General features: G+C 42.7%; 2 protein-coding genes and 1 pseudogene across 3 annotated transcripts; 1 reads left to right on the forward strand and 2 right to left on the reverse strand.

Annotated features, from left to right (window-relative positions):
* Positions 1 to 23,216: 23,216 nt before the first annotated feature.
* Positions 23,217 to 36,547, reverse strand: LOC123409477 (annotated as a pseudogene).
* Positions 36,548 to 38,482: 1,935 nt separating this feature from the next.
* On the reverse strand, positions 38,483 to 46,188 carry LOC123412287 (disease resistance protein RGA5-like). Of its 2 annotated transcripts, XM_045105239.1 has the most exons (4): positions 45,693 to 46,188; positions 45,202 to 45,600; positions 38,911 to 40,868; positions 38,483 to 38,819 (listed from the first exon to the last, which is right to left on the reverse strand). In XM_045105239.1, the coding sequence occupies exons 1-4, from the start codon at positions 46,115 to 46,117 to the stop codon at positions 38,794 to 38,796; spliced, it is 2,808 nt and encodes a 935-aa protein (XP_044961174.1). In that variant the 5' UTR covers positions 46,118 to 46,188; the 3' UTR covers positions 38,483 to 38,793. The 2 variants fall into 2 exon arrangements, with proteins under 2 accessions (XP_044961174.1, XP_044961173.1); XM_045105238.1 differs by having other exon boundaries at positions 38,609 to 40,868.
* Positions 46,189 to 55,612: 9,424 nt separating this feature from the next.
* Positions 55,613 to 57,919, forward strand: LOC123408834 (pentatricopeptide repeat-containing protein At4g33990). The gene has a single exon (XM_045101876.1). It carries the CDS (start codon positions 55,653 to 55,655, stop codon positions 57,891 to 57,893), a length of 2,241 nt encoding a protein of 746 aa, XP_044957811.1. The 5' UTR covers positions 55,613 to 55,652; the 3' UTR covers positions 57,894 to 57,919.
* Positions 57,920 to 72,089: the final 14,170 nt, after the last annotated feature.

Genomic DNA, 72,089 nt, shown 5'->3' on the forward strand with positions numbered 1-72,089 from the left:
TGAAATTTTGTGATGTGCCTTTGAATGGTGCATTTTGAACACACAAAAAGTATGGAGTTCAAATAAGTTCAAAAAAATGAAATCCCTTTGTAAGAGATGAGTTCTCGTTCGAAACCCTCCTACTTCGAGAGAGATTGTCCGATTTATACACGAAGTGCATCCAGTTTTTGTCGTAGCCCTCTCAACTTTTTAACACATGCTATGTGGATGAAATGATGATAGAATGCCAACTTTCAACATTTTCAGAGTTCATTTGTAGTGCTTTTCAATTTCACGGTTAACTAGCTCAAAAAAAATAAGTAAATGCACGAAATATACCAAATGAAGTCAGAAATTGTTGAAATTTTGTGATGTGACTTTGAATGGTGCATTTTGAACACACAAAAAGTATGGAGTTCAAATAAGTTCAAAAAATGAAATCCCTTTGTAGGAGATGAGTTCTCGTTCGAAACCCTGCTACTTCGAGAGAGATTGTCCGTTTGTACACGAACTGCATTCAGTTTTTGTCGTAGCCCTCTCAACTTTTTAACACATGCTATGTGGGTGAAATGATGATAGCATGCCAACTTTCAACATTTTCAGAGTTCATTTGTAGTGCTTTTCAATTTAAGGGTCAACTTGCTCAAAAAAAATAAGTAAATGCACGAAATATACCAAATGAAGTCAGAAATTGTTGAAATTTTGTGATGTGCCTTTGAATGGTGCATTTTGAACACATAAAAAGTATGGAGTTAAAATAAATTCAAAAAAATGAAATCCCTTTGTAAGAGATGAGTTCTCGTTCGAAACCCTGCTACTTCGAGAGAGATTGTCCGTTTTGTACACGAACTGCATCCAGTTTTTGTCGTAGCCCTCTCAACTTTTTAACACATGCTATGTGTGTGAAATGATGATAGCATGCCAACTTTCAACATTTTCAGAGTTCATTTGTAGTGCTTTTCAATTTCAGGATCAACTAGCTCAAAAAAATAAGTAAATGCACGAAATATACCAAATGTAGTCAGATATTGTTGAAATTTTGTGATGTGCCTTTGAATGGTGCATTTTGAACACACAAAAAGTATGGAGTTCAAATAAGTTCAAAAAAATGAAATCCCTTTGTAAGAGATGAGTTCTCGTTCGAAACGCTGCTACTTCGAGAGATAATAGTTTGGATAGTCAAAATTATTAATTATGAAAATAAAAAATAGGTTTGCATTATTTATTCAATTTGAAACACTTTTCATTATCATAGTTTTGTCAAATTCTCAAATATTAAAAAATAATTTTTAATAAACAAAGTTTTTAATTGAAAATAACAAAATAGATAATAGTTTGGATAGTCAAAATTATTAATTATGAAAATAAAAAATAGTTTTGCATTATTTATTCAATTTGAAACACTTTTCATTATCATAGTTTTGTCAAATTCTCAAATATTAAAAAAGAATTTTTAATAAACAAAGTTTTTAATTGAAAATAACAAAATAGATAATAGTTTGGATAGTCAAAATTATTAATTATGAAAATAAAAAATAGTTTTGCATTATTTATTCAATTTGAAACACTTTTCATTATCATAGTTTTGTCAAATTCTCAAATATGCAAAAAGAATTTTTAATAAACATAGTTTTTAATTGAAAATAACAAAATAGATAATAGTTTGGATAGTCAAAATTATTAATTATGAAAATAAAAAATAGTTTTGCATTATTTATTCAATTTGAAACACTTTTCATTATCATAGTTTTGTCAAATTCTCAAATATGCAAAAAGAATTTTTAATAAACATAGTTTTTAATTGAAAATAACAAAATAGATAATAGTTTGGATAATCAAAATTATTAATTATGAAAATAAAAAATTGTTTTGCATTATTTATTCAATTTGAAACACTTTTCATTATCATAGTTTTGTCAAATTCTCAAATATGCAAAAAGAATTTTTAATAAATATAGTTTTTAATTGAAAATCACAAAATAGATAATAGTTTGGATAGTCAAAATGATTAATTTTGAAAATACAAAAAAAATGAAACTATATTCGAAATCATAGAGAAAATTCAATCTAAATTCTCATTTGAATTTAGATTGAATTTGTCCTATAATTTCTAATATAGTTACAATTTTCAGTAAGTTTAGGCCCGAGCCTGCTTTAGAGAGGAGCTCGATGGAGAAGCTGCAACGGGGCTTATAAACAAGTGTTAGTCCCCCTCGCTGGGCGAGGTGGGACTAAACTTATCGTACAGCCGAGGACGAGCTTTAGTCCCGGTTGGAGCCACGCCCCGGGACTACACACCATCTTTAGTCCCGGTTGGAGCCACGCCCCGGGACTAAAGACCCCTTTTCGGCAGGCGAGGAGGCGGGAAACGAGGGGCTTTAGTCCCGGGTCGTGGCTCCTCCCAGGACTAAAGGGGGTCTTTAGTCCCGGTTCGAGCCACGCACCGGGACTAAAGACCCACCTATATAAGCGGGACTTCGAAAAATTCCAACCCAAATCGTCCATTTCTCTTCTTCTTCCTCTCGTTCTCCTGCGCGGCGCGGCACAGCGACGAGCTCGACAACGCCGTGAGGCTGTGCGACGTCCTGCTCGCCGCCGCCTACGTCCTCCTCGCCGTCGCCGTCGTCCTCCTCGCCGCGCACCGCCCTCCTCGCCGCGCGCCGCCCTCCTCCTCGCCGCACGCCGTCGACACCTCCGGCCAGTAAGCCCCCCGCCCCCTCCTCCCCAACACTCCGGCCAGTAGAAGAAAAGAAGAAAAGGAGAAGAGAAGAAGAAAAAGGAAAAGAAAGGAAGAAAAAGGAGAAGAAAAGAAGAAAAGGAGAAGAAAACAAGAAAAAGAAAAAGATTTTTTTGTCATTTAATTTCTATTGTTATTAGGTTTGTGCTAGATTATTAGGGTTAGTAATATTTAAAATTAGGTTAGGGTTACAAGAAGAAGAAATATAAACAAAAATAAGAAAATAAGATTAGGAAAAATGAAAATAAGAAGAGGAGGAGAAGAAAAGAAGAAAAAGGAGAATAAGAAGAGAAGAAGAAATATATTTTTTTATCATTTAATTTTGCTATTGTATAGTGTATATGCTTAAGTGTTAATAGTGTTTCTTAGATTATTGCTTAATTTTGCTATTGTATATGCATAAGTGTTAATAGTTTAATTTTGCTATTGTATATGCTTAAGTGTTAATAGTTTATTTTTAGCAAGAAAATTAATAGAACTAGTTTATTTTTTTAGTTCATTTTACGATGCCTATCCCGCATCCTCGTCGTCGACTCGGCGGAGGACACCTGCTTAATCAGAGGGGCCCTGTCCGGGACTCGGCTCCGCCCGGCTGGTATTGGGAGGTGCTACCTTCTGGGGGGCGTAGGTTGGTGAGGAGCCAGCCCGTCGTTGACCCGATCCTTGTTTGGTGGCGGCCGCGTGGGCCAGTGAGGGTGCCGAGGCTTCCGGACACCGCGGAGGTGGTATGTCACCGTGTCAGCGAGGAGGATGAGCACGTCCGTCGCTACATGGTTGCGTTGGAGGGCAGGTTCGAGCATACCTGGCAGGTTCTTCGGGGATCTCACTGGAGCTATGATCCTGTGATGGTTCCTTCTCTTTGGGTGTCCACCGCCCGCGCCGATACCCGTCGGGCGCTACGGTTCTAGATGTATTAGTGATGCTATATGTATGATAGTATTCGAGGAGTATTAGTGATAATATTCGACGATGTACGGACAAAAGTGATGATGTATTAGCTTATAATTGAATGCATGCTAATTTGAATACTACTTTATTTTATGATTTGGTTTTTCTTATTGAATGCTCAACTTGGAAAAGTACTCCTACTTTGAATACTATGCAGAAATCTAGGAGTCCCGGGTGGATCCACGACCCGGGACTTAAGTTGTTTTGGAACGGAGTTCCTGATAGAATAATTCTTTTTTGGTACAAAGGTTAAGAGAATCCTTTTTTGCAGAACTATGGATCCACATATCAGGAACCTCGAAGAGGAAGAACTTCTCGAAGATATAATCAAAGACGGCCCCGACGTTGAACCAGCTGAATCTCCATCGTCATATCTAAACCAGGACGTTGGAATAGAGGTCGAGCGACACGAACATGAAGCCGATGGGGCAGGAGATAGGTCCAATGACGGAGAAGGTGATAGCTCCACTGATGGAGAAGCCGGTGGAGGAATAATAAAGTCCGACGAGGTATACATATGAAGTTCGACAATCACTTGTAATATATGTGAAAAATATTGGAGATAGCTCTATATTGTATACATATACATTCATTTGACGAATGTTTCTCCCTCTTAGGCCTCCACATCGAGCAAAGCTACGAAACGAGGCCCGACTAGAAAGTTGGATGCACGAACGCATTACACATTTGAGGTGATATTGCCTACGGGCGAACCCAAGCTTCCTAAGAATGCTGCTGACACATTCAATAAAGCAATGCGGAGTTCTCATTAGGGAACACGTCCCGATCAGCGTTCGGGAGTGGAACAAGCGCAAAGGGGCAGCCGATAGTGACTATGTCGCCGAAAGGTACAAAGATAATCTTTGGAATGATCTCATGTCACATTTCAACCTGCGAGAATGTGAGAATGAAGACGCCGCAGACAAACTGAGGGCCAAAGTCAAGCAGTGGACTCTGAAGAAGATGGTCGAAATGTTCCGTAGCTGGAAGAAGAAGCTATGGAAAAACTATCTGAAGACACAGAAAGTGCCAGTATTCGAGGGGTATCTAGCCAAGCAGGCGAATCACTGGAAGGCATTTCAAGAGTACAAGGAGTCAGAAGATGCCCAGGCATTATCAGAAAAGAACAAGATAAATGCCGACAAGAAGAAATATCACCACAAGCTGGGGCCAGGGGGCTATGAGACTGCCATCCCAAAGTGGGATAAGAAAGAGCAAGATCTGATAGATAAAGGCATCGTACCTGAACCACTCCGTGATGAGTGGGAATTGAGAGCAAGAAATTGGTTCCTTGCGCATGGTGGGTCGTACGACGAAACAACAGGGAACCTCATCTGCAATGCCGATCTTAGGATACCCATGGAGAATTGGAAAAGGATAGTGAAAGAAATTAAGGAGGGACAAAGAAAGTTCACTGCAGATAGAGATAAAGATTTGCTCACACTGGTCCTCGGCAATGACGAACATGGAGGACGAACGCGAGGCTTCGGTCCTTCTTACCCGTGGTGGCTTGGGTTTGCCAGAGACCAAGACACCTACAGAAGCTGAGAGAGAGCAAAGAAGCGGTAGCAGGATGAGGAGAATGACAAGTTCAACCAGTTGCTTGCCAGGATTAACGAGCAACAGAAGCAGATTGATGAGCTTAGAGGAGTACCGCGCGAGGAAGATCCTGCACTTCATATTACCGGCGCCCCATCTAAGCGGAAAAGCAGTGTGGCTGAATCTGAGGCCCTGCCCGACGATGAACGAAGAATGATAGAGGGCGGTCCCGGCTACCCCGTGGATGGAATCAAGGAATCAACATCATGTGAACTCCATCAGAAATTCAAGAACATATCCATGAAGGTGGCCGTCGGACAAGCTTTACCTTCTGGCCCTGATGCACGCTGGCATGGCCGTGAGATTCCAGCTGGCTTTGCTAAAGTAGGGGTGGATGAAATCATGACGGGGTTTAATGATATGGAGCTCGACATAGCTGGACCCGAATATGAGAGGACACTCGAAGAAGTACTGGGTGGAGTCATCCTATGGGACAAGAACTACATGAAGCTTCGAGGCTCGGCCCCAAGGACAACACCGCCTCCGAGTCGACGGAGGTCACCTACACCTCCATTACCTCCAAGCCCTCCACATGACGTCGGCCAGAACAACACGAGTCCATCTCGATCACCGCCGCCGGACTTGGGTCGTCCGTCTCCGCCGCCGCCCGCACATGATACTAAGCGGAAGCGTGCCAGCAAGAACGCTCCATCGATGATTTCTAAGTGACGGAGCTCCCCAAAGCGCAAACTGTCGCCCCTCCCAAAGGTACCTCATGCTAATCTTCCTATCAGACCTTATGATCGTACCCCTGAGGAAAACGCCAAGATAGCAAAGGAACATCATGAGGCGCAGATGAAAAAGAAGGAACCCGAGCCCCGCCCGGAATACACCGAGAAGCAAATAGCATGGGCAAAATACTTCATAACCCTTCCATCACAGTATGACTTACACTATAAGCCTGATGACTATACACGCACATTGCAGAAGGAAGTGAAAAAGAGCAGCTCACGTGCAAGTGCAAGTGTGAGCAAATCAAGTTCAACTACAAGCAAGAAAAAATCAGACGTTCCTCAGCTTGGAGAACAGGCCAAACAGTCGATCCCACCCCTCAAGGTGTTAACCGAGAATGTTCCCCCTCCGATGCAGGGGCAAGCTTTTGAAAGAGCAAAGAAGTTGGCGGATGAATGTGTTATCTCGATTGAAGATTTGCTGGCTTCCCAAGATGACAGGATACCCAAGGCTGTGGTAGCCCCTAAGCCATAGTTTGTCATGGGAGAGCCTTTGGTCAGCAAAGATGATCTCCCAAAAAATATGCGTTACTTCCATAAATGGTACTTAAGTGAATCAAAGAATGGGAGAACGATGATCGTGCTGAGTGTCCCACGGGAGTACTATGGCCGCTCTGAAGAAATCCATATCGACTTTGATGAACTCTTCCAGATGTACAATGGCGACGCCCTCGACAAATCGCTTATGAGTTGCTATTGTCTGTAAGTTTTTCAATTCGTTGTCTACATATAACTTGTTTAGTTATTTCAATTCATTGTCTATATATAACTTGTACTCTATTATGCGGAATGAAGATTCTGGATTGTCAAAGTAAGAGCATCCTAAATATTGGGTTTATTGACCCAGATAAAATACATATAGCGACGCTAACTAACAAACCCAAGGAGACGGAGGAAAACCTTCTAAGGTTTCTAATAGATCAAAAATTCGGTGACCACATACTATTTCCATACAACTTCAGGTGAGGGTATTTACTCTGTTGTCTCCATTCACTTATAAGTGTAATTGATAAGTTACTGACACACACACACACACACACACACACACACACACACACACACACACACATATATATATATATATATATATATATATACATGTGCAGCTTCCATTGGATTCTGTTGGACATTCAAATTGATAAGGGAAGAGTTGATGCCTTCGACCCATTATCGAGACCCTTGGAACAGTTCCAAAGCCTGCAGGACATGCTCCAAGGGTAATTTTAATCATTCTTGCGCTCTATCGGTCTCTTTCGATGATTTTCTGATATATCAATTAATGAAAAACTTAGCAAATCATTATCCTTGTCGGGCAGGGTTTGGAAGCGGTTCTAGTGCGTGACTCCCGGTAACTTTCCTGAGAAGTTGACCTTTAGAGCGGCTCAGGTAAGTAGTAGTATGATATACTTCTATTAATTTTCAATACATTTATGATGCTAGATTATTATTTTGATTATATATATTCTATTCTCGTAAATTGCGACCAGCAGCCACGGGGAACGCATCTATGCGGATACTATGTTTGCGAGACCATTCGCACGTTTACCTCTGAGTTCAAGGATCACAGATTCGACGTAAGCAATGAACATTCACACCTCTATTTTTACCCGTCATTCTTTGTTATCATGAATGATATTCATATTCATCTCCTCTTCTTATATAGCACACGGCCATGAGGATGAAGGTCCTACCAGAGCAACGCGTGATTGCTCTTTGCAGAGGAGCTTGCGGGATTTCTGAGGACGGAAGCTATAGAAGACAAAGGACGATTTAGTGTAGCTAAGGGCCATTACTGATGTTCGTCCATGTAATCGAATAGACGGGCTCTAGTCCCGATAATTCAGATCTCCATATAATTGTATATATATGATCGCTTGTAAGATAAGTTAATCTTATATATATATGCATAATTATTTCTATTTAAATTATATGAAAACTAATTCACGAACACCAAACGAGGCATCACGTTAATCTCCCAAACACCTAAATCCTAAAACCCAAAAATAATTTCATCCAAAAAAAAACCCAAAAACCAGCAAAATCTGAAAATCTTTAGTCCCGGTCGGTGTAACGAACCGGGACTAAAGGGCCTGCCCCTGGGGCGCTACGAGGCGCCCACGTGGAGCACCTTTAGTCCCGGCTTGTAAGAGGGCCGGGACGAAAGGTTAGGACTTTAGTCCCGCCCTTTAGTCCCGGTTGGTGAACCGGGACTAAAGCCCCTTACGGGCCGGGGCTAAAGGCCCCGTCCCCACTAGTGTGCTATGCATGCACGTAGCTAGCCTGCCTTCATCGGTCGCTGCTGGGCCCTGCAGAAAAAAAATGATTATATCTTATAGTATAGTTTAAAAAGGAGTTTCATACTATTCATAAGTCGTGACACAACCGAACCCTCACTAGTGGAAAACGGGCCTTTGGCCTGGACCCTTTAGTCCCGGCCTCCCTCTGGGCCGGGACTAAAGGCCCGGCCACGTCGCCCCAAATCGCAATGCCGCCCACGAGGCTTTGGTCCCGTCCCGTAAGGACCCTTTAGTCCCGGTTTGTGTCTCAAACCGGGACTAAAGGGCTACGCGGTGTGCAGCCCGCATGTGCGCCACCTTTAGTCCCGGTTTGTGTCTCAAGCCGGGACTAAAGTCCTCTGCCTATATATAGCACAGCCCCCCTCTCCCCTCTTACTTGCATTTTTCTTGGATGGAAGAGTGTGGGTGTGTGCTAGCTCTCCATTTTTTTGATGCACTAGAGGTGTTTGTTGAAATGTGTGTTAGAGCGATGCCGCTTCAGTTCACCGAACACAACTACGATATGAGATGCCCGAGCCACGCTTAAACCTCTTCTTCTTTATTTCTACTTATTCTAAAAGGTTAGCAACTATATTTCCTCGTTTAGACCGTGCGGTACTAATTTTTAGGATTGTGATTGTATTTGATATACTGTCATATAACGCAGATGAGCCATCCATGGATGTACGGTGATCGACGCACATCCGCTTACAGAGAAGGCGTGCATTCTTTTCGAGATGCAGCCGATGCGAACAAGCATGGTTGTGGCTATATGTTTTGTCCATGTGTTGAATGTTGGAATGAGAAGGATTACACTTCCTCAAGAGTCATTCAGAGCCACCTGCTTCGGTCCGGTTTTATGTCGGGCTATAATGTTTGGACCAAGCACGGAGAAAGAGGGGTTATGATGGAAGACGACGATGAAGAAGAAGAGAACGATGATGACAACTACCGATCTATGTTCCCTGAGTATGCTGATACCGCAATGGAAGACAATGAAGAAGAAGATCAGGATGAAGAACGGGAACCAGATGAGCCCGCTGATGATCTTGGTCGGGTCATTTCTGATGCACGGCGAGGTTGCGATACAGAAAAGGAGAGGTTGCAGTTCGAGCAGATGTTACAGGACCACAACAAATTGTTGTACCCAACTTGTGAAGATGGCTAGAAGAAGCTGGGTAGCACACTGGAATTGCTGAAGTGGAAGGCAGAGACCGGTGTGACTGACTCGTCATTCGAAAAGTTGCTGGTACTGATGAAGAAGATGCTTCCAAGAAAGAACGAATTGCCCGCCAGCACGTACGAAGCAAAGAAGCTTGTCTGCCCTCTAGGATTAGACGTGCAGAAGATACATGCATGCCCTAATGACTGCATCCTCTACCGCGGTGTGAAGTACGAGAATATGGATAAATGTCTGGTATGCACTGCATTGCGGTATAAGATCAGAAAAGATGACCCTGGTGATATTGAGGGCGAGCCACCCAGGAAGAGGGTTCCTGCCAAGGTGATGTGGTATGCTCCTATAATACCACGGTTGAAACGTCTGTTCAGAAATAAAGATCATGTGAAGTTGTTGCGATGGCACATGGAAGATCGTATGAAAGACGATAAGTTGAGGCACGCCGTTGATGGTCCGCAGTGGAGAAAAATCGAGAGAGAGTTCCCGAGATTTGTAGCTGACGCAAGGAACTTATGGTTAGGTCTGAGTACAGATGGCATGAATCCTTTTGGGGAGCAGAGTTGCAGTCACAGCACCTGGCCCGTTACTCTATGTATCTACAACCTTCCTCCTTGGTTGTGCATGAAGCGGAAGTTCATTATGATGCCAGTGCTTATCCAAGGTCCAAAGCAACCCGGCAACGATATTGATGTGTACCTAAGGCCATTAGTTGATGAACTTTTACAGCTGTGGGCCGAACCAGGTGTACGTATGTGTGACGAGCACAAACAAGAGGAATTTGACCTTCGAGCGTTGCTTTTCGTAACCATCAATGATTGTCCTGCTCTTAGTAACATTTCAGGACAGTCAAACAAGGGATACAATGCATGCACGCACTGTTTGGATCAGACATAATGTATATATCTGGACAAATGTAGGAAGAATGTGTACCCGTACAATCGTCGTTTTCTTCCGCCCAAGCATCCCTTAAAGAAAAAAGGCAAGCATTTCAATGGCAAGGCAGAACCCTGGGGGAAGCCTGTCATCCGTACTGGTGCTGAAGTATTTGATATGGTCAAAGATTTAAAAGTAATCTTTGGAAAGGGTCCTGGCAGCCAACCTGTTCCTAACGGCCGTGATAAGCGCGTACCCATGTGGAAGAAGAAATCTATATTTTGGGAGCTACCCTACTAGGAAGTCCATGAGGTCCGCTCGGCAATCGACGTGATGCACCTGACGAAGAATCTATGCGTGAATATTCTAGGCTTCCTGGGCTTGTATGGGAAGTCAAAAGATACACCGAAAGCACGGGAGGACCAGGAACGTCATAAAGGAAGAGATGGCATGCATCCAGGGCAGTTTCAAGGGCATGCCAGCTACGCTCTTACTAAGGAAGAGAAGGAAATCTTCTTTGAAGTCCTTTTCAGTATCAAGGTCCCGACTGACTTCTCGTCGAATATAAAGGGAATCGTAAATATGAAAGACAAAAAATTCCAAAACCTAAGTCTCATGACTGCCACGTGCTTATGACGCAATTGCTTCCGGTTGCATTGAGGGGAATTCTACCGGAAAATGTTCGCCTGGCAATTGTGAAGGTATGTGCATTCCTCAATGCAATTTCTCAGAAGGTAATCGATCGAGAAAGTCTATCAGGGTTACAGATTGATGTGGTCCAATGTCTGGTCAGCTTTGAGTTGTTGTTCCCGCCATCCTTCTTCAATATAATGACACACCTCCTAGTTCACCTAGTCGAAGAGATTAGAATTCTCGGTCCTGTGTTTCTACACAATATGTTTCCCTTCGAGAGGTTCATGGGAGTCTTAAAGAAATATGTTCGTAACCGTGCTAGGCCAGAAGGAAGCATCTCCAAGGGCTATGGAACAGAGGAGGTCATTGAGTTTTGTGTGGACTTTCTTCCTGACCTTAAGCCGATTGGTGTTCCTGAATCTCGGTATGAGGGTAGGCTGACAGGAAAAGGCACACTAGGAAGGAAAGCAAAAGTATGTATGGACGGGCATTCTTTCTCTCAAGCACACTACACAGTTCTACACAATTCCACCATGGTGACTCCGTATATCGTGAGACACAATAATATTCTACGCTCCGAAAACCCGGGGAAGGCTGACTCTTGGATTAAAGGGGAACACGAGAAGACTTTCGGCAGTTGGTTGCAGACACATCTCATGAATGACGACACCATTGGAGATCAGCTGTACTGTTTGGCGAGGCCACCATCTTCGACTATATGTACTTTCCAAGGGTATGAGATAAATGGGAATACATTTTACACGGTTGCCCAAGATAAAAAGAGCACCTACCAAAATAGTGGTGTCCGCTTTGATGCAACAGACGAGAATGGGCATTGTTTGGAAACATATTACGGGTACATAGAGGAGATATGGGAATTTGACTATGGACCTACTTTTAAGATCCCTTTGTTTCGGTGCAAATGGGTGAAGCTGACAGGAGGCGGAGTAGTTGTAGACCAAAAGTACGGCATGACAACAGTGGATCTCAACAATCTTGCGTACATGGACGAACCATTTGTCCTAGCCAATGATGTCGCTCAGGTTTTCTATGTGAAGGACATGTCTACAAAAACGAGAAAAAGAAATCAGCAAAAGAAGATATCGTCCGATGAGCCAAAACGCCACATAGTTCTTTCACGGAAAAGAAACATCGTGAGAGTAGATGACAAGAAAGACATGTCAGTAGATTATAATAAGTTTCATGAAATTCCGCCCTTCAAAGTGAAAACGGACTCAAGCATCCTACTGAATGATGAAGATTCTCCATGGCTACGACCCAGAAGAAAACAGAAATAATAGATAGGAATATTGGTGCAATAATGTAATAATGTATTAAACCTTTTATGTAATGCATGTATGAAATGTACTAAACCTTTTAGTTTTGAATTATTAATTCAATTTCAAACACGAAGTGCATCCAGTTTTTGTCGTAGCCCTCTCAACTTTTTAACACATGCTATGTGGGTGAAATGATGATAGCATGCCAACTTTCAACATTTTCAGAGTTCATTTGTAGTGCTTTTCAATTTCAGGGTCAACTAGCTCAAAAAAATAAGTAAATACACGAAGAATACCAAATGAAGTCAGAAATTGTTGAAATTTTGTGATGTGCCTTTGAATGGTGCATTTTGAACACACAAAAAGTATGGAGTTCAAATAAGTTCAAAAAAATGAAATCCCTTTGTAAGAGATGAGTTCTCGTTCGAAACCCTCATACTTCGAGAGAGATTGTCCATTTTGTACACGAAGTGCATCCAGTTTTTGTCGTAGCCCTCTCAACTTTTTAACACATGCTATGTGGGTGAAATGATGATAGCATGCCAACTTTCAACATTTTCAGAGTTCATTTGTACTGCTTTTCAATTTCAGGGTCAACTAGCTCAAAAAAAATAAGTAAATGCACGAAGAATAGCAAATGAAGTCAGAAATTGTTGAAATTTTGTGATGTGCCTTTGAATGATACATTTTGAACACACAAAAAGTATGGAGTTCATTATCATAGTTTTGTCAAATTCTCAAATATGCAAAAAGAATTTTAATAAACATAGTTTTTAATTGAAAATAACAAAATATTTAATAGTTTGGATAGTCAAAATAATTAGTTTTGAAAATAGAAAATAGTTTTGAATTATTTATTCAATTTCAAACACTTTTCATTATCATAGTTTTGTCAAATTCTCAAATATGCAAAAAGAATTTTAATAAACATAGTTTTTAATTGAAAATAACAAAATAGTTAATATTTTGCATAGTCAAAATAATTAATTTTGAAAATAGAAAATAGTTTTGAATTATTTATTCAATTTCAAACACTTTTCATTATCATAGTTTTGTCAAATTTTCAAATATGCAAAAAGAATTTTAATAAACATAGTTTTTAATTGAAAATAACAAAATAGTTAATAGTTTGGATAGTCAAAATAATTAATTTTGAAAATAGAAAATAGTTTTGAATTATTTATTCAATTTCAAACACTTTTCATTATCATAGTTTTGTCAAATTCTCAAATATGCAAAAAGAATTTTAATAAACATAGTTTTTAATTGAAAATAACAAAATAGTTAATAGTTTGGATAATCAAAATAACTAATTTTGAAAAATAGAAAATAGTTTTCAATTATTTATTCAATTTCAAACACTTTTCATTATCATAGTTTTGTCAAATTCTCAAATATGCAAAAAGAATTTTAATAAACATAGTTTTTAATTGAAAATAAAAAAAATAGTTAATAGTTTGGATAGTCAAAATAATTAATTTTGAAAATAGAAAATAGTTTTGAATTATTTATTCAATTTCAAACACTTTTCATTATCATAGTTTTGTCAAATTCTCAAATATGCAAAAAGAATTTTAATAAACGTAGTTTTTAATTGAAAATAACAAAATAGTTAATTTTGAAAATAGAAAAAAATTTAAACTATTTGAGAATTTATAGAGAAAATTAAACCTAAATTCAAAGTGACCTCACTTTGAATTCAGGTTTAATTTTCTCCATAATTTCAAATATAGTTTCAATTTTTAAATTTACAGTCGGTTTAGGCCCATAAGCCTGCTTTAGAGAGGAGCTCGACGGTGATGCTGCTACGGGGCTTATAAACTAGTGTTAGTCCCCCTCGCTGGGCGAGGTGGGACTAAACTTATCGTGCAGCCAGCGGAGGGCTTTAGTCCCGGGTGGAGCCACGACCCGGGACTAAAGCCCCTCGCCTGCCGCATGCCGAGCACGGGCCTTTAGTCCCGGGTCGTGACTCCACCCGGAACTAAAGGGTGTCTTTAGTCCCGGCTCGAGCCCCGACCCGGGACTAAAGGCCCCTGCTTCCCGCCTTTTGGTCTGCCAAGAAAGGGCCTTTAGTTCCGGGTCGTGGCTCCACCCGGGACTAAAGGGTGTCTTTAGTCCCGGTTCGAGCCCCGAACCGGGACTAAAGATCCACCTATATAAGCGGGAGTTAGAAAATTTCCAACCCAAATCGCATTTCGTTCTCTCTTCTTCCTCGTTCTCCTGCCCGGCGAGGCACCGACGAACTCGACGACGCCGTCAGGCTGCCCGCCGTCCTCCTCGCCGCCGCCTGCCGTCCTCCTCGCCGTCGCCGTCGTCCTCCTCGCCGTCGCCGTCCTCCTCGCGGTCGCCGTCCTCCTCGCTGCCGCCTGCCGTCCTCCTCGCCGTCGTCGACGCCTTCGGCCGGTAAGCCCGCCGCCCCCTCCTCCCCAACACTCCGGCCGGTAGAAGAAAAGAAGAAAAAGGAGAATAAAAGAAGAAAAAGGGAAGAAAAGAAGAAAAAGGAGAAGAAAAGAAGAAAAAGGAGAAGAAAAGAAGAAAAAGGAGAAGAAAAGAAGAAAAAGGAAGAAAAGAAGAAAAAGGAGAAGAAAAGAAGAAAAAGGAGAAGAAAAGAAGAAAAAAGGAGAAGAAAAGAAGAACAAGGAGAAGAAAAGAAGAAAAAGGGAAGAAAAGAAGAAAAAGGAGAAGAAAAGAAGAAAAAGGAGAAGAAAAGAAGAAAAAGGACAAGAAAAGATTTTTTTTTGTCATTTAATTTCTATTGTTATTAGGTTTGTGCTAGATTATTAGGGTTAGTAATATTTAGAATTAGATTAGGGTTACAAGAAGAACAAAGATGAACAAAAATAAGAAAATAAGATTAGAAAAAAGGAAAATAAGAAGAGGAGGAGAAGAAAAGAAGAAAAAGGAGAATAAGAAGAGGAGGAGAGGAGAAGAAGAGGAAAAATAGAAGAAGAGGAGAAGTAGAAGAAGAGAAGTTGAAGAAGAAGCGGAGAAGAAAATAAGAAAGAAGAAGAAGAAGAAGACATTTCTACGTATATAGATGCTTAATTAGTGTTTCTTAGATTATTACTTAATTTTGCTATTGTATATGCTTAAGTGTTAATAGTTTATTTTACTATGTATACAATTAGTTTATTTTTAGCAAGAAAATTAATAGAACTAGTTTAACTTTTTAGTTCATTTTACGATGCCTATCCCGCATCCTCGTCGTCGACTCGACGGAGGACACCTGCTTGATCAGAGGGGCCATGTCCGGGACTCGGCTCCGCCCGGCTGGTATTGGGAGGTGCTACCTTCCGGGGGGCGTAGGTTGGTGAGGAACCAGCCCGTTGTTGACCCGATCCTTGTTTGGTGGCGGTCGCGTGGGGCAGTGACGGTGCCGAGGCTTCCGGACACCGCGGAGGTGGTACGTCACCGTGTCAGCGAGGAGGATGAGCACGTCCGTCGCTACATGGTTGCGTTGGAGGGCAGGTTCGAGCATACGTGGCAGGTTCTTCAGGGATCTCACTGGAGCTATGATCCTGTGATGGATCCTTCTCTTTGGGTGTCCACCGCCCGCGACGATACCCGTCGGGCGCTACGGTTCTAGCTATATCAGTGATGCTATATGTATGATAGTATTCGAGGAGTATTAGTGATAATATTCGACGATGTACGGACAAAAGAGATGATGTAGTTTTGCTTATAATTGAATGCATGCTAATTTGAATACTACTTTATTTTACGATTTGGTTTTGCTTATTGAATGCTCAAATTGGAAAAGTACTCCTACTTTGAATACTATGCAGAAATCTAGGAGTCCCGGGTGGAGCCACGACCCGGGACTAAAGTTGTTTTGGAACGGAGTTCGTGCTAGAATAATTCTTTTTTGGTACAAAGTTCAAAAAAGTCCTTTGACACTAGACAATGTGACATATAGAAGGGTAGATGAGATCAGAAAAAATAGGATCATTTTCTACACATCTAGAATGTCGCCATTTTGTTAAATCCTTAAAGGTTAAGAGAATCCGTTAGACATATTTTAGAGTTTAGGTTCTAGCCAAGACCCGAGACTAAAGGTCCTCCTATATAAAAGGACACTTCGAAGTTTCCAACCCCTCTTATATAGTTTGTTAGTTTATTAGTTAATCAAATATCCGTTTTTTGCAGAACTATGGATCCACATATCAGGAACCTCGAAGAGGAAGAACTTCTCGAAGATATAATCAAAGACGGCCCCCATGTTGAACTAGCTGAATCTCCGTCGTCATATCGAAACCCCTCCGGATATGGAATGGAGGTCGACCGACACGAAGATGAAGCCGATGGGGCAGGAGATAGGTCCAATGACGGAGAAGGTGATAGCTCCACTGATGGAGAAGCCGGTGGAGAAATAATAAAGTCCGGCGAGGTATACATATGAAGTTCGACAATCACTTGTAATATGTGAAAAATATTGGAGATAGCTCTATATTGTATACATATACATTCATTTGATGAATGTTTCTCCCTCTTAGGCCTCCACATCGAGCAAAGCTACGAAACGAGGCCCGACTAGAAAGTTGGATGCACGGACGCATTACACCTTTGAGGTGATATTGCCTACGGGCGAACCCAAGCTTCCTAAGAATGCTGCTGACACATTCAATAAAGCAATGCGGAGTTCTCGTTAGGGATCACGTCCCGATCAGTGTTCGGGAGTGGAACAAGCGCAAAGGGGCAGCCGATAGTGACTATGTCGCCGAAAGGTACAAAGATAATCTTTGGAATGATCTCATGTCACATTTCAACCTGCCAGAATGTGAGAATGAAGGCGCCGCAAAAAAACTGAGGGCCAAAGTCAAGCAGTGGACTCTAAAGAAGATGGTCGAACTGATCCGTAGCTGGAAGAAGAAGCTATGGAAAAACTATCTGAAGACAAAGAAAGTGCCAGTATTCGAGGGGTATCTAGCCAAGCAGGCGAATCACTGGAAGGCATTTCAAGAGTACAAGGAGTCAGAAGATGCCCAGACATTATCAGAAAAGAACAAGAAAAATGCCGACAAGAAGAAATATCACCACAAGCTGGGGCCAGGGGCCTATGAGACTGCCATCCCAAAGTGGGATAAGAAAGAGCAAGATCTGCTAGCTAAAGGCATCATACCTGAACCACTTCGTGATGAGTGGGAATTGAGAGCAAGAAATTGGTTCCTTGCGCATGGTGGTTCCTACGACGAAGAAACAGGGGACCTCATCTGCAGTGACGGTCTTAGGATACCCAGGGAGAATTGGAAAAAGATAGTGAAAGAAATTAAGGAGGGAAAAAGACAGTTCACTGCAGATAGAGAGAAAGATTTGCTCACACTGGTCCTCGGCAATGACGAACATGGAGGACGAACGCGAGGCTTCGGTCCTTCTTACCCGTGGTGGTTTGGGTTTGCCAGAGACCAAGACACTTACAAGAGCCGAGCGAGAGCAAAGAAGCGGCAGCAGGATGAGGAGAATGACAAGTTCAACCAGTTGCTTGCCGGGATTAATGAGCAACAGAAGCAGATTGATGAGCTTAGAGGAGTAGCGCGCCAGGAAGATCCTGCACTCGATATTACCGGCGCCCCATCTAAGTGGAAAAGCAGCGTGGCTGAATCTGAGGCCCCGCCCGACAATGCACGAAGAATGATAGAGGGCGGTCCCGGCTACCCCGTGGATGGAATCAAGGAGTCAACATCATGTGAACTCCATCAGAAATTCAAGAACATATCCATGAAGGTGGCCGTCGGGCAAGCTTTACCTTCTGGCCCTGATGCACGCTAGCATGGCCGTGAGATTCCAGCTGGCTTTGCTAAAGTCGGGGTGGATGAAATCATGGCGAGGTTTCATGATATGGAGCTCGACATAGCTGGACCCGAAGATGAGAGGACACTCGGAGAAGTACTGGGTGGAGTCATCCTATGGGACAAGAACTACATCAAGCTTCCAGGATCGGCCCCAAGGACAACACCGCCTCCGAGTCATCGCAGGTCACCTACACCTCCATCACCTCCAAGCCCTCCACATGACGTCGGCCAGCACAACACGAGTCCATCTCGATCACCACCTCCGGACTTGGGTCGTCCGTATCCGCCGCCGCCCGCTCCGGATACTAAGCGAAGCGTGCCAGCAAGAACGCTCCGCCGATGATTTCTAAGCGACGGAGCCCCCCAAAGCGCAAACTGTCGCCCCTCCCAAAGGTACCTCATGCTAATCTTCCTATCAGACCTTATGATCGTACCGCCGAGGAAAACACCAGGATAGCAAAGGAACATCATGATGCGCAGATGAAAAAGAAGGAACCCGAGCCCCGCCCGGAATACACCGAGAAGCAAATAGCATTTGCAAAATACTTCACGAACCTTCCATCACAGTATGACTTACACCATAAGCCTGATGACTATACACGCACATTGCAGAAGGAAGTGAAAAAGAGCAGATCACGTGCAAGTGCAAGTGGGAGAAAATCAAGTTCAACTACAAGCAAAAAAAGATCAGACGTTCCTCAGCTTGGACAACAGGCCAAACAGTCGATCCCACCCCTCAGGGTGTTACCCGAGAATGTCCCCCCTCGCTGCAGGGGCAAGATTTGGAATTAGCAAAGAAGTGGGCGGATGAATGGGGTATCCCGGTTAAAGACATTTTGGCTTCCCAAGACGACAGGTTACCCAAGGCTGTTGTAGCCCCTAAGCCACAGTTTGTCATGGGAGCGCCTTTGGTCAGCAAAGATGATCTCCCAACAAATATACGTTACTTGCATACATGGTACTTAAGTGAATCAAAGAATGGGAGAACGATGATCGTGGTAAGTGTCCCACGGGAGTATTACGGCCGCCCCGAAGAAATCCATATCGACTTTGATGAACTCTTCCAGATGTACAATGCCGACGCCCTCGACAAACCGCTTATGAATTGCTATTGTCTGTAAGTTTTTCAATTCGTTGTCTACATATAACTTGTTTAGTTATTTCAATTCATTGTCTACATATAACTTGTACTCTATTATGCAGAATGAAGATTCTGGATTGTAAAAATAGGAACATCCTAAATATTGGGTTTATTGACCCAGATAAAATACATATAGCGACGCTAACTGATAATCCAAGGAGACGGAGGAAAACCTTCTAAGGTTTCTAACAGATCAAAATTTCTGTGACCACATACTGTTTCCATACAACTTCACGTGAGGGTCTTTACTCTGTTGTGTCCATTCACTTATAAATGTAATTGATAAGTTACTGACACACACACACACACATATATATATACATGTGCAGCTTCATTGAATTCTGTTAGACATTCAAATTAATAAGGGAAGAGTTGATGCCTTCGACCCATTATCGAGTCCCTTGGAACAGTTCCAAAGCCTGCAGGACATGCTCCAAGGGTAATTTTAATCATTCTTGCGCTCTATCAGTCTCTTTCGATGATTTTCTGATATATCAATTAATGAAAAACTTAGCAAATCATTTTCCTTGTCGGGCAGGGTTTGGAAGCGGTTCAAGTGCGTGACTCCCGGTATCGAGCCTGAGAAGCTGACCTTTAGAGCGGCTCATGTAAGTAGTAGTATGATATACTTCTGTTTTCAATACATTTATGATGCTAGATTATTATTTTGATTATATATATTCTATTCTCATAAAGTGCGACCAGCAGCCATGGGGGACGCATCTATGCGGATACTATGTTTGCGAGACCATTCGCACGTTTACCTCTAAGCACAAGGATCACAGATACGACGTAAGCAATGAACATTCACACCTCTATTTTTACCCGTCATTCTTTGTTATCATGATTGATATTCATATTCATCTCCTCTTCTTATATAGTACACGGTCATGAGGGAGAAGTCCCTACCAGAGCAACGCGCGATTGCTGTTGCAGAGGAGCTTGCGACCTTTCTAAGGACGGTAGCTATGGATGACAAAGAACGATTTAGTGTAGCTAGGGGCATTACTGATGTTGGTCCATGTAATCGAATAGACGGGCTCTAGTCCCGATAATTCAGATCTCCATATAATTGTATATATATGCTCGCTTGTAAGATAAGTTAATCTTATATATATATATATGCATAATTATTTTTATTTAGAATTATATCAAAACTAATTCCCGAACACCAAACGAGGCATCACGTTAATCTTCCAAACACCTAAACCCTAAAACCCTAAAACCCAAAAATAAACAAAATCTGAAACTCTTTAGTCCCGGTCCGTGTTAAGACCCGGGACTAAAGGGCCTGCCCCTGATGGGCTCCGAGGCGCCCACGTGGAGCACATTTGGTCTCGGCTTGGAACAGGGCCGCTTTAGTCCCGATTGGTGAACCGGGACTAAAGCCCCTTACGGGCCGGGGCCACTAGTGCCTCTCGCTTTCCTTCGTCAAGCCCGTCTCAGCTTCTCCTATGTATGTCTCGCGTCTAGCTGCCGTCTTCCTCCTCTTTCCTCAGCAGCGCCATCAAGGATTTCCATCAAACCAATATTAACTATAGGTTTTACCTACGGCCATATGCTGACCTAATGGAGACAGTTTGGTGCAGATGTGTAGCTGATTACTTGCCGGCTGCAACCTTGCAGAACTTGTACGTAGATCAATCTAATATTTGTTTTGCAGTTGATACTTTAGTCAGCAGCAACATGCACATGTACATAAGCCGGATGTGCAAGCAGGTGGATTGATTTTGATATAAAGGACGACCTCGACAGTCAATGCGTAAGGAAGCCAGGTGACTCTCTTCGTCTTTCTTTTCGGTTTTTCATTCTTTGCGGGTAGTCTAATAAATATGTACGGATGCATTGGTCCTTTGTATAGTTGAAAACTTGGAAAATATAGTTATTTGTTCTATAAATCTCTATTAGGTTTACTGTTATGCCATATTCAATTACTAGAGATTTAGATGATAATTTCCAACGATGCCAAAGTCAGAATTTGTTTCATTATGTGTACTCTTTAGATTATAATATAAAAGATATCAGTTTATCTCATCCTACATAAATAAAATAATTCATACAACGGGTGTACTATCTTATCTTGAATTTCTGTGCATTACGGACAATGCTGCAAAATTAAATAAGTATGGTGCATGTATATACTAGATTCATTGGTTTACTTTTCTAAAGCTGTGTTGAGATATTTGTAAACTTCAGATTTCTCTAATAATAAATAAATTGCTCGACAACACTGAGTATTCTTGCATGTATAAGACTAATCAGATTGTAATGTTTATTTCTTGGGTTGTATGTACAGGTACATTGTAATGTTTATTTGTTGGACGGAGAAACAAACCCGTGAAGAAATGTATATGTTACTAGCTAAATACCCGTGCGTTGCAACGGGGTAAACATCAAATGTGTTACATATATATACCTTTTATGATCCGCAATAATGCCACTTACAAAATTTAAAATAATTCTTTTAAGTGGTTTTCATGATAGCTAATTCACATTTGGGTTACCATGGCACATTATATTCCTTCAATGTAGCCAAAATTAAAAGGAAAGGCAACTAAAAGGGCGCAAGGAGAGGAATATATTGTGCTCAAATTCTCATCGCTGCAAACATTACAAACATTGATATATAAGTGAACATCTCTCTTCCAGGAGATATGGCATGGGAGGGGAGGGGAAGCGCCAACTACCGCGTCGTTGCGTTGGAGTGCAGGGCGGCGGCGTTGATGATGCTTGCGTCCGAGTAGGTGCCGCCGCACTCCGGCGCTCGGCACCACTGTATTCTTCGCCGGCCGGTTCACCGTCACGTTGTCTGATGAGGGAAGCTTCTATGGTGCCGCGGGCTACGGCTCCTCCCACACCGGTGATCCCAACCGCGACAACAAGGGGAAGAACAAGGTAGCAATGACGATGAGCAGCTGACGGTTGCCGAGAAGGCCGGCTCGTCGTGGCAGAGCGTGCGCAGATGACTGTTTTCGGTGAGAGACGGAAGTGGGGGCGCGAGGGGTTGGCGGAGATGGGTGCGTGCGTGCGTGCCTGACGGACTGGCGGTTATTGCCCTTTTTCCGGGGTTTTTTGTACGAGTGAAGGTGGGAGGGTGAGGTTGAAGCATCATGACTGTAGATTCTTCTTTAATAGTTTTTAAAATAATTGCTTGAATTGAGAAACATTCGTCGATCATGATGTCATGGAATTTTCATTCATAACAACATGATTCTCTACCATGCTCCTTCCTTCTTGACGCCAGCTCTATCTTCATAAAAAGAGGGAGCTCCTGACTATCTTGTCGCTCCAAGGAGTGACACCGGGACACCCCCAATCCTAGTAGCCAAGTTCACATGCCCAATACCACCCTATTGCCGTCACCGGTGGCCATCGGCGGTGGTGACGAATGTCGGCTCTGTGAATCAGGCGAGTGCGGCTCTACTCCTCTTTTCCATCACCCTTTACATCCCCGACCTATGCCTAGATCTGACGAGGCACCTGGTGGAGCCCAGATTTCAGGACCGAGTAATTGATCATCATTTTTTTTGTCAGAGAATAAACCTAATTACAGCAGAAATGTAAAAGATAAAACAGAGAAGCTTAGATCATTTGAGGTATTAAATGTAAATTTTGAAAACCAATTGATACGAATCATGAGTTAAGTGGAGCCCAGATTATTCCCATGGCAATCCTAGATTATTTTATCCTCGTTCTTTTTTACTTGGTCATTATGTTCCACTGATCCATGCCTTTAGAGTAAAAGCAGATTGACTATCTTGACAAAATATGCCTCATGCTAGTATGAAGCTTTGGTAATTGATGATTGAAAGGAGACTCAAAGACCAATGTCTGTCCGCCTCCTTGTTCCAACTGATTTTCTTTTCTTTCAAGTTACTTACTGCAGCAAATCAAAAATGTAACCCAACTTAAAAACTCAAAAATATAACTATGAAAAATCACCAGGTATCTCAAGGTGGAGGCAAGCATAATTCCTTGCTTTGTCCACAACAGTACACCGACATACCAACTGCGGTATGTTTTTTTTCTGTTCCCTCGGTAAAATTCCAGCTAAGATTCATATGTACCACTGAACTCCTTCAATCATAAAATTGCAAAACATGATTAGTTAGATGGAGTAGGAAGGGAAGCAGAAGAGGTAGAAACGCGAACATGTTAAACAGAGAAATGTCATAAGGTCGTCGAGTGGAGCAGCTGGTCAATTCCACCCAAGGTGAAGTGAGCTTGACTTACGAACGGCGATCGTCCTTCTCCACCCCACAAAAGGCCTTCAATGGATCACTGGACTTGTGCCCTTCGTCCGAGTGGCGGAACTTCATGTAGCCGTCCTTCCCTAGGCAGCCAAACAGCACCGACACGCGCTCACGGTTGCTCGGCGTCCTCACACATAATATTTTGGAAGTAAAAGGTAATCAGGATCAGAATGGCACATATTTTGGTTTTCTAAAAATCATATTCCACATTCCCACTTTACATGGTATGAGAGTTTGAGCAGAAACATGGGGTTAGCTCCTTGTCTACTTCAGGAATTATACACTACTTCATGAATTTGTACCAAAGGCGAGTAAAAGCATCTATTGAAGATGTATTTTTAATATCTCTTTCACAAGGGGGATATATATCCCTGCTCTTCATGCAAGAAAGATGTCCTCTTCAGGTTTTTTCCTTGACTTATTCGTTGTGCTTGTTCAGTTAAGTTATTGCAGATATCCGAGAGCAGAAAAGGTACAACAACAACCAGTATACAAGATGCATGACAGATAAAGTCTCTAGAGTTTTTCCCACACAAGAAAATAAATAATTAAATCGTTCGCACAAACTGAACATGCTAGCAATGCATATCCCATAAGCTTGGTCCAATAATGAAAAGCTTCAGCAGCAACACAGATGAGATGTGTTGCTTCAAACCAAAGAAGATCTGCTATTTATCCCTCGTCCCTTCATTCAGTATACTTGATTTTCTCACATACTCACAAGTATATGTGCTAGACATAACATCTGATGGCCACTAATTACCATGAAATTAAATGAATTTGTAACCTTTTTGTTGCTCTAGTGAACATGAAACAGGGGCAACAATTCAGAAACAACAAACTCAAACAGAGGCTTCTATGAACCGATTATCTTTCAAGGGGATACATACCTCTGGTATTGCTGCCACAGGCAACATTGGACAGCTCGACGTATGTTCACCACTCATCTTAAGGTCCTGAAAAAATTTCAAAGATGCACATCATGAACAAAGCAACCAAAAAGGATGCCAGATGCCATTCTACAAACTTTTTGTGAAAATCATAAGTTAAACACACTCAACTATCTACCACAAACCACACCTGAGTTCGACGTGACGCCTTTGGTAGCTACACGCGCACAGACAGCGCAAACATCAAAACCAGGCCGAATCAAACGAAGCTCACACCAACCTAATTCTAGAAGGCTACATAGCATTCTGAATCCTGATTACTAAACAACAATTTGTTGGGTATATTATTTAATTTGCAGGAGAGAACTTCAAGACAACACGGAATTATATGATGTACAGAGTATGTACTTATGAAGAAAAAAATAGACCATGTGGACTAAAATCTGACAATTCTGTTTCACATGTATCCCAAAGACCAAATACTCTGCATTTAACTACTGATATATCACTATTTTAATATGGTATATACAAAATAAACCTATCATGCACTTATATCATTTTAATAGGTGGATTATCAGCAAGTATGGTTTTATCAAATCAATAGTGTTTAGGAACATAAATTTTGGATAAGAAAACCTGTAATATCTGCTATATGATGTACAGAGTATGTACTTAGGAAGGAAAAAATAGACCATGTGGACTAAAATCTGACAATTCTGTTTCACATGTATCCCAAAGACCAAATACTCTGCATTTAACTACTGATAGGTCACTATTTTAATTAAAACACACGCACAAGTCTCACAAAAAAATGTGCACCGGGAAGACCTCCAGTCTAACTACAAGGTTAGTGCACATTCTTAAAAGGTTCTTATGAGGACACAATAATTAAAACACACGCACAAGTCTCACAAAAAAAATTGGGATATCTGAAGAACCAAACTGTAGTGTGCCCAGACATTGTTCTTACCAGAGGAAGACCTCCATCTGCCCTCTCTAACAGGTAGCTACAAGGTTTGAAGAACTGTCCATACTTCATCTCCCACTCCGACAGCATCGTGCAAATTCACCTTGCGCTGATGGAATCCGCCCAGTGCATGATGCCACCCCTGGTTGCATTTCACAATTGATTTCTTCAGCAGTTGCAGTCAGGGAGCTCGACGAATCATCGTATTAGCGTTCAAAATTATGGATGATTCGGATACAACACTTGTACGGTGGGAAACCCATGCCGAAGATGGAGGCGATGTCGAGATCAGAGGCTTTGAAGGTAATACCCTCGCCCAGGACACGACATGCTTCGTTGATAACCGGGAATAACACCATCTCTGCTATTGTGTTGTTGTCAAGCTTGAGCAACTGCCACCATGCACAAGAATCATGATGATTAGAAATGGCCATTGGTATTTCTGATATCTAGCAACATTTTGCATTCAACTGAAATATGGTGTGCATGGAGAGTAAGAGATCCATTCACTCCAAATACATGTATGCATAAATGGGATAATCTATCTGCCATCAATACTGAAACTTGTTTAGCTTATATCTAGTCCACCAAATAATGAGATTTCACCAAACACACCAGGTTAATTAGAAAGCTGCCTTATTTATTTGACCGTCAACACGTATTATCTACAAGTCAACACTAACCTCATAAGAACCTTTTTAAAATGTGCACCAGGAAGCATATGTTGACGTTTTATTTTTTTCTTTCACAAACCCTCAAGAAAAGACGATGTTGCTAAAGTGAAGAAAAAAGGAACGTAGGTAAAAACATTGGAAAGTGAAACCAAACCTCGGGATCCGGTGTGGCTCCGGCAATTCTCCTTGACTCCTCGACATAGTTTATGATTTCAAGATCAGGGCTCGCCTTCCTCTTATCCTCATACCTGTAAAACCCCTTTTGGAGGCTTCACGTGTGGAACAGCAACAGAAACAAGAAAAGCATACTCGCCAATGGGAACCAAGGAAACATTGCAAGTTATAAATGAATAGTTTACCTGTTCTTTTGTCTTCAATCATGAGAGGAATCAACATTGACTTGTACACCCGCTCAGGGAAGTTTTCAAGGTACTGCATGCATGTGGCTAGAGCAACTCCAAAACCAACCAAATATGTCATTCTACAGAGAAGCTCTTTAAATGAAAATGGTGCCATATTCAACATGATTTGATCAGCATAAGTGCATGAGGCAAGCGAAATGATGCTGATATTCTCACTTATGAGCATTCCCGTTTGAATCATCACAAGTGAGAGAGATTAGATACTGCCAAAGATATTTTTTGTTGTCTAAATACCTGAATGGACCAATTGGCATCCCGAATTCAGTACAAACCTGGTCGATCTTGTAAACATCCATTCCATGATCAACAAGCAAGAGTGTTGCCTGAGGAATTTAGGAAGTAGTTCAGGAATCACAACTAAGGAATTTATTCTGATTTGATTAGCATTTCCTTACGTGAAGAAGTGTGTGTCAACAATGCGGTCTTGGGAATTTGTCTTCTCCGCGATTAGGTTAAGATCAATTGTGGAAGTATTAGTGCCAAGAATACAATGGGAAGGACAGTGTTGCTCCAATTTAGTAAAAATCTGCTGCTTCAACTTCACATTCTCGACAACTGCCTGAACAAGCAGCATAAGGATAACCGGGTTAACTAAAATAGTGGAAGCGATATATTCCAGTAGGGCTCTCTCCTACCATTCTTTGCTTGATGCAACAGATGTAAGGTAATTAGATATAGAACTTGCCTCGATTGCTAAGTCTACACTCCTGAATTTATAGTAATCGAGGACACCTGTAAGAAGTGAGAGTGTCTTCTCATATTTCTCACTGGTCATTTTCCTTTCCTCACACGACTCTGCAAGTTTTCTGATCGAAGTGTTATAGTTAGGCACCCCTTCCATTTTCATGTTAGTCTGGACATCAAGATGAAAGAATATTCAGATAAGAAGTGATGAGGTAATGTTAAGCCATCATCTACCTTTGATCCTGTCAATTCCTGCGTTTAGGAATTTCTCATCCACTTCTTTGAGTATAACAGGATAATGACTTAGTATCAGCGCGGTTGCGATTCCAGAACCCATAAGTCCACCACCAACAATGGCAACTTTAGATACCTTCCTTGGCATCAAACCCAAGTCTGTGATCCCAGGAACCTACTACAATTGATATAAGACTGGCATTCTAAATTATAATGTAGTTACACTGACCTCATAAGAACCTTTTTAAAATGTGTACATAGCAAGCATATAGTGAGGTTGGATTTCCGTCATTAGCATCGAAAAATGAATCTGCATAACCATGTGTTAGATGAAAATAGTGGTCTCGAAAACCTCGACTCGGGCAGCGGCGGTGTGGTCCGTGAGGCTGAATTTCTTGACGGACGCGAAGGCGCCGAGGAGGAGGGGGTTGTCGGTGCCGAGGTCAGGCTTCTCCGGCACATACTCCACCCCCACCTGCAATAAATCCTGGCATTAGGCGCAACTCGAGCAGATTACAGGACGATGGAATCGGTGTTGGGGAACGTCGCATGGGAAACAAAAAATTTCCTACGTGCACGAAGACCTATCATGGTGATGTCCATCTACGAGAGGGGATTTCCGATCTACGTACCCTTGTAGATCACACAGCAGAAGCGTTAAGAAACGCGGTTGATGTAGTGGAACGTCCTCACGTCCCTTGATCCGCCCCGCGAACCGTCCCACGAACCGTCTCGTGATCCGTCCCACGATCCGCTCCAATCTAGTGCCGAACGGACGGCACCTCCGCGTTCAGCACACGTACAACTCGACGATTATCTCGGCCTTCTTGATCCAGCAAGAGAGACGGAGAGGTAGATGAGTTCTCCGGCACCGTGACGGCGCTCCGGAGGTTGGTGGTGATCTAATCTCAGCAGGGCTCCGCCCGAGCTCTGGAGAAACGCGATCTAGAGGAAAAACCGTGGAGGTATGTGGTCGAGCTGTCGTGGCAAAAGTTGTCTCAAATCAGCCCTAAAACCCCACTATATATAGGAGGGAGGGAGGGGAGGAGGCAGCCTCAAAACCTAAAGGTTTGGCCGAAATTGGAGGTGGAGGAGTCCTACTCCAATCCTACTTGGAGTAGGATTCCACCTTCCCACTTGGAAACTCTTTCCACCTTGTCTTTTTTCCTTCCCAAACCTTATGGGCCTTAGTGGGAACTTATTCCAGCCCAATAGGGGCTGGTTTATCTCTTCCCATAGCCCATGAGACCCCTTGGGGCGTGACACCCCTCCTGATGGTCCCCGGCACCACTCCCGGCACTCCCAGTACACTACCGATGGGCCCGAAACTTTTCCGGTAATGCACGAAAACCTTCCGGTAACCAAATGAGGTCATCCTATATATCAATCTTCGTTTCCGGACCATTCCGGAAACCCTCGTGACGTCCGTGATCTCATCCGAGACTCCAAATAACATTCGGTAACCAACCATATAACTCAAATACGCATAAAACAACGTCGAACCTTAAATGTGCAGACCCTGCGGGTTCGAGAACTATGTAGACATGACCCAAGAGACTCCTCGGTCAATATCCAATAGCGGGACCTGGATGCCCATATCGGATCCTACATATTCTACGAAGATCTTATCGTTTGAACCTCAGTGCCAAGGATACATATAATCCCGTATGTAATTCCCTTTGTCCTTCGGTATGTTACTTGCCCGAGATTCGATCGTCAGTATCCGCATACCTATTTCAATCTCGTTTACCGGCAAGTCTCTTTACTCGTTCCGTAATACAAGATCCCGCAACTTACACTAAGTCACATTGCTTGCAAGGCTTGTGTGTGATGTTGTATTACCGAGTGGGCCCCGAGATACCTCTCCGTCATACGGAGTGACAAATCCCAGTCTTGATCCATACTAACTCAACGAACACCTTCAGAGATACCTGTAGAGCATCTTTACAGTCACCCAGTTACGTTGCGATGTTTGATACACACAAAGCATTCCTCCGGTGTCAGTGAGTTATATGATCTCATGGTCATAGGAACAAATACTTGACACGCAGAAAACAGTAGCAACAAAATGACACGATCAACATGCTACGTCTATTAGTTTGGGTCTAGTCCATCACATGATTCTCCTAATGATGTGATCCCGTTATCAAGTAACAACACTTGCCTATGGCCAGGAAACCTTGACCATCTTTGATCAACGAGCTAGTCAACTAGAGGCTTACTAGGGACAGTGTTTTGTCTATGTATCCACACAAGTATTGTGTTTCCAATCAATACAATTATAGCATGGATAATAAACGATTATCTTGAACAAAGAAATATAATAATAACTAATTATTATTGCCTCTAGGGCATATTTCCAACAGTCTCCCACTTGCACTAGAGTCAATAATCTAGTGCACATCACCATGTGATTTCAACGAATCCAACACCCATATAGTTCTGGGGTCTGATCACGTCTTGCTCGTGAGAGAGGTTTTAGTCAACGGTTCTGAAACTTTCAGATCTGTGCGTTCTTTACAAATCTTTATGTCATCTTATAGATGCTGCTACTACGTGCTATTCGGAAATGCTCCAAATATCTACTCTACTATACGAATCCGTTTCACTACTCATAGTTATTCGGATTAGCGTCAAAGCTTGCATCGACGTAACCCTTTACGACGAACTCTTTAACCACCTCCATAATCGAGAAAAATTCCTTAGTCTATTTAGTTACTAAGGATAACTTTGACCGCTGATCAGTGATTCAATCTTGGATCACTCTGTGTACCTCTTAACAGACTTGCTGCAAGGCACACATCAGGTGCGGTACTCAGCATGGCATACTTTAGAGTCTACGGCTAAGGCATAGAAGACGACCTTCGTCTATTCTCTTTATTCTGCCGTGGTCGGGTTTTGAGTCTTACTCAAATTCACACCTTACAACGCAACCAAGAACTCCTTCTTTGCTGATCTATTTTGAAGTCCTTCAAAAACTTGTCAAGGCATGCATCTTGTTGAAACTTCTATTAAGCGCTTTCAATCTATCTCCATATATCTTTGATGCTCAACGTTCAAGTAGCGCAATCCAGGTATTCCTTTGAAAAACTCCTTTCAAACAACCTTGTATGCTTTACAGAAATTCTACATTACTTCTGATCCACAATATGTCAACCACATATACTTATCAGAAATTCTATAGTGCTCCCACTCACTTCTTTGGAAATACAAGTTTCTTACAAACCTTGTACAAACCCAAAATCTTTGATCATCTCATCAAAGTGTATATTCCAACTCCGAGATGCTTGCACCAGTCCATTGAAGGATCGCTGGAGCTTGCATACTTGCTAGTATCTTTAGGATTGACAAAACCTCCTGGTTGTATCACATACAATGTTTGCTCAAGGAAACCGTCGAGGAAACATTATTTTGACATCCTATGTGCAATATTTCATAAATAATGCAGCAACTACTAACATAATTTTAACAGACTTTTAGCATCGCTACGAGTGAGAAAGTCTCATCATAGTCAACTGTTTGATCTTGTCGGAAACATCTTTGCGACAAGTCGAGCTTTTCTTAATAGTGACTTATCACCATCATCGTTTGTCTTCCTTTTAAAGATCCATCTTTACTCAATAGTCCTATGACCATCAAGTAGTTCTTCCAAAGTCTACACTTTGTTTTCATACATGGATCCTCTCTCGGATTTCATGGCTTCCAGCCATTTGTCGGAATCCGGGCCCACCATTGCTTTCTGCATAACTCGTAGGTTCACTGTTGCTCAACAACATGACCTCCAAGACAGGGTTACCGTACCACTCTGCAGTAGTACGCGACCTTGTCAACCTACGAGGCCTGTAGTAACTTGATCCGATGCTCGATGATCACCATCATCAGCTTCCACTTCAATTGGTCTAGGCGCCACAGGAACAACTTCCTGTGCCCTGCTACACACTAGTTGAAGTGATGGTTCAATAACCTCATCAAGTTCTATCACCCTCCCACTGAATTCTTTCGAGAGAAACCTTTCCTCGAGAAAGGATCCGTTTCTAGAAACAAACACTTTGCTTTCGGATCTGAGATAGGAGATGTACCCAACTATTTTGGATATCCTATGAAGATGCATTTATCCGCTTTGGGTTCGAGCTTATCAGACTGAAACTTTTTCACATAAGTGTCGAAGCCCCAAACTTTCAAGAAACGACAGTTTAGATTTCTCTAAACCTCAGTCTATACTGTGTCATCTCAACGGAAATACGCGGTGCCCTATTTAAAGTGAATGTGGTTGTCTCTAATGCATAACTCATAAACGATAGTGGTAATTCCATAAGAGACATCATAGCATGCACCATACCAAATAGTGCGTGGCTATGACGTTCAGACACATCATCACACTATGATGTTCCAGGTGGCATGAACTGCGAAACAATTTCCACATTGTCTTAACTGTGTACCAAAACTCATAACTCAGATATTCATTTCTATGATCATATCGTAGACAGTTTATCCTCTTGTTACGACGAACTTCACTCCTGAAACAGAATTCAACTTTTCAATATTTCAGACTTGTGATTCATTAAGTAAATACTCTTGTATCTACTCAAATCGTCATTGAAGTAAGAACATAATGATATCTACTGCGTGCCTCAGCACCCATTGGACTGCATACATCGAAATGTATCACTTCCAACAAGTTAGTATCTTGTTTCATCTCAATGAAAACAAGGCCTTGCTCATGTGGTATGATTTGCATGTCACTAGTGATTCAAAATCAAGTGAGTATAAAGATCCATCAGCATGGAGCCTCTTCATGCAATTTATACCAACATGACTCAAGCGGCAGTGCCACAAGTAAGTGGTACTATCATCATTACCTCGTATCTTTTGGCACCAATATCATGAACATGTGTAACACTACGATCGAGATTCAATAAACCATTGAAGGTGATTATTCAAGCAAATAGAGTAACCATTATTCTCTTTAAATGAATAATCGTATTGCAATAAACACGATCCAATCATGTTCATGCTTAACGCAAGCACCAAATAACAATTATTTAGGTTTAACACCAATCCTGATGATAGAGGGAGTGTGCGACGTTTGATCATATCAACCTTGGAAACACTTCCAACACGTATTGTCACCTCGCCTTTAGCTAGTCTCCGTTTATGTCGTAGCTTTCATTTCGTGTTACTAATCACTTAGCAACCGAACCGGTATCCAATACCCTCGTGCTACTAGGAGTACTAGTAAAGTACACATCAACATCATGTATATCAAATATACTTCTTTCGATTTTTGCCAGCCTTCTTATCTACCAAGTATCTAGAGTTGCTCTGCCTCAGTGACCGTTCCCCTCATAACAGAAGCACTTAGTCCCGGGCTTGGGTTTAATCTGGGGTCTCTTCATTAGTGCAGCAACTGCTTTGCCGTTTCACAAAGTATCCCTTCTAGCCCTTGCCTTTCTCGAAACTTAGTGGTTTTACTAACCATCAACTATTGATGCTCCTTCTTGATTTCTACTTTCGCAGTGTCAAACATCGCGAATCGCTCAAGGATCATTGTATCTATCCTTGATATGTTATAGTTCATCACGAGGCTCTCACAGCTTGGTGGCAGTGACTTTGGAGAACCATCACTATCTTATCTGGAAGATCAACTCCCACTTGATTCAAGCGATTGTCATACTCAGATAATATGAGCACACGCTCAATGATTGAGCTTTTCTCCTCTACTTCGTGGACAAAGAATCTTGTCGGAGGTCTCATACCTCTTAACAAGGGCACAAGCATGAAATCACAATTTCATCTCTTTAGAACATCTCTTATGTTCCGTGACGTTTCAAAACGTCTTCGGCGCCTTGCTTCTAAGCCATTAAGTATTTTGTACTGAACTATCGTGTAGCCATCAGAAACGTGTATGTCGGATGTTCATAACATCTACAGACGACGCTCGAGGTGCAGCACACCGAGTGGTGCATTAAGGACATAAGCCTTCTGCGCAGCAACGAGGACAATCCTCGGTTTTACAGACTCAGTCTGCAAAGTTTGCTACTATCAACTTTCAACTAAATTTTCTCTAGGAACATATAAAAACAGTAGAGCTATAGCGCAAGCTACATCGTAATTCGCGAAGACCATTAGACTATGTTCATGACAATTAGTTCAATTAATCATATTACTTAAGAACTCCCACTCAAAAAGTACATCTCTCTAGTCATTTGAGTGGTACATGATCCAAATCCACTATCTCAAGTCCGATCATCACGTGAGTCGAGAATAGTTTCAGTGGTAAGCATCTCTATGCTAATCATATCAATTATACGATTCATGCTCGACCTTTCGGTCTCATGTGTTCCGAGGCCATGTCTGCACATGCTAGGCTCGTCAAGCTTAACCCGAGTGTTCCGCGTGTGCAACTGTTTTGCACCTGTTGTATGTGAACGTTGAGTCTATCACACCCGGTCATCACGTGGTGTCTCGAAATGAAGAACTGTCGCAACGGTGCACAGTCGGGGAGAACACAATTTCGTCTTGAAATTTTAGTGAGAGATCACCTCATAATGCTACCGTCGTTCTAAGCAAGATAAGGTGCATAAAGGATTAACATCACATGTAATTCATAAGTGACATGATATGGCCATCATCATGTGCTTCTTGATCTCCATCACCAAAGCACCGGCACGATCTTCTTGTCACCGGCGCCACACCATGATCTCCAACAACGTGTCGCCATCGGGGTTGTCGTGCTACTCATGCTATTACTACTAAAGCTACGTCCTAGCAATATAGTAAACGCATCTGCAAGCACAAACGTTAGTTTAAAGACAACCCTATGGCTCCTGCCGGTTGCCGTACCATCGACGTGCAAGTCGATATTTCCTATTACAACATGATCATCTCATACATCCAATATATCGCATCACATCGTTGGCCATATCACATCACAAGCATACCCTGCAAAAACAAGTTAGACGTCCTCTAATTGTTGTTGCATGTTTTACGTGGTGACCATGGGTATCTAGTAGGATCGCATCTTACTTACGCAAACACCACAACGAAGATATATGAATTGCTTAACCTCATCCAAGGACCTCCTCGGTCAAATCCGATTCAACTAAAGTTGGAGAAACCGACACTCGCCAGTCATCTTTGAGCAACGGAGTTACTCGTAGCGATGAAACCAGTCTCTCGTAAGCGTACGAGTAATGTCGGTCCGAGCCGCTTCGATCCAACAATACCGCGGAATCAAGAAAAGACAAAGGAGGGCAGCAAAACGCACATCACCGCCCACAAAAACTTTTGTGTTCTACTCGAGAAGACATCTACGCATGAACCTAGCTCTGATACCAGTGTTGGGGAACGTCGCATGGGAAACAAAAAATTTCCTACGTGCACGAAGACCTATCATGGTGATGTCCATCTACGAGAGGGGATTTCCGATCTACGTACCCTTGTAGATCACACAGCAGAAGCGTTAAGAAACGCGGTTGATGTAGTGGAACGTCCTCACGTCCCTCGATCCGCCCCGCGAACCGTCCCGTGATCCGTCCCACGATCCGCTCCAATCTAGTGCCGAACGGACGGCACCTCCGCGTTCAGCACACGTACAGCTCGACGATGATCCCGGCCTTCTTGATCCAGCAAGAGAGACGGAGATGTAGATGAGTTCTCCGGAAGCGTGACGGCGCTCCGGAGGTTGGTGGTGATCTAATCTTAGCAGGGCTCCGCCCGATCTCTGCGGAAACGCGATCTAGAGGAAAAACCGTCGAGGTATGTGGTCGGGTTGTCGTGGCAAAAGTTGTCTCAAATCAGCCCTAAAACCCCACTATATATAGGAGGGAGGGAGGGGAGGAGGCAGCCTCAAAACCTAAAGGTTTGGCCGAAATTGGAGGTGGAGGAGTCCTACTCCAATCCTACTTGGAGTAGGATTCCACCTTCCCACTTGGAAACTCTTTCCACCTTGTCTTTTTTCCTTCTCAAACCTTATGGGCCTTAGTGGGAACTTATTCCAGCCCACTAGGGGCTGGTTTATCTCTTCCCATAGCCCATGAGACCCCTTGGGGCGTGACACCCCTCCTGATGGTCCCCGGCACCCCTCCCGGCACTCCCAGTACACTATCGATGAGCCCGAAACTTTTCCGGTAATGCACGAAAACCTTCCGGTAACCAAATGAGGTCATCCTATATATCAATCTTCGTTTTTGGACCATTCCGGAAACCCTCGTGATGTCCGTGATCTCATCCGAGACTCCGAACAACATTTGGTAACCAACCATATAACTCAAATACGCATAAAACAACGTCGAACCTTAAGTGTGCAGACCCTGCGGGTTCGAGAACTATGTAGACATGACCCAAGAGACTCCTCGGTCAATATCCAACAGCGGGACCTGGATGCCCATATTGGATCCTACATATTCTACGAAGATCTTATCATTTAAACCTCAGTGCCAAGGATTCATATAATCCCGTATGTCATTCCCTTTGTCCTTCGGTATGTTACTTGCCCGAGATTCGATCGTCAGTATCCGCATACCTATTTCAATCTCGTTTACCGGCAAGTCTCTTTACTCGTTCCGTAATACAAGATCCCGCAACTTACACTAAGTCACATTGCTTGCAAGGCTTGTGTGTGATGTTGTATTACCGAGTGGGCCCCGAGATACCTCTCTGTCATACGGAGTGACAAATCCCAGTCTTGATCCATACTAACTCAACGAACACCTTCGGAGATACCTGTAGAGCATCTTTATAGTCACCCAGTTACGTTGCGACGTTTGATACACACAAAGCATTCCTCCGGTGTCAGTGAGTTATATGATCTCATGGTCATAGGAACAAATACTTGACACGCAGAAAACAGTAGCAACAAAATGACACGATCAACATGCTACGTCTATTAGTTTGGGTCTAGTCCATCACATGATTCTCCTAATGATGTGATCCCGTTATCAAGTAACAACACTTGCCTATGGCCAGGAAACCTTGACCATCTTTGATCAACGAGCTAGTCAACTAGAGGCTTACTAGGGACAGTGTTTTGTCTATGTATCCACACAAGTATTGTGTTTCCAATCAATACAATTATAGCCTGGATACTAAACGATTATCATGAACAAAGAAATATAATAATAACTAATTATTATTGCCTCTAGGGCATATTTCCAACAATCGGAGCTCGCCTGGGGGTGGGGGTCGGGTTCGGGGCGGGCGCTCTCCTCGGAACCCTCGTCGGCCCCTACATTGGCGCCCGCGGCCCTGCTCTTCATGTCCCGACGGCAGCGTCGGCGGCGGGGGTGGCCGCGCCTGGTGTGCTGCGCCTTCAGGCTCTCCGCGTCCGCCACGGAAGATCCGCGTGTGGCGCGCGTCCACCGACGACCCCGCCATGCACAAGCGCGTCGGCTCGCTCTCGAAGCTCGGGGACTTTCTCACGAGATCCGTCAGGCCGTCGCACTACATCGAGATGCGCCGCTGGCACAGCTCCGTCTGGCTACGGCACTTCGACGCTGTCTCGTGCCTCAGCCTCGACGCCAACGTCGGGCTGCTCTACTCCGGGTCGTTCTCCTTCCTCTCTCTGGTGGGATGATTTTTCGCAGGAGAGAGACCAGATCGGGAACGAGGGGTGGGGAGAGGTGGGGTGGGAAACGTGGCAGTTTTTTTTATGTGGGAGGGGGAAGTCGAACGAAGGGAGGTGGGATCGAGAGGTCGAACCATCGGTTTGGTCGAACCATCACGACGACGGCAGATCCCCTTTAATAGTAGAGATATCTGGTGTTAAAGCTAGCATGTTCAGGTACTTTAGAAATGTAGCAGTTCATTTGTAAACAGGTATATTGCCATGTTTATTTCTATTTTCTAATCTATATATAAACAGGTATAAACCATGTTATCTCGAGCTAAAGCTAGCATGTACAGCTACACCAGCTACGAGTTTCCTCAAATTTTGTGTACTATTAACTTTCTATTTTTGCATTTGCCAATATTTATCCTTTTTTGTTGTCAGTTGAATAAAAATTACTCCTTTCGAGTTCAAAAAGGCAACTACGTGTACCTATGTTCTTTGAATTAAAATTGTTCCATTAGCTTCTACTTTATTTCAGGTTTGGTTGTACTAAAAGACAAATGCAGAGATCTTTTTTACCAATTGTTATGACCATGTGTTTACTAAAAGACAATTAGTTTATGTAACTTACCAATTCATTGTCGCCAATGCCAGAAGTGTTTATACTATTTCGTTAGAAAAAATGCTTTGTAATGTTGCTATTACATTTTTTTATGTCAATGCCATTTGAGAGTGTTTTATTTGATGATAACAACATGAATTTTTTAAGAGTCTAATTAGTACAATTGCCTAATATTTTTCCAAATATTATTTAAATGTTTAAAAATCATTAGATTGTATAAACTATGGACATATGGAATCTATGGGTGTGTAGTTCTCCATAATTCTGTTCGTATATAAGCTCATGTATTTTTTGCCTTTTTGTAAACCATTTTGCGTATATTTCAAATAATGTAGATATTACACAAATGAACATTTTGAATCATCTGATGATTTAATATGGTGGCGATTCTACTTTTCCATGTCAAATAATTCATAGATTTTGGTAAACATGTTGTCATCATAGTACAGTTTAATTAGGTTATCGTCGCTCTTTCTCAATGCAAACAAAAACCAAAATAAATGAGGTGCGTGTCTTTAAAACCACGTGATCAAATATTTTCAACCTATGGCTCAATTATTTTATAGTAGGTCAACTGTTTCTTTGATGTTTTTATATGTTCCAATGGCTACTAATAAATTATGTTCGTTTTGTGTCGCATCTTTCAGTTTTCTTGCTCTACAAACCATTTTATGTTTCTCTACTATTTGTGTATAACAAAAATCTGTTCATTTTCCACCTAATAAGGCTATGTAAAAACAATGAAAACTAAGTTAAGCCTCCTGCAACACATTGGATATCGCAATAGTTCACATAATAGTCGAGATGGTGAAATTCGTTTTAAGATATTTATGTTATTTACCAACCATAAAGGATAATGCATTTATTCTCTGAATTTACCACCATCACACATAAATATAGTGTAAGTTGGATTACTTTTCTAAATTTTGCGTATGATTTACTGATGTACTTCTCCCAACCAGCCATTTTCAGACATTTTGCTATACATTAAGCGAATGTTAATTGGTTTCAATCGTAATATTTAAACGATAAATTTTATTTTTTCTATACTTTAATTATGTAAATATATATGTATCCAATAAGCATCAATATCTTCATTTGTTCCGAAGCTGACTAGCCCGTGCAGATGCACAGGTTGACGACTAGTTTCACTAATTCGTGATACTTCCAGACATATACAAAAGTATCAGTTGTGCAACACAAACCACAAGAGTACACCAGCTTTGAGACAAAGAGGTAGGCCGAATAGAAATGTGGAGCTTTATTTGTTGCAGCATCCACAACAGAGTGACTTGGGCTCCATAACCAAAGGTGCATCTCGGTTTAGGCATCTAAGACTTCACGGCTTGCGTTCTAGCTGAAATGGATTACCAGAAAAAGAATGAAGCATATGTACATCTTTTGATCTACTGCTCACCAATACAAAAGTACAAACTTGTTAGTAGTACCTGAGCCTGCCATATCTATTTGCTCCTCTCGTAACATATACTGCGGATTAAGTCTTGTCATCTTCAGTATTGGACGGCTGGGGTTCGCCTCGGCCATGCTCTTGAAAGCATCCTCCGAAGCCTTCACTTCTGCCGCCGTCCAGCCAATGCAATATATGCTGACAGTGAGGCGAGCAAGGCTGGAGAGGCGTTGGATGCCAAAGTCGAAATCGACCGCAGCAGATCGCTCATTGAAGTTATATAGTCCAAGCTCGTTGAGCCTCGGCATAGCCCCCGGTTCAAACATTAAAAGTCCCACACCAGTACCGGAAAGATTAAAACTCTGCAACTGTTGAAACCCTTCACGACTGATGATGAGCCGCCCAGCGTCCTCTCTGAAACACAGTGACAATTCGATCAGATTGGGTATCAATCCAACCATCTCAATATCCTGCTGCTCTATCTTCCGACCGATGAAAGATAACGTGTGCAGGTTGGGAAGTGACGCGAGCCATCTGCTAATCCGGCTGATATCTTTTCCATATACACAAACCTCCTGGATACAACCCAAAGCAGGGAGGAACGGCTCTTCTCCGTCCTTTTTTCCCACTTTATAATCAATACTCAGGGAACGGAGGCCGCATTTGTCCAGTTTACAGAGAGAGGACACCAGCTTTTCCTTGGACTGTTCTAATTTGTCGCCTTCTATCCCATCAGTGTCCAATCTAATCCTCAGCTTTCTCAGGTTTGTTAGTTTACCGAGCTCTTCCACAAGCTTCCACTGCAAGGCATCAACGCAATCAAGCTCTTGCAAGTTTATCAAGTTTCGCAACCCATCTGGAAGCTTACAACAGGGGTGAACAAACAAACGTGTCAGTCCAAGTAGCCGAGTTGTGCTTTCAGGAAGCTCACTTAATCTAAAGGATGTAACTAGCGTCTCTAGATACAGTAACTCTCCAATTTGCCTGGGTAGCTCCGTGATTTCGGTAAAAGAGATATCCAAGTATCTCAGCTGATAGAGTCGTCTTTCAATATCCTTGATATGATGATTTTTCAACTGATCGCAGTGTTGCAAGTCTAGCACGCGCAAGCATTTTGACCTCCCAAGCGAAGGCAATAGCTTGATATCCCCAAAAGCACTGATTGACCGAGCGTGTGACAAATCCAATTGCTCCACGATTTCTTCATCCTCATTTCCCTTTAAAGAGAGCCGACGAACTATGCCATTAGGCTTGCATTGTTTCTTTAGGACAGTACACATGTTCTCTTGGGAGGATTTGTCAATTAGGAAATCAAGGATGGTGTCATGGACTCGGCAATACTCTGCCTTGCCGTCATACCCTATGTCGTCAGGCTGTATTAGACTTCTGTTCACAAGCTGATGAAAATATTCCTCTCCTAATTCCATGAGATCTTGTCCATTTTCTCCATGAATAAAGCCTTCAGAAATCCATCTGCGCACCAGCCGCTGCCTTTCAATCATTTCATCTTCGGGAAACAGAGCCAAGTACAGTAAGCAGCTTCTTAGGTGGTGGGGAAGATCAAAATAACTAAGAGATAATATGTAATTCATGGTCTCTATTATATCACTTTTGGCCTTTGAAGAGCGTATTGAATGTCGCACCTGATCCCACTCTTCTTTTGTTTCCCTTGTTGTGGCCAACAAGCTAGAAATGGCATTGATGGCCAGAGGTAGACCACGGCATTTCTTCAAAATATCATTGGCAGCTTCTTTCAAGCTATCAGGACAGCTTTCTTCACAACCAAATATCCTCTTGAAAAACAATTTCTTTGAGTCAGCCTCACTGAGTGGTTTCATCTCATACACAAGATCGTCACTAGAAGGAGAACAAGATTTGGCAACATCAACTATACGTGTGGTGATAATTATTCTGCTGCCCAATGTATTCTTGACAAATGCACATTTCAGAGTTTCCCATGTTCCTAACTCCCATATATCATCAATTATGATAAAGTACCTGCAACACAGTTTTATGAACATACGCATTACAGCTCATTAGATATTTATAGTAATACCTATCAAGTAACGTGAAATCCTGATATAATGCCACATCTGTGTGCATCCTAGATATAATACACCTTGATGTAATTGTCCAACATCAATAAAGATGTCATCATCTAAAACATACTTGTACAATAAGTGAAATCCTGAGAGCATCTAACAATAATACACAGCTAAAAATGGGGAAGAAACTCGAAGATAACAACTCCACACAGAGTACTAGGTATAAGAAACTCTAATGCGTCGACACATTTGAACCGCGCGTGTCCGTTTGGGTCTAAACGGACAAAAACGCCGGACCAACGCGCGGACAAAACCTAAATCACATCCGCTCGGTGTCCGTGTGAACGCATTTCCAGCCCAAATTTGCGTCTATTTGCATCCACACGAACACGAGACGGACGTGTTGCGCGTCCACTCGGTGTCTGTCTCGAGCCTGCATGTCGGCCATCCAACTTCCACCATGGTTGTAGTCAATGCTGCCCATCTACCCCGGACCCGCATGACAGCATCCTTTTTAATTGCAAGCGTGCGGCGGCGCCGACCTCATTCACTTCTCCTCCTATAATCCAGTCCACATCTGCTCCTTCGCTCAGGACATAAAACCCTAGCTGTCATGGGCTTCTTCGGCAAAGGCAAGGCCAAGGGGAAGCACCACCACAAGGCCGACTCATCGCAAGTGCCGGTGAGGCCATCGACGAAGGGGTTCGCATTGGTGTCGGCTCCGCGAGACAAGAGGGCGGCAGCGCCATGGGACTGCGAGTACATCCCGGTGCACCACGAATAGTACCGTCGGGAATACCGCGTCCCGCTGCCGTGGCCAGACATGAACCTCCTCCATGGCTGGCACCTCGACCCTCACTGCGTTCCAGTGTCAGCTACCGCAGTCCGAGCGTGCGCATGCTAACGAGATCCGGGCCTGGTGTGCTCTCCTCATGCCGGAGTAGCACCACGACCCCGCCTACACACCAGACTTCCCTAATTAACTTGGACATCTGGTTCGCCACCAAACACGATGTCGCTGCCGTGACGCCGTCCATCTCGACGCCCGCCCTCCACCGCCGCAGGCGGTGGTCAAGCAGTGTTCCTCGAGGCATTAGAGGTGGCGACCCAGCGCCATCAAGGCATCTCTACGCGAGGACTCCAGGTGGCCTAGCCTCGAGGGCGTGATTTAGGTGTCGGCCACTAGCGACAACGTCTACTCGCTACCACCACCGGCCCCATCGTCACCGCCCGCACTCGTGCCGGCAGCACCCGCGCCCACCAGCGTCTACTAGTAGTAGCGCGTCGCCCGGGAGTAGGTGAACATGCCGCCCGTTTTGCTGGGCGTTACGGAGGAGTAGGCGGCAGCCTACCTCATGGCGTGGAAGGACCACACATTGGAGCAGGAGCTCGAGAAGGAGAAGTGCAGACTTCCCGCAGCATGCTTCGACTTCGCCCGCTCCGATGACGAGGATGATGTCTAGGGCTGTCGGCTAGGGCGGCTGTTTTTTTATTAAAGTTTTATACTATTTAATTATGTGGATTTTGACCGGCTCTAATATGCATTTTTATTTATGTATAATTATTTTATGCTTTTTAAGTTTTTTTAAACGCCCATGCCGACTAATGGGTCGGCTATGTTGGACGCACCCACACACCCGAAGGTAAAGTCGAACACGTTCGTCCGCTCGGCCGACCCAAACGGACAAAAACCGCATCGACGCATTGGACTTGCTTTTATATACAATTTGATTGCAATATAAGGAAAAAACATTGCAATAGGAAGCAAACAAAAATAGCAAGATTTAACAACAAAGAGGAAAAATTATGAATTCGTTGATGAGATGCTCGGACCGAGTCAAGGCAGCTGTTGCGACTGGCAAGTACAATGATTTGCCACTGCCAATAGCTTTTTTTTGTTGTTTTTTTTTTTGTAACAAGTTATTTCCTCACGATTCGTAGGACCACATATTGAGTGGTATGCGCCTCAATTCTGCATGCAAATTGCTACGAAAGCAGAAAAGGCTACGGTTATCATTATGTTAAGCTAGTCAAGATGGTCCGATCTGACCATGTTTAATTGCTCTATTAATTCTTCCCTTTTCTCTTTTTGCGATATGGATATAGATTCTTCAACGGATATTTGATATCCATTCACGATTATAATGCTGATAACCGTAGGTTTATAGCCTCTAGAGACCCTATATTCTTAAAGTGGCTAATCACAAACCCAATGTAATGCATATCAGGTGACAGTGGTCTGCACACATGCAAGTGCTTTGGGTCCTTAGGTCCTGTTTGGTTTCAATAAGTTAGGTGACTTAAAACCAATGACTTATAAGTTGGGTTTGTTAGGTAAAATAAGTCACTTTTTGCATTGAAAAGGTGGTGGGACTACACAAAAGTGGGTGACTTATAAGTTTTAAGTTGGGGTGGAGCAACTTATGACTTATAAGTTGGGGTGACTTATAAGTTGGGTCTGTTTGGCAAAATAAGTCATTTTTTGCACTTTTCAACTTATAAGTTGGTGACGTATTTGGAACCAAACGGGGCCTTAGAATATACTCCCTCTGTCCCATAATGAAGATATTAGTGTAAAAAAACGTTTTTATATTATGAAACGAAGAAAGTAGATATATTCGCAGTCATGTTGTGCATATTTGTCTTGTACAAACAAAAAAAAAACTCCCAGCCCCGTGCGGCGGCCGCCGGGCCGTACCGGGCGGCCACCACTGGCCTCCCCCCCGAACTACCGCGCCTCCCCTCCCTCCGCCTACGCCGGCAACGTCGCCGGGCAAAGGCCCGGTGGTGCGGCGGCGGCGGACCTCCTCTGCTGTCCTGTCCGGGATCTGAGGCTGCGGCGGCCTGATCTGGGTCCTTTGGGGCGGTGATGGCGGGCAGCGGCGACCGGGAAGTGTGAGGACGCCTGTTGTAGTCGACGGGGAAGGCAGGAGGTGGCCGCGTGGGCTCGATCCTGACAAAGGCGGGCTGCTGCCATCACGAACTGCTTTCTATCATCGGTTGTGCCGACGGTTCGTGGAGGTTTCCCGGTTTTGTTACGCATCACGAGGATTATGGTGGTGGTGATTTCCTCCTCCGCCGGAGGTGGTCGGACGGTTTGTGGCTGGTTTCGCGGCTCTCATGATCCGTCATCTAGTCCCGGTTGTGGTCCTTGTGCTTTCTTGCATCACGACAATGTCCTACTTGATTGGTCATCCTCGATCTGGCCACCTCGATCTGGCCATCGACGTGTTCCGGAACGGCCGTCAGCGAATTTGCTCAGGATATCTGGATCGGTTAGTTCTGGTCGTGTACGTCCATATCAGCCTATGAGGTTCTAAGGGCGTGGCGTGAAGCTCTGTTGACTGATGACACCTTGAGACATGTCGGCTTCTCGATTTCATGGTGAAGACAACAGTGCAGAAGGTCATGATAGCCGAGATCGAAGGATTAGTTACACGAACGAAGTCTTGGAGGCGATGGAGACAACCAGGTGTTAGATGAATCCTAGGAGCGACAATGATTTGTGGGGCGGCAACAATGGAGGATTTCATCTTCAGTGGTACTCCTCGGGGTGGCCAGTCGTGACTTTTAGGATGAAAACCCAAGGTCTAGCCTTCATTGGTTGTGCGTGGCAATTACCTTGTTGAAGGTATTGTTTTGGGAGCACGGACTTTCTCCAGGGTGAAAACCTAAGATCTTTGATCGGGCAACGACGGTGCTTGTGCACCGTTCCCTTCTTGAAGGCTTTGCTTTTGGAAAACTGTTATGGTTTCTAGATGTTGTATTTTGTGGTGGTATGAGTACTGCTATTGGGAGGAGTTGATCGCTATGGTTGGTCCTTTTTTTCATTTGCTTTCATTTTTTTTCTTTGGCTGTGTGCATTATGGATGTCTTGGCGACATCTTGTAGGTGCAAAGGCTGGATGTAATTGGTATCTTCGTGACAAAAATATATTTCCCTTTTTAAGAAAAAGGAATTGCATGTACTTTACTGTTTTTACTGGCGCCATGTCACAATTATTTAATAAATAGAACATAGTCGTAAGTTTGACAAACCTGTGGCAATCAATTAGAAAATGTGTGGTGCCAGAAATCGGCATTTAGATTTTAGCTATATCTTATAGTGAACAGACCGACATGAGTTGCAAAAAACAATGACTTCAAATTTTAAACGCAGTCATAAAAGTTAAGGACGAATGTAAATCACACAAAGCAATCTTCATTAGCTAAATTCTAGGCAACGGATTATATATACATGAGCTAATTAAGCAATGTTACTTTGTAAAGTAGATCTCACATATGTACCTGCTGTCTTGGAGGAATTCTCGAATCTTGTCCATGATGAGTCGTATATCATCTAAATTAGAGTAAGCATGGTCTTTCTTGGTGATTTGTGATAATATAGATCTTAATATCGCCTTCATGTCAGGCTTGCGTGAAATCGAGACAAAAGCCCCACAGTCGAAGGTCGCTCCAAGGTTGAGCCGGATCTGGTTGGCGAGTGTGGTCTTGCCCAACCCTCCAGATCCAACAATAGAGACAAATTTAAGTGATTGGCCCTCTTCCTCATTCAGCCACCTGACAAGTTCATCTTTTGGTCCATCAATTCCAACAAGCTCCGCGGCATCTTTGTACACTGCACGAAGTCGAGGGTCGACCCTGTCTTTTGCAGGCACAGAGGTAGAGGACTCGTCGATCTTGTACCTTGAGTGGCAAAAATTCGGAAGCATCTGCTTAGTCACAAATCTGATGGTACTATACTAATAATAATACTGTAAAACAAGATCTGATAGTACCTTAAGAATCTGTCGCTGACATCCTTGATTTCTTTCTTGATGTCTTTGACCTCCTTAGCGATCTTGCGGCGGGTCTTGATGTCCGGCAGCAAGTTCTTGCATTTGTCCATGAGCTTGGTGAGGCCATGAGCCTCGGAAGAGGAGGACTCGTGCTCCACGAGGACCATGAACTTGTCGATGTTGTCCTCGATCTTGTAGGACATCTCCCGCACGGCCGTCACGCGCAGCTTTGTTGGTTCCTCGGGTTCCTCCACATCTGACATCTTGAGGAGGAACGCACACATGACCTCCAGCTCGTCCTTGAGGAACTTGATGTCCTCACGGACATTCTTGAGAAGCTTGTATTCATCCGTCAACATAGCTCCCAGCTTCCGCAGGAGGGAACCCATTGCCCCTGTGGATGCGCTCACCAGAACTTCCGCCATTGTTGCTCTGTGTGTGTGTGTTGATTTGGGCTTGCAGATGGCGATGGCAGTGGAGAGCACGGGGGGAAATATCCTGACCATACAACCCAACCCAACCGAGTTAATTGGAGGGCACTACCACACTTGGGCACCATGTAACCGATTGGTACCAATAGTCATTTTTTTTACGTGTCAGTACCATCTCGTAGCCTAATTGTTGCAATACGATCTGACAGTCGTATAACATGTACTGACCATGTATCTGACGTAACGGGCCCGCATGGCAGTCTTGACGAACCGGTTCGGTCGGGGTTTAGGCTCGCTCGTGGCCCATCCTGGTCGACCGAGCCGTTCCCCTCATTCCCCCTTCTTCTCTCCTGGAGTCTGACCCCCTCTCGTCGCCGAACCTCGTCGGCCGGAGTTCTCCGTCGGCCGACACCACCTCCGGCGCGCCATGGTTTATAAGGGTGAAAGTAGCAACGAGCTATCGAGCCTGGACATCAGCTCCTCCTCCGACGGCATGATGTACCGGGTAATTTTAGAGCTAGGGTTAGGTTTAGTGCTTCTGTTTTTTGGGGATTTATTTCTGTTTTTTGGTTATTTCTTTAGATCCCTGCTAGCATCGACGACGAAGACTACATGGGCATCGAGAACTCTGCCCTGGATGTTTGCTTGGAGCATGGACTGCCGCCTGAGCGTCGCGTAGCATTCGAAGGATTTGAGACAGGCAGGAGGTTTTTGGTTTGTGCTCAGCCGGTAAGATGCATGAAGTTGGTTTAGTTTTTTGTACCTGCTGGTATTGCTCAGCCAATCATGTTATATGGAGTTTGTTTATTGCTGATATTGTTGATACTGTTCCTGATCCCACTATAGTCATTGTTAGATGCAGCTTAGTTAGATGCAGCATAGTTAATTGTTTTTGTTATGTGTCATTGCTCCTGATCCAAGCATAGTCATTGTTTATTACAAATGGGCTTAGTTGGAAGTACTTCTACAATTGCTGGTATTTTTTATTGATTCTAAACATGGAGCTTAGGTCAAATACTCTGGCTTAGTTGGAAGTACTTCTACAATTGCTGGTATTTTTTATTGATTCTAAACATGGAGCTTAGGTCAAATACTCTGGCTTAGTTGGAACTGCTGGTATTTTTTACTAGTAGTGGAACTAGTGGAAGTAGTGGTCAGTACTTCTAAATTGCTGTTATTTAAAAAGGGGGTCAGTAGTGGTCAGGACTGCTAAAGATGCAGCTTAGTTCCAATTGCTACTATTTTCTTACATGTGTTTTTTGTATTGCAGCCACCTCAAAACTGTGGTTTTGTTGGGTGGGTAGACCAAGAGTGGCCTCCCACAATGCAAAATGCATTGTTGAAACTTTGGGAAATGTTGGAAGACAATAGGAGTGGTAGGAGGGATGATAATTTGGAGAATTCACTAAAAATTCACCACCTGATAGAGGAGAAAAGAAATCTTGATGCAAACTATGACAAACTAGTAGAAGATGTGAATCAACTACTCAGTACCCAGCAGGAGAGGGTCATGGATTTGAGCTATATGAAGGTGAATGCCCATGGTGCAGAGAGCTCTAGTTCTGATGTGTCTGTCATGCAGTCTGAGATTGATAAGAAAGAGGCAGAGATAATGGAAGTTAAAGGGAAGTATTCAGTGCTTATGAACCTTGCAGAATCTCAAGGCAGGGTCATTAGGACCCAGAAGGCAAATCATTTGAAGGAGAAGGAGAAGTTAAGTGAAGAGAACTACAATTTAAAGGTTCAGGTTGATAAACTGACAAAATCTGAGGACAAACTTAATGATGACATTGTGGTTCTCAACCTTCACATTGATGGTCTGAAGAAAGGAATTCAGAATCTCATTAAACGCAGGGATGAGCTGAAGCTTGAGATTGCTGATCAGTTGAAGACATTGGAGAAGAACGAAGAGAAGTTGAAGATGATCAGTGACATTTTGGATGGATGAGCTGATCAGATGAAGATGAAGTCCACTATGCTATGTTCTTTAATGCATGTTGTAATGTTGAACTGCACTATGTTCTTTAATGCATGTTGAACTCCACTATGCTATGTTTGTAATGTGCACTATGCTGTAATGTGCTGCCCTTTTGTACCAATGTTGTAATGCAAGAATCTCTGGATTATGTATGCTTAAGTGAGTTGATCTTTGTTCAACCCTAGTATGTTGTATTATGTGAAATATCTTATTTGTTGCATTGATAGATGAGCTCTTAATTTCCTACTTAGTACTGATCATACACCAGCAAATGCAGTTAATACACATCATAGAACTTGAGTTCTCTACAACTTACTACTTATCACTTATAACACATCATTTAGTACTGATCATACAACCATAAAGTACTCTGAATACACATCATAGAACTTGAGTTCTCTACAACTTACTACTTATCACTTATAACACATCATTTAGTACTGATCATACAACCATAAAGTACTCTGAATACACATCATTAGTCTTGGTTACCACTGGCAGTAAAAAATGCCATCCACCTAGAATGGTTTCTTGGTGTAGGACCAGCTGATGAACCTCCATGAGCTGATGATGAAGCTCCAGCAGCAAATCTAGTGGCAGGACCAGCTGATGAACCTCCAGGAGCTGATCTTGGGGTACTGAAAGGCCTATGAACACTGGCATTACTTGTTGATCTTCTGGTAGATCTTGCAGGGGGATGCTGTGATCTTGGTTCCCTCCTTGGTCTTGCAGCTGTAGGTTGTGATGTTGCAGCTCTAGCCTGTAATAATGGAATGAACACATGAACATAACAGTTGCAAAGCAAATGAACACATGAAAATATGCTTACCACATGCTTGTTTTTCCTCAGAGCCAACTCTGCTCTCAACTCTTTTCTGCAGTCGGTGTATCTGTGGCCTTGGAGCCCACAGTTGCTGCATGTTATAGTGGCCATTCTTGAACTGTCCTTTGGTTTTGGAACCTCAAATTTTCCCTTTATTCTCTTCTCCTTCTTTCTTCCCTTCTTAACATGAAATTTGGGTGGCTCTATGTCTGCTCCACTTGTCCTTGTCCAATCATGTTCACCAGGAAAAGGATATATCATTGGCTCATAAGAAGCAAGGTAGAATTGTTTTTTAAAGAATTTGGACACATATTCCTCTGGAAATCTTTTTGCCTTGTTTATTGTTGATATTGCATGGTTGCAAGGTATGCCAGACAGGTCCCACTTTCTGCATCCACATGTATGAAGTTCCAAGTTTACAACATGTGTTTGCTGCCCACTACTCACTTGCCATAGATTAACACCAGCTTGGATAGGTTTGCAGTATCTAGCCCTTTCCTTTTCCACCTCTAGCTTCTCAGCATAATGTGGTGTAATCTCCCACAGAGCTGCCTTTCCTTTCTCTCTATTCCTATGCCACCTCACCATCTGCTTGTCCTTAATACCATCAATCATAGTCCTAATAGGTTTGTTCCTGAAATCTAGGATATAATTGTTGAACACCTCTGACAGGTTGTTAACAACTAAGTCTGTCTTGCAGTTAGTGTCAAAAGCATGCCTAGCCCATGTGTGCTTAGGTATTCCAGTCAGCCACTTCCAAGCTTCCTCACTCTCATTTTTTAGATCATTCATGGCAATGTTAAACTTGTGTTGGTTGTAAGCATAGCTTGCATTATCCATGCATTTCTTAAGATCTTCCCCCCTAAAACCAGCATTCTGGAAATTTGCATAGAGGTGTCTAAGGCAAAACCTTTGATGGCAGTTTGGGAATACTTGATTTACTGCATTTAGCAGCCCCTGATCACATAGCATCCTAAACTTAGCACATACCTTAATAGAAATGCTAAATTTAATTCAGTTTCAAAGCACATACCTTCTGTCTATCAGACATGATAGTATAAGGACCAAATTTCCCAATTTCACCTCCTAGACATATCTTCAATTGGTGCAGAAACCAACACCAATTAGTTGTGTCCTCTTGTCCAACTATAGCAAATGCAAGTGGGAAAATATTGTTATTGCCATCTCTTGCAGTGGCAGCAAGGATTTGAGCACCAGTTGTCAGCTTAATGAAGCATCCATCAACACCTGTTCATGGAAAGCAAAGAACAATTTAAGTCTATAAAGCATTGCTAAACAATTAAAATTACTTATGCACAATAAAACAATGACTAACCAATGAATGGTCTACATCCATTCAGAAATCCCTCCCTTGCTCCATTGATGCAGAAGAACATAGCATGAAACCTTGGTGCTGGATGTGGTATTTTTGTAGTAGGTTGAGAAGTTACTGTTGTGACTACAACTCTACTACCAGGGTTTGTATCCATGATGATCTGAGCATAATCCCTAAGTCTAGGATACTGCTTCTTGTGCTCTCCTAGCACAGCTTTTACAGCAAGGTTTTTGGCCCTATAGGCCATGTGCCTTCCCACATCAACACCATAATTCTCCCTACGGTTATCCATCAAAGTGTTTATGCTAGTGGTGGGATCAGACTTGAACAATGACTCATAGTTCTTTGCAAGCCACTTTGCACTAATCCTTGATTTCTCTGTGATGGTAGGGCAAGTGTGCTCCAGCCTCATTTTCTTAATAGCAAAGGTCTTCTCCCCTTTGATAACTGCAGCAACAATGCAAAACTGGCAATGATCTTGCTTACAACAAGCAATGATCCTTTGGTCTGAGTTTCTGTGATACCTAAAGTCTCTGGCCTGTGTGATGTGCAAGCTCAACAAAGCTTCTCTGAATTGATGTTGATCCTTAAAGCACATGTACAAACATAACTGCTGATGTGGATGTTCAAGTATGTCATTGTACCAGATCCTTGCTTTCCTTTTCTTGGCCCTACTCTTCCTCCCTCTAGGTAGCACAAATGAGGGTGGCTCATGTCCATCATCATCATCCTCAAACAACAACCAATCATCTTCTTCATCTGCTGAAGGAATGAAATCAGGTATCACCTCCTCTAACACACTAGAATGTGACCTAGTAGTGGGTCCTTTCCTAACTTGAAGTTTCTTCCTCCTTTTTGGAGATTTTTGCATTGGAGGCTCTTCTCTTCCAAAAACATCCTCATCTTCCTGCTCAAACAAATCTTCAACATCAGTGTCACCCTCATAATGTAATAGTTCCTCATCTGAATTTTCATCTGACTCTTCTGATTGATCTACATCTTCTTCATCCTCTCCTAAGTGTGAGCTGTTATCAGAATTGTTCTCACTTTCATATGCATCACTACTATTATGTGACTGTTCAAACAATGGCTCTTCCTCCATCATAAAATCCTGATTGTCCTTTCTGAAGTTTATGCTCTCTTGGGTGCAAAAGGCAGTAGGCTGAACTACACCTTGTGGATCAACAGAAAGAACTGCAGGCTCACTAAGATCATAAAGAACAGGTGGTTGATAAACTATTGGTGCTAATTTATCCTGTTCAGTTGGTGCGCTTGCTGCTAAATAAATTGTTGTTGCCCTCACTAGCAAGTTGAGAACTAAATTGTGCTTATATTCCTTTTTTAGTTCCTGCAGTTTCATGTTTGTGTCAATCAAATCTAAGCCCTGCTCTCTGTCCTCTCCTATTCCTAAATTCCTCATGTGGTATAACTCATCTGACAAATAAAAACCTTGTGTTTGCAACACTGCATATAGGTTCAGAAATGTAACATCTGAGCTACATAGCTTCATATCAAGGTTTGGCTGAGAATCAAAGTGAATCCTCAGTTCCCAAACATCATCATTCAAACTGCATATAGGTTCAGAAATGTAACATTTAGAAATAAATTCAGAGAAGCAAAGAGAGGGATAGAGTAGAGGCACTTACATCACGCCCCCACCAGCACCACTGGTACAGTGATGGCTACTTCTAGGGTTGGCCACCCAGATCTCTGCCATCTTGACCCTGTGCTCCATGGACACCGGTGCCTCCTCCTCCAAATCCTCGTCATCGCCGGAGGAGCCGCCATCCTCCACAGCCAGACCTACGTGGTCATCTACCCCGAGGCCGGGGAGATCTCCGTACCCGCCCGCAACATCATCGTCGCCGGGAGTCGCCGTGGTCATCGTCGGCGAGCCGCACAGAGAGGGAGAGGGGAAGAGCAAACCTAGGGTTCGAGCAAAGCTTCGTCCGGTTCGACCAGGTTCGACAATGTTGGTCCGGTTCGACTAGCTACCACAGAGTGACCGAGCCGGTACGAGTAAGCAGCCGTGGAGACTGCCATGCGGGCCCGTTACGTCAGATACATGGTCAGTACGTGTTATACGGCTGTCAGATCGTATTGCAACAATTAGGCTACGAGATGGTACTGACACGTAAAAAAAATAACTATTGATACCAATCGGTTACATGGTGTCCAAGTATGATAATGTCCTGCAATTAACTCAACCCAACCCAACCTCCCACGCGTTAATCTGCAAGTCTGCATTTACCCGAGCCACCCACCACCCATCGCGTCGTTCCAACAGTCCAGACAGGGACACATGTGCTGCTTAATGCTGAAGATATAAAGCGTGGAATCTTTCTACAGTCTCGTCCTGACTATCTACCTCGTTAATTACTTTATTACTGTGTTATAAGAGCACCTCACTGTAGAAGTAAAATTCCGACGGGTTTATAGTTTCAAATCAATTTTATATTCCGGCGGGTTTATAGTTTAAGATCAATTTTATGCTTAAAGCAGACCTATAAAAATTCAATTAACCGTAAACATTTTACAGACACCCGAAAATGCGAGCCTCCCACATCTCCTAATATCGTTTGGAGGGTACTAGTATATAGGCCACAAAGTGACCAAAATTCTTGGCTCTCCATGCATGCCGCCGTTCGTACCAGACGGCTCCAGCCATCGTTTTTTTCGACTCCGATAAAGTCTGATCTTCTCTTTACGTTTCCTCGCCTCAATCCCAATCAGCTTGAGAGTGTTCCGTCCAATTTTTCACAACGGCGTGCGGCAAGCAGTGTGCAACGCCGACACACGAGCTAGAGCTGCGCACGCGAGCGTGCACGAGCGAGCGGGCAAGCTACACGCCAAGGACGGGTGGTGCAGCGAGGATCTCGAGGGCTATTCTCTTTTACCGCTCGGGTTTGCAGGTTGTGTTTCATCCGAGTTAATTTCAGCATTTAAATCAAGGTTTTCTCGGCCCTTATCCGGGGTTTAAGGGCCAGGGCTATAAGAGCATTTCTAGTAGACCCCTTAAAATGGGGCAAACTATAAAAATCCGGTGACTATACATGTTTGGTTCGTAATTTGGGCCATATGGGAGCCCGTATAGTCGCCCGGCCCATAAATATTTTGACAGTGGCCCGCAAATCGCCCCTCCCCCGTAGTATATGTAAAGGTTTGTGGTTGATACGGGTCAAAACCCTATGCGCGCGTCGCCTCAAATCCCAAATCCACCGCTCAATTTCTCGTCGTTGGCGATCCCGCTCCCCCTCTCCTCTAGATGTGGCACTGTATGTGGTCGGCGGGCCATGGCGCCGGCGGTGGCGGCGAACCCCAGCGGGCGCCATGTGTTACCCCCGACACCGCGAGGAAGAGGGCCACCCATACTATAAGAATTTGCAACGCGAGTGCACATGGGTCATGTTGTAAACCTACCAAGTGCAACATGGATTATGTAGCAAATGGTGTGTCACATTCAACATGGGTCATGTTGCAACCTACGGAGCGCAACATGGGTCACGTTGCAGACCCGCCGAGTGTTTGCAACGCTAACGCAACATTAGTCATCTTTTAAACCTACCGCGTGCGACATGGACTATATATGTTATAAACAGATCGAGTGATGCCGCCGTGTTGCAAAACCAAGCAGCGTTGCAAGGATGGGCAATGTAAGTGCAAGCTAGACCCTTGACATTGCAAGATGTTGCAAGGCCGACCAATTTTTCTTTTTGCTGCTAACAAAGTTAGACCGACATCTTGCAACACCATGTGACGCTGCAAGGCCGACCGACGATATTGCAAGTTGGACACACAATGTTGCAATGCAAACCGGTTCTTTTTTCTTTTGCAGCAACAAAAGCCGAACATGCGTGTTGCAACACCACGTGACGTTGTAAGACTGACACTGTTGCAAGCTAGATGCCCATTGTAAACCGAACACGCAATACTATGAGGTCAGACAAGTTTCTTTTTTGTTGCAAAAGATTGACCGTCGGGCTACAAAACCACACGACGGTGCAAGACCAACTAACGACGTTGCAAAGCCAGACGTTCGGCATTGCAAGTGGACATGCAATTTTGCAAGGAACCATCATTCTTTTTTGTTGATACAAATTCTGGACCGGGTTGAGGGAACATGCTGATGTTACAAAGGCCGACTGCACGCGCAGGACACACGCTGAATACGAATTAATGGTAATGGTCCTAGGACGGTGTGATCGAGCAGCTCAGCGTCACGTCGTGAGGCCTATTGACACACCTACCAATTGCTACAACATTGGTCATGTTCTAGTCCAACAACAACACCGGTCATGTTGCAATTAGCTGCACATCGATCTGTTGCAGTGTCGGACAAACCGTCCACCTCCTTAGCCGCAAGGACATCACATGCGGCGATCACATCTTCGATGCTGCCATGATGGCCTTTAGCCTGCAACAACCACACCTCGTGTGATGGGAAGGGTTTCAACATCTTTCTTCTTCCCTATTGGTTCGGCTTCTCTTGTCTCATACTCCCTTCGTCTTATAATACAGGACGTTTTTGCAAATTGACAGAGAGAGTATTTGAGATGTGGTGATGAAACGAATGACAAAGACTTTTCCACGAGGGAAGCAAATTGGGGCTCAAACCAAACATTACCCTAAGACACTATGTGAACTGCAGGACTAGGGTGTGACCCATATGACATGCTGTCGACACGGAAGGCGGCGGTAGCTACGTAACGCGAGCTATGTTGGCATGTGACCTCGAATGGTTGCAGCATATATAGCCATGTGTGAGAACTGTCGATATGTTGACATGTACTCCATCCGTTCCTAAATATAAATCTTTTTAGGGATTTCACTAAAAGACTACATACGGAATAAAATGAGTGTACGTATAATCTAATATATGTCTATATACATCCGTATGTTGTTTTCTAGTAAAAACTCTAAAAAGACCTATACTCCCTCTGTTCCTAAATACTTGTTGTTGGGGAGAATTATATTAGTTCTCCCCCAACAACAAATATTATGGTACAGAGGGAGTATTTAGGAACGAAGCGGGTATGTTTTTTACTCTAATACTCTCTCTATTCATAAATATAAGACCTTTTAGATATTGTATTATGAACTACAGACGGATGTATATAGACATATTTTAGAATGTAGGTTCACTTATTTTGCTCCGTATGTAGTCTTGTAGTGTAATTTTTAAAAGGTCTTATATTTTAAAACGGAGGGAGTATATGTCTATATACAGATTTCAGCGACTTATTCCCGTGAATCGTACGGCAGATGGGGCGTTTATTTTGAGCAGTTAACATCTGACTTATTAGCAACAGCCGCCTTATTTTTGTGTTCAATTTTGCATAGCAACACCAACGCCAGCGCCGCGCGCGCGGCCGCCCCCGGAACACCAACACCAATGCCAGCGCCGGCGTTGCCGCGTGGCGTCCAGGCGGTGCTGGTCACCTCCGGCCAACTCCGCAACCTCGACCCGCAGCTCCAGGTGCCGCCGCTCCTCCTCGCCAACACCCTCATCGCCGCCTTCTCCCGCGCCGCCCTCCCTCGCCTCGCCCTCCCGCTCCTCCGCCACATCCTGCGCCGCGCGCACCCCTTCCGCCCCGACGCCTTCACCTTCCCGCCGCTCGTCCGCGCGGCTCCGGGCCACGCCTCCGCCGCGCAGCTCCACGCCTGCGCGCTCCGGCTCGGCCTCCTCCGCCCGTGCGTCTTCGCGTCCGGCTCCCTCGTGCACGCCTACCTCCGCTTCGGCCGCGTCTCGGAGGCCTACAGGGTGTTCGACGAAATGCCCGAGCGGGACCTGCCCGCGTGGAATGCGATGCTGTCCGGGCTGTGCCGCAACGCCCGCGCGGCCGAGGCGGTGCGCCTGTTCGGGCGGATGGCGGGGGAGGGCGTCGCCGGCGACACGGTGACCGTCTCGAGCGTGCTGCCGATGTGCGCGCTGCTGGGGGACTGGGTGCTTGCGCTGGTCATGCACGTGTACGCGGTGAAGCACGGGCTGGACAAGGAGCTCTTCGTGTGCAATGCGATGGTCGATGTGTATGGAAAGCTCGGGATGCTGGACGAGGCTCGGCGGGTGTTTGATGGAATGGAGCGCCGCGATCTGGTGACGTGGAATTCGATCATCTCAGGGTATGAGCAGGGTGGGCAGGTCGCTGCTGCGGTCAAGATGCTTCGTGGTATGAGGGACAGCGGGATTTCCCCTGACGTGCTGACACTTGTGAGTTTGGCGTCTGCTGTCGCACAGTGTGGAGATGAGCGTGGTGGGAAGTCAGTGCACTGTCATGTGACGAGGCGGGGGTGGGATGTGGGTGACATAATTGCAGGAAATGCTATGGTTGATATGTATGCCAAGCTATCAAAGATTGAGGCCGCCCAGAGGATGTTTGATATCATGCCAGTTCGGGATGCCGTGTCCTGGAACACCTTGATCACGGGGTATATGCAGAATGGACTTGCCAACGAGGCAATTGAGGCATATAGTCATATGCAGAAGCATGAGGGTCTGAAGCCTATTCAAGGGACAATTGTCAGTGTTTTGCCTGCATACTCACAACTTGGTGCCTTGCAGCAGGGCATGCGAATGCATGCTCTGTCTGTTAAGACTGGATTCAATCTGGATGTGTATGTTGGAACTTGTATGGTAGACTTGTATGCTAAATGTGGGAAGCTGGCGGACGCAATGCTTTTCTTCGAAAAAATGCATAAAAGGAGTACAGGTCCCTGGAATGCCATCATGGCTGGCCTTGGAGTTCATGGGCATGCCGATAAGGCTCTCAGTGTCTTCTCACGAATGCAGCACGAAGGAATTAATCCTGACCATGTCACATTTGTTTCACTGTTGGCTGCCTGTAGTCATGCTGGCTTAGTTGACCAAGGCCGGAGTTTCTTTGATATGATGCATATAACATATGGCATTATCCCCATTGCAAAACATTATGCGTGCATGGTAGATATGCTTGGCAGAGCTGGTCAGCTACAGGAGGCTTTTGATTTCATACACAGCATGCCAATTAAACCTGATCCTGCTGTTTGGGGCGCTCTGCTTGGTGCTTGCAGGATTCATGGGAATGTTGAAATGGGCAAAGTGGCTTCACAAAACCTATTTGAACTTGATCCAGAGAATGTTGGATATTATGTTCTGATGTCAAACATGTATGCAAAGGTTGGGAAATGGGATGGAGTTGACGAAGTGAGGTCTTTGGTCAGACACCAAAATTTGCAGAAAACCCCTGGATGGAGTTCAATAGAGGTGAAAAGATCAGTGAATGTATTTTACAGTGGCAACCAGACAGAACCCCACCCTCAACATGAAGAGATCCAGGCAGAGCTGCAGAATCTGTTGGCCAAGATGAGAACTATAGGTTATGTTCCTGACTACAGTTTTGTCCTACAAGATGTAGAAGAGGATGAAAAGCAACACATCTTGAATAATCATAGTGAGAGATTAGCTATTGCCTTTGGCATCATAAATACCCCTTCAGGAACTCCGCTCCATATTTACAAGAATTTGCGCGTTTGTGGGGATTGCCACAATGCCACCAAATATATATCAAAAATAACTGACAGAGAGATCATTGTCCGGGATTCAAATCGGTTCCACCACTTTAAACATGGGCATTGTTCTTGTGGGGATTTTTGGTAAAATGCAATAATAATATTTTTAGTCTACCGCAACTTGCTTGGGACCGAAGGCTTTGTTGCTGTATAATATAATATTTTTGTCCGCACAGCATGTTTTCTGTAGCTAAGCACCTAGTGATCGATTATGATGTCAGAATTCATGTACTCAAGAGATTTAGGACTGAACTGAAATAGTTTTAGTTTACTGATGTAAAAAAGCATATATAATTGTTTAGTTAAGCAAAACTCCTCCCATCTATTCTTGAAGTTTCTTTACATCCTTAGATAGTTGGAACTTCTATACAAAACAGTACTATATTCACTATAAAGCTCTTTTTAAAAGTTAAGAGTGATGTCTTCCATGTAACATAAGCATCATTGTATTTTCTGGTTTGATTATAAATTTATCTATAGATCCACTCAACATTTATTTTATTCTTTTTGTCCCTATAATGTCTCATGGATAACTTTAACTTCATTGACACAAATAAACTCAACCCTGGTTCGATTTCACATATATTTCGCCAGTATGGTATTTAGGATTTGTGTCACGGCCCAGGAAATAAATGTAGGAGCTTCCGCTGTATAAGGCAATTTCATAAGGTATAGGTCAAGTCAAAATGATGTACAAGCCCGCTGATTCAAAAGTAGGTTGTCAGATCGAATCGCAAGGAGAAGACCAACTAGCAGGTATGTTATGTTTATTTTGCTTTCTGTTGTGTTATTTTGTTACAGATTACAAATCCTTGCATTATATGCAGGTTTCAACCAAATGGCACACTTCTAAAATTATGTTTTGTTATGCATGATGCAGGATTCAACAGACCTGTTATATGGCATCCTGAATCTTGGTGTCCATCTATATGTATCACTTCTTGATTTGCTTCTATTATTGCACCACCACAAGGATCAAACAGACTAAAAAATGCTTATATTGATAGCTACAGTTATTGTTGCTCTTTTCTTGCATAGAAGGAAGAAAGTGTTATGACATATGCATGGCTCGGCCCGGCTGTGATCATGGTAGCCTGTTTGGTGTTATCCCTACTCTCCACACTCCTTGGAATACCATCTTATTTTGTCAACAGCCCAGAAACAATGACAAATGTAGGCATCACGAATAATTTCCTTGCATACTGCTCGACTCCCTCTCTCTGAATTTGCTGACAGCCACGTGTGACTGCACTTACTGTGTGCATGTGGTGTGGACTGAGTCGGCTATCCTAGTGTACTCTGCAGGTGTATATTCCTTCCACATGTTCATGGAAATGTCCAGCGACATCAGTCACCTAAATTTTGGCCCCTGGCCCTCTACAGTAGCACCAACAAGGTCACATAGCTCACGATATTTCAAAAGGTCAGTGCATGCCACCTTTCATCCTGGTATGATTCATTTGATTATTTTCAAACTATTATTCCTAAATCTATATTTTTTAATAAAGGAAATGTATTAATATCGCGAAGATACCAATTACACCCGGGCTCTGCAACAACACAATACCCTAATGGTATTACGGATGCACACAACCAAAAAAAACAAGAAGCTAAAAAAAGAAAAGCCCCGCTACAGTGTTCGAGTCCTTGCAGCAACAGTACAACCACCACTAAAACAACACATGGATTCCAAGTTCTTCAAAAACAACGCCTTAAAGAAGGAATCAATGCACAAACGCCGTCGTCAGGCATAACGCGTCCATGGGAGTTCGCCAGCGGAGCCTTCTGGAACGCGACACTCTGGCCATATCAAGGAGCATCAGGTAGATCTTCGTCTTGTCACTTGAGGAACCCTAGGACCGCCCCCTTTAATCAGGTTGAGCCCGCAGCCTCCACGCCGTCGGTCGGCACCCTGCATGATCTGTCGTACCAAACCAAACCGATGGAGGCCCAACACAGCGGCCACCCTCCACCGGAACCGGCCCTACCATGCAGCGAAGAAGAGCTGGGTAGGCGGCATGGGAGATCCACCCAGATCAAATCTAGGTTTCGTCCAACACCACCCGCAACAGCCCTGCATCCGTCACCGGTCATGGCACCGTCGGAGAAGGTCTCAGCAACCACCCCAACACAGGGACGCCGTCCCGGTTGCAGATCGGCGATGCGTTGACTCTCCCCGCCCCCAACAACTCTAGCGACGGACTCCGTCTTTCACCACCCCGAGTCACCTTCAACGGCGAGGGGAGCCGCCACTGCCGCAGTGAGGGCCGGCGTCCTAGAGGTGTTGTTGGCGGCACGCGTGGGGTGCCCCTGGCGCCTCCTTGGGGAGAGACACGAGGAGCGTGGGTCTCCTAAATCTATATGGAAAGATATTTCTAACTACCTTCGGCAAGTTTTTTTTTGTATGAATGTAAGAACTGGGATCTACATTCTAATCGATAGAACAAAAAACAACTAAATATCCTTGATGTTATGTATAGGATATTGTATATGCATTCAAATCAAGCATGTCTTTGTTGTTTCCATTATAGATAAAGGAATCGTCTTGTGTTACAGGTTTAAAGCATTATACTCCCTCTGCCTACTATAACTACAAATATATCGGTACAGAGGGAATAATTAAGTATTCCTAAATTTTGACATTAATATTTTCAAAATAGCTAACCCATGATGGTAGATGCATCGAAGGAGTAGATACATCGATTGCAGTTTCAATTAGAAATGACAGCTAGTAATAGTGTATCCTCTAGCCCTCTTTCCATCATTGCAGTCTTAATTATTACTTACAATTACGCCTGGGAGGATGGGATGCACATCGGCCACATACACTTGCGTGTTTGATGGTAGCATCACCTGGCGTTGGGAGGCCAATGATGAGCAAGGTTACGAGTTCTTATATTACGATGATACTCCCTCGTTTCTAAATATAAGTTTTTATAGAAATTTCACTAACGACTACATATATAGAGCAAAATGAATGAAAAAATTGTCGAGGCTTTTAAATTAGTTATGCCATGTCTAGTTTAGAAGTCCCAAGAAATGAGGGAGACGGCTTATGGGAAAAGCTGGGAAGGAGGTAGCTTAATTTTTAAGCCGCCAAAAGAACTCGTCCCTAGTCCACTAGTAGAACCTTTAAAAAGATTTATATTTAAAAACGGAGGGAGTAATTGATAGCACTCAAGTCCTTTTCACGTGTTCTTTTACGTTTTGCCTGAAAACGAGACTGATTGTATTGATACTACTATGGCCTGCCTTTTTCAAATGTTTGCATTTAGCCAACATGCCATCTAATTGCTGCAATTAGTCACATATGGAACAGCAGTCTGAAAGTTGTATATTACAGTGCTTCGTAATATTTTGCAATGAGGTCAAGTTCCGGTATTCACTTTTACGCCGTATTGTCCTTTGAGATTGTCAAAGCCCTAAACCCTGCCCTGCTTCCTCTGCTGCTTTGGCAGGTCATCTCAGAACAAGTGTCCCTATGGAGTACACGGTAATCTCCTGCTTCATAAAGGATTTGGTCGAACTGTTTGAACATTGCATGAGTATATATCTTGCTAGCATGTTGCTCAATAGATGTATTAAGCCTCAGCACGACGCCGCCCTGTGGAAATATCAGACCATTTATTTTAAGGACAATGCTAACTTCCAACCGTTCGAAAGTTAAGCAACAGATCCGAACGATCCTCCCGCGACACTTCTCCCATCCCCCATCGATCTCCGATTTTTCTGGCGCACATCTTTGTTTGTCGATCCCACCACTTCTCTCGCTTCCCTTATATTTCTAGCGTGGCACAAAAACGTGGTAAAATGGTTGAAGGAGGTGGAAATCAAACTCTTGATCAATCGACACTTGTCCTATCCACCTGGTCTGGTTTTGAGTTGTGATTACAAAGAGGGTTAATAAATATTTGTACCGCTAAATGCGAGACCAAAAAAACAAGTTGTTTTCTTTCTTTCTTTACCACTTTCTCTTCCTTTTGTATAAGGTAATTAGTGCATCATAGACGTGATAACTCGTGTACCGTGGTAACTTTTTTGACTCTAGGTAAAAAAAATTGTTGTAATACACCTGATAACTTCTCTATAGAAAAGCATGGTAATTATATACCACAAACCTGATAACTCACTCACAAACACCGTGGTAACTTCCGACCTGAAGAAAAAATGTTGGTGTAACACACCCGATAACTTATCTGTAGAAGAGCATAGTAATGTTTACGCCATGGACCTGATAACTCACGCCCAAACATTGTGGTAACTTATTTGACCACATGAAAAAAAGAGTTGTAACACACTCCAAAAACTTCTCTGTAAAGAGCATGCTAATTTATATTTTTGACAACTTTTTTTCCCCGGGTTAAAAACTTCCCTGTAAAGAGATTATCAGGAGAATGGTTTTGACAACTAATTTTTCGTGAATCATAGTTACCATGGCATTTCTGCGTGAGTTACCTCGTCGAGGTTTTTATATTACCATGTTATTTTGGTAGAAATTACGGGGGTATGTCTCCTGCAACTTCTTCACCATGTTAAAAAAGTAGACACGACGTTTGTACGTGAGTTATCAACTCTACGATGCATACATTAGTATTTTATTTACACAGAAGTTATCAAGGATGTTCTCAACAACTTTTTTCTCTCGGGTCAAAGTTATCACGGTGATTGTGCATGAGTTATCAGGTTTGTGGTGCGTAATTATCATGGTTTTTACACACGAGCTACAAGGGGATGTTTTCAAACAACTTTTTCCCTCTGGTAAAAGTTATCAGAGTGTTTGCTCATGAGTTATCAGGTATGTGATGCGTAAATTATCATGTTATTTACACATAAGCTAGGGGGTGTTATTATACCGCTTGTAGCCTGATAATACAAAAATAACCATGTTGATAACTATAATTCATCGAGCTTGGTAACTACATAATAACCATGTTGATAACTATAATACATCTAGTCCGATAACTGCATAGTAAACATGTTGATAACTATAGTACATTTATCCCGATAACTACATAATAACCATATTATGAGATGGTGCATCTTCTTCACTCTTCAAAAGTTTGGTGCAGGAGAGGATGAACGTTGGAGATTCCTAATCTACTCAATTCCTCCCAAATTAAGTGCACACTGAAGCATCATTCCCCGAAATAAGATCATTGATTGAATACTATATTTATCGATCTAACATTATTTCCTACGAATTCTCGTCATCATGTGCTTACGAAAAGGTAAGAAAACGAATAAGAGAGGAATAGGGGGACGAGGGCGTGATGGTGATTTCTCTAAGAAAAAAGAAAATAAAATCGGCGAATGATCATGGTCAAAAATAGTGCAATGTGCTTGCTTTTGAAGAACAGTTAGTCCATCTAAGGTGGTTATTACGTGTTTCACGGCAGCTGCTTGATGACAGTTCGAATCACATAATCAACATCAATTTTGTGACTAAATATCTCTATAAACAGGGCCTACTAATAGATCCAGCGCGTACAAACAAATATGATGAATCCAATCCAAAGAAAAAAATCACAGACGTCGACGTCGTTGAAAATCTTCTCACTAAATGCAGCATAAATTAGCAACTTGTTCAGGTTTTTAATCTTAAAAAAAGAGCCACTTCGCATTAAGAGTGTGGGTTGTTTTGATAACAACAAAGTCTGGGCGGAATGGTTAGTGTGATTGCGTATGTGTAGGAGGTCGGTTGTTTGAATCCCATCCTTGCCCCTTTCTTCCTTTCTTTTTCTCGCTCCGACCTTAGTGTTGACTTTGGGTGTGCTGGCGACCGTTCGATCTGAAATGAACGAGATCCACATCGTTCGGATCTGTTGCAATATACCAGTCGACTGGAAAATAGCATTACAGTTATTTTAAATAGCATCCTTGCGGGAAGGTGTAGTTTCATGTTCAGAGACAATGCATTGAATCCTATATGTTATGAGAAATCTAATTGCTTAAAATCATGATCCTTTTTTTGGTAGGTCTCGTCTGCATCACGGTTAAACTGCAACCGCATGTATTGGTTTACAAACATATGGATCAGACATGCAGGTGGTATATACGTCTTCAGCCTGCCAAGATGATGCTCTGAAAGTGGTGGTTCACCCCTAGGAATAGTCCAAATGGAATGTTGATGTCGGTCCTGTAAGTTGTGCTGAACATGATAACATCTGCAAAGTACTTGTACTGCATTCGGCTCGCCCTGTTGCTCCACATGAGATAGACCAACATGTCAGCTCTCCCTTTATCTCACTACAATAAAATGTCGGTCCCACTTGATACCAACAACGTTCTTATTTTCCTTTAAATTTATCTGGTTGCTTACTCCTGACAAGTGGGGTCCACACTTATCGTTGTGAGATAGAGAGACTCGCAATGTGGGTACATGAGTATTTTTTAATATAACATGGTCAACAAGTTTAACCTGACAATAAGGATGTCTAGTGACATTTTTGAGCAAACAAATGATGAACGATGTCTTTTTGAGATATCTAGTGGCATTTTTGAGCAAGCATCTCAAGGAACAATGACATTTTTGAGCATTCGTAACTTTTAATTGGCAAAACTGAATAGTGGGATACAACTAGCGGTGTAAATGATAAAAACCCTTGAATTTATGAATTTTTTAAAACAAGAACATGTTTTGAACATTCAGAACATTTTTTAGAAAATGATTATTTTTAAACATGAACATTATTTTGAGTTTGTGAACATTTCACAAAATGGAATGAAACTGGAGCATATTTAAAAGGCAACATTTGTTTGAAAATCTCAAACAATTTTGGAAAACACAAACCTGATTTTTTTCAAATGGGATTTTTTTTTCATTCTAAGAAACGCAGGACCCTTTTCTAGCTACCTCAAGTAACTATCCATCCATCCTTTGTCCAGATTAATCCATCCATCCTTCATCTAGCTTATTACTAAATCTAGTTTGACATCCGTATATAAATTGGAACTAATGGATGTAAAGGAGAAATGAGGGACTATTTCAAATATTTTTGCCTTGTATTTGTGAACATTTCACTAAAACAAGATTATATCTTGAATTTCAAACATTTTTAAAATCTTGAACAATTTTGGAAAACACAAATATTTATCTAGAAAATACGATTATTTTTTGAATTTTGACCAAATTTCAGGATAAGAAAAAAAAGCACCGGCATTTTTTAAAACGGGAACAAAATTTCAACTCTAAACATTTGTCAAAAAATTGAACAAAAAAATTGAAATTCTGAAGTTTTGTTGGAATTTTTGTATTTACAAAAATCTCAAAAAGAAAAATAAACTTGAAAGGGAAAAGAAAATAAAATATAAAAAGAATAGATTATTTTTTAAAAAAAAAAGAGAAAGGAATGAAAAATAATAGAAACATGACATAGAAAAAAGGAAAACGGGTCGGCCCAGTCCTGGGCGTCCTGTGCGACGCTCCAACAAATAGGATTTTCAACGGTGCCTGGATAATCTCCTTTTCCTTTCATACCAATCTGGAAATTTTGTACCACCTCGGATAAAAAGTTATCTTTTCAACGGTGAACAGATAATAAGATCGTAGAAACGCATCTTAGTTTATTAGTTGGTATAAATTGGAAGAGGAGATATCATTTTTTTTCCTTCAGTCGTTCAGGATTGAGTTGGCGAATATTTTAATATATTTTTTGGTTGTATGAGCCAACATGAGATACACCTCGAGTGGAAATTTAATATTGTTTAATGAATTGTCCATGACGTCGGGTTCCCAATGCATATTAAGGATTTTTTTTCTATGAATAAACACAATCAATCTTTATCTTCTATAAATTAGGGATTTTCATAACCAATAATAAATATTTAATTATAGAAAATAATTAATTTTATCTCTACTACAAAAATATATCATGTCGCAATTTTAGTACTAGATCAATATGTGTTCCTGATGTAATGCAACCTTTTAAATATATATTCACAACCTTAAAAGTACACCATTTTAACTATTTGTAATATATTTTACTTCATTATAACTAATTTTAATAGTAAGTATATCTTACTATTATTTGCACAACAATCAGTGTATTATTTTAAATATTATATCAAATGTACTAATATACCTAATTGAAACCAAATTAATCATATTTATATATATTTATATACATATTAGTTATCCATCATTTTTATTTTTATTACAAATATATGTTGCTGTGTACTCAAAATAAATGCAGTATTGTAAAAATCTATACTATTAGCTGAATTTAGATTGCTTAGGAGTTATTTTGTAACAATAGATTTCAACATAATTAAATGTAAAAAAAACAGAAGTATCACATAACTCCAAATTAATTAATGCTTCTTAATGTATTATAGTGTATATATATTTGTTTCCCTCAATATCTAAATAGAATTTGGAGTGTTTTGAAGTGTATAAAACTAATAAATAACTTGTAAGAGGTTTTTCTTTTGAGCGTGTGGAAAACTTGGAAGAGGTTTCTAGAGCACAAGACTACATTGTTTAGGTGCAACAAAATAGAGAATATAGAATGTATTTATTTCGACACAAACACATCATCGTGTGCCTCTTGTAATAAATGCGATAAGTACGACACGTCAGTGGCACAAACACAGGTGGATGCGCCCGCAACTAAGAACGCAATGTGCGGCACGCAACAAAGAGTGGGCCGTCATGGCTAGTGTGAGATACGAACTGTGAGGTACTCACATGGAGGTAGGGGTACCCATTTTAAAGGAGAGGGGAGGGCACCAATGGGAAACCCATTGGGAAGGGGAGGGTCTAGCGTGAAAGACCATTGGGAAGGAGAGTGGTCCTGCACGAAACCCATTAGAAAGGTAAGGATTTCGACTGTAAAAGGAAAAAAGGAGTGGGGTTGTGATGTCGCGTCGATGTGGCATACAATCCTAACTCCCATACTCATCCCCTTGATTTAGGGTCGGACTAGGGGACTCCGTACTGTCCGAATTGAAATGCGGAAGCCCGTTGAATGGTAATACTCATCCGTATAGGAGGTGCGAAATGGCAAAAGTGAGGCGATCCAGACATTCTTATCTTCTCATTCATTTAAGCTTTGCTATCAATAAAAACATAATTCGGTATACTTTATTATACTTTGCATTGGAGCTGACCATCACCCTTGCATTCATCATATCTCTTTGAACATGATCTAACGGTCATGGATCCATTGAAATATTTAGTCACCTAAGATGTCATATCACTAGATATGTCGGAGATGCCCTAGGCCTTTTACAATGATAGGTCCTTAGAGAGGTGGTTAGTAAAATAAATAAAGTTTTTATTTAGCACTAATGCTTATCTCTACAGGAGGGATGCTTAGTTAAACGTCTACCCTCTATAAATAAGCACTGACACTTAAAGAAATGTTGCTTTATTTTTCTAAGCACTCAACATTGTACAAGGCATAATAAATTCTATCAAGAAAAGGTACCTAATAAACTAGTCCAACTTTCTTAAAGGTAGGATCTCCAAGATTCCTATGAAATATGTCATCCCATAGAATTTTTGAAGCGAACTAGAATGGCAATTTATTATTCCAAACAACATCTAATAAACAATGCAAGTAGCTAGCAAATGGTTACTCCCGCAGAAGTCATTGGGGTTCTTCCAACAGGAAGGGTGAAGCGACAAGTAGCAAGTATTTCTCTTAGCTAGGAACCAAGGTTTATCGAACTAGTAGGTGCTTCTAAGGTAAACAAGTCAACAACACCTACACACAAGACACGAGCAAACGTGTCCCCAACACAACGAGAGGATAGTCAAGCCCCTTGTCTTACTAGTTACAAGGTAAAACACAAGTGACAAAGATAGATAGTAGCAGAAGTAGAAAGGCAAAATAATGGGAATTGTGTAGAAAAATCAAGCAATGAAGAATAAACCCATGGTCCATAGGTTCACTAGTGATATCCCTCTCAAAAAACAAGTAGCATGGTAAACAAATTATAGTTCGACAATTCACCAAATTGCAATATTTATAACCGTGATTATTCATGCTATAATCTCATATAGGCATTATGTTCGTGATAAGTAGATCGTTACTCCAACTGCATCTACTATTAATACTCCATCCCAAAACCACTTGTAGGATCGAAATTAGGTCTAGAGGGGGATCATTAGACTACTTGACCAATAAAACCGTAGTCTTTCCTAATTTTAGTTCTTGGCATATTTTAGCAATTCTAGCAAGTCTACTAGCACCCTACACATGAAATTCTAATAGAGTAGAAGCGGAAAGTAAAGACTTTGCACTTGAAAGTAAGGTAGAGGAAGGGTTTGGAGATAATCAAACGCAATGCATATAAGGTGATTTTGGTGTGGTTTCGATAGGTGGTGCTCTCGTACATCCACGTTAATGAAGACTTTAACCCACGGAGGATAACACTTGCGCAAGTCCATGGAGGAATCCATCGATGAAGGGTCCATGAAGAAGCAATCTTGAGTATGCCATCACGCCTTATGCCCACAAAGGACTAGCCTCACTCGGGGTATGTATTCACAAAGTAGGTGATCTCCTTGCCCTTATAAACTCCTTTGTTCAACTCCACAAGCTTGAAGGCTCCCAAATGACACCTAACCAATCTAGGAGACACCACTCTCTAAATTGTAATAGATGTTGTTGATGATGAACTCCTTGCTCTTGTGCTTCAAAAGATAGTCACGTCAACACTCAAACACTCTTTTACAGATTTGGCTATGTGGAAGGAGAGGGATTTAAGTAAAATTCTCTTGATCTCAACAAAGTATAGGTGGTTCTCTCATAGAAAATTGACATGGGAAGTGTAAGCTTCGAACTGGTTACTCTTTGAGAGTTAGTGGAATGGGTGGGGTATATATGCGAAGCACCAAAAATCCAACCGTTACACACCTTTATGCACAACTTGGTGGGACCAGGTGGAAACACTCGGCGAGACCGAACAGTACAGAAGATTTGAACTTTAGGCTTCTCGATGAGACTAGATGAAACCTCTCGATGGGACCGAGCGAAGCTGACCTAAGCACTTTTCACACTTAGGTGTCACCAATTGAAGATAAAAATTGAGTTGATTTCAATTGGTAATAGAAGATTGGCAAGTTCTCTTCTGTGGGACTAAAGGGGCAACTCGGTGAGACTGAGACGCTAGGATTTAGGCAGTGCCTATGTCAAGTGTATCTGGTGGGTCCAGTTGTATGTGTTTTGGTGGGACCGAGATGTACTTCAGGGTTTTGGACATAGATGAATTTGAGAGTGTGGTTGAGGGTTTTGGAGCAATATCTCTAAGCATTTGATAAGTTAGACCATTATCAAAACATCATCCCCCTTTAATAGTATTTGGCTTTCCTATGAACTCAATATGATCTTGGATCACTTAACCAAAAATGCAAGGTCTTAAGCTTTGCCAACATATGTCCTTTGCATTTTGAGGGGTCCACATCCACATCATTGCAATCCCTATATTGAACTTTTCTGAAATATTCTTTGACGAGGTAATAGTTCAATGATCTATATGTTGCTATTAATTACCAAAACCACCCGGGTATTGGTTGCACTTTCGGTTATCCAGCATGCATCTCAAGATATCAAGTTTGCAAGAAATGGATTATCGCAACAAGCAAGTTGACATAATGTAGAGATGAAGAAGTCACTCAACATGAAAAAATCTCGTTGTTTCACCCTTAGTGGAAACAATACAATACATGCCTTAGCCTTTTTTGTCACCGGGTTAGATCACCGCAAGGTTGAACCCACTATGAAGCACCACTCCCTCTCAAGAAAAATCCATCAAACTTGGCAAAACAAGGTAGATAGATCGGAGAGCATGCAACACTATTTAATTATACAACAAATTAAACCTTCACTATTTCAATTGATTGCAATGAAAAGTGTGATCATGAAATGAAAATTCATCATATCCAGCTCACGGGAACATGGTATTGATGATATAAAAAGAGAGAGATTCATCTAGCTACTACTATGGACCATAAGGTCTAGATGGAACTACTTACACATCATTCGTGCCTAATTTGTGAAAACGCGTTGGCACTTTTTAAATTCTGAGACGTCAATAATTCTTTGGTTGCTTTAGTGAATTATTTTTGGTTTTGTTGGTTGTTGATGGCAGTTTTTGTGTCATCTTGACATACGAGTGCATCACGCCCTATTCTGCTTTCCATGGTGATTAGTTTTTGCGTTATCAGAGTGTTAGCCTATAAGTAAGTGTCCAAAAGCCCTGTGATAATCTAAGTTGTGATATGTTGGCAGTCCTCTGGAGCAACCCCAGCCTTACTGCATAAGCCAACAAGCTAGTGTGGACAACATAAAAATTCAACAGTGAGGGAATGTAGCTGTCCTAGGACTAGGAGGCATGTACATTTGTAAACTTGTGCACTAAGGCTTGAGTTTGAAATCAAAAGCAGAGATTTAATTTCCAACCAAATGACTGTGTGTGTGTAGCTAGTGTGAACCTAGTTCCAATGTGTCTTCTTTCTTAAGTAAGAAAAAGCACCAGGAAGCTCTATTAGTTTGAGAGACTTGTCTGAACCTAGTTCCCCTGTGACATCAACTTGTTTCAGCACCACTGGATCTTGTCTAGCTAAATTTAGTGTACATTCAGTGTCAATACATGGCTAAATTCAGTGTCAAAACACTGTGAATTGTTCAGGAAAGGGGGTCATTTGTTTCAGCAGGTTATGAATCTGACATCACTCCAGGACTCATGTTAACATCCTCATCATCGTTTTACCTCTGTATAAACAATGCTAAAGTGAAGTTCAGTTCAGTTATTTTTGCTACATGTAATTATCATGCTTTGTTTGTTTGTTTTGACACTAATATTTGCATTGTTAACAGCAAACACATGTTGGTCCAAATGAGATGGAGTTGGAGCAAGAGGAGCACTCACTACCGCTCTCACAGCACTCGCCCCCTTCCGAGTCTGAAAAAGACCAGGAGCAGATAATTTCAGGATCTCCTAACGGGTTATTCTCAGCAATGCAACCGTTGGTTTGTCTCAACACCAACGGTTCCCGAAGGACTAGCGGAGGCATGTTGCCAAGGCTTCTCAAGACTGACCAGTTTCTCCGCGGCATTGCACCACAACAACAACATGAAATGCAGTTCCTAACAACAAGAACCTAAGCAGCTCCACAGGCCATCCGGTCCACCTCTTGTATACTATATCTCTCTCCCTTCCACAACACTTGCTAGTATAGCATATGTGGGCATGTTTCTTGATAGCTATCGTATCTGGTGGTTTGATCTGCAGATTGGAGCTGAGGTTCATGGGATAATTGATGGAATCTCCTAATAAACTGTCATAACATGCTCAGTTGGCGTATGCTGAAACTGTCAGATTTTGTTGATTTTAACATCGAATTACTGTACTTGTTTCCAAAATATTCAGCCCAAGAAGATCAGCATTTTGTAATTTTGATGATTGTTTATTTTCAGAAACTAGCAGATCGTCATCAATTTTCTAATTGAATGTTTGTAAAAACCATGATCTATTAACATCATTCCTTTTCTTCATTAACTCTTTCCAAAATTACAGGGTAAGGGCAGAGGAGGCCGACCAGAGGCGGGGCATGGTACTACCAACAGCAGCAGAGGAAAGGCAGAGGAGGCTGGCAAGAGGCGGGGCATAGTACTACCAGCAGCAGCAGACGCATGGCATAGGAGGCCGGCAAGAGGCGGGCGAGTTGGTGTGGGCCACCAGCAACAGTAGGTGTCGGTAGCGGGAGCGAGTCGCGACGGTCGCAGAAGGAAGGGGCGGCCGGCGACTTGCCCAGATCCCGTAGCGGCGGCCGCGGGCGCGAGGAAGAGGTTGGGGACGCGAGTAGGCTGACGAGGAGGCACCGTCCGCCGTCGAGGAGGTGCACGTCCAGTTGGTCTCCGTGGAGGCAGCGCAGGTTAGAAGGGGCGGCGGCGACCGCAGGGGGAAAGGAGGAAGAAGGAGAGGGGGTAATTGTAATCAGGTCTAAAAGTCAGAGTTTTTTTTTTTTTTTTTGTAAAAAAGTAAATGAACTAAGCTGGTGACATGTTTTTTCAAACGGAGGGAGTATATGGAAAACATTGCTTGAACTATCTTTGTTTCCATTCACACTTTGTTAACTCACTTCCTTTCCTTACCTAAAAAAAACACACTTGCTTTCCATGAATGATTCTTGTAGAAAAGAATAGATGACTGAATATTGTTGTTTTGATCTAACCTTAGTAGGGGTATATATATGAGTACATGTGAGGAAAGAGAGACTTGGAGTAGAGGGCAAGTCGTACATGAGTTAAACATATTCTATATCTAATTCCTATCT

This window comes from Hordeum vulgare, chromosome 7H (genome assembly GCF_904849725.1).
Source record: "Hordeum vulgare subsp. vulgare chromosome 7H, MorexV3_pseudomolecules_assembly, whole genome shotgun sequence".
Lineage (NCBI taxonomy): Eukaryota > Viridiplantae > Streptophyta > Magnoliopsida > Poales > Poaceae > Hordeum > Hordeum vulgare.

Excerpts from the sequence above, each read along its gene's own strand:
- LOC123412287 (XM_045105238.1), bottom strand. The coding sequence starts at position 46,117 with ATGGCGGAAGTTCTGGTGAGCGCATCCACAGGGGCAATGGGTTCCCTC. Across the intron at positions 45,601-45,692 it reads GTCAGCGACAGATTCTTAAG|GTACAAGATCGACGAGTCCT; the intron begins GTACTATCAGAT and ends TTGCCACTCAAG. Across the intron at positions 40,869-45,201 it reads GAATTCCTCCAAGACAGCAG|GTACTTTATCATAATTGATG; the intron begins GTACATATGTGA and ends ACTGTGTTGCAG.
- LOC123408834 (XM_045101876.1), top strand. The coding sequence starts at position 55,653 with ATGCCAGCGCCGGCGTTGCCGCGTGGCGTCCAGGCGGTGCTGGTCACC.